A 72,089-nucleotide genomic window follows, 5' to 3' on the forward strand; every position below is an offset into this window, starting at 1 on the left:
AACGGAGTTGGTTTTTGGTGTTTTTGGTTTTATATCTATCTTAAAGGGAAAATAGTCTATATTTATGATTAATTATAATTATGGCTGCTGTCGTTAACTGCCGTTCAGTTGATTCCAACTCTTGGCGACCTCGTGTATGCAGAATAGAAATGCTTCAGAGACTTTTCAGAGCTATGGTCTTTCAGAAGCAGATCTTCAGGCGTGTCTTCCAAAGCAACTCTGGATGCGTTTGAACTGTCAATCCTAGATGTCGTTTACCAGATGAAGAATTTCCTTTCTAATCCTATTAGTGAATTTTTATTATGAAGAAGTGTTGTTTTGTCAAATGGACTTTCCAATTTTGAGACTGATCTTTTTTATTATTTTCTAAATTAATTAATTTCCTTATTACCCTAATAAACTTGGTTAGTGTATGAGTCGGAATCGACTCGACAGCACTGGGGGGTGGGGTGGGGAGTAATTTATTATTTCAAAGATTAAAAAAAAAAAAAAAAACAGCTAATCAGGAAGAGGGAAACCCTGGTGTCATAATGGTTAAGAGCTACGGCTGCTAACCGAAAGGTTGGCAGTTCGAATCCACCCGGTGCTCCTTGGAAACTCTATGGGGCAGTTCTACCCTGTCCTATAGGGTCGCTATGAGTCGGAATCGACTCAATGGCAACGGGTTTTTTTTTTTTTTTATCAGGAAGAGAGGTACTCTAACAGCACCCAGCGACACAAGAACAACTGCAGTGTACAACTCAGTGTAATTGTTAGTGAGTGAAATAATGACCCGGAACTCTCCCAGGCAAAATCGTATTTGGTGCCACAGCTTAACTAGACAAGAGATGTAGAATACATTTTAGGATTATTTTCATCTACAAAGAGCTAAAACCAGCAACAAAAACACCAATAAACATTTACTAACAAAGCAGTGAGCTTCACTTACCTGCCTACTCTTAAACGCTTTTATTCAGCTGATCCGTATTGTGTATCTATTATTCAACACAGGCTAATGGCCCAAATTCCAATGAATAATGGATAAGATGTTTACTGTAAATACCATATCCCTCCCTCAGATATTAGCAGCCATATCCTGATTATCCCAGTGTGTTTGTATTATTCTAGAATCCACACTCTGAGTCATCTGAACCAAACTTTGCTTTCCTCTGCTTATCAACATGCAGCACCTGCTCAGTCTGGTTACAGCCTTTTGTTGGTATCTAAAGCTGATTTTATCTGTGTGCTGTTTTTATTTACATGCCTGCATATTTTCTTCAGAGATAAGGTTATTATTTAGAAACCCTTGTTTAAAAAAATGCTGATATGATTCTTCCTTCAAAGAGAGTTTGTGGGTGTGAGAGAGAGAACAAGACAGCCTTTGAGATGGGTCACTTATACTGCACACCGCAATGCTCAGTAATTTCTTTCTCTTGAATAAAGAAGTGTATTCTGTTTTTCACCATAAGGCCAGGAAGGAGGAAACTGGAAAGATGGCCAGCTTCTTTTGAATAAGATTTTCAGCTTTGTCTTAGTCATGTAGCGCCGCCATAACAGAATTACCACAAGTGGATAACGTTAACCAAGAGGAGTTTATTCTCTCAGTCTAGTAGTCTACAAGTCCAAATTCAGGGCATCAGCTCCAGGGTAAGCCTTTCACTGTCTGCCGGCTCTGGAGAAAGGTCCTTGTCATCAGTCTTTCCTTGGTCTGGGAGCATCTCTGCGCAGGAACCCTAGGTCCAAAAGACATGCTCTGCTCCTGGTGCTTCTTTCTTCGTGGTACGAGGTTTCCCACTCTCTGCTCACTTCCCTTTCCTTTCTATCTCTTGAGAGATAAAAGGTGGTGCAGGCCACACCCAAGGGAAACTCCCTTTAATTTGGATCAGGGATGTGACTTGGGGAGGGGTAGTGTTACAATCCCACCCTAATCCCCTTTAACATAAAATTACAATCACAAAATGGAGGACAGCCACACAATACTGGGAATCATGGCCTAACCAAGTTGATATATACATTTTGGGGGGGGGCATAATTCAATCTGTGACATGCTTATAACTTTTTATATTAGTTTTCAGCTACTGGAGATTCCAAGAAATCTAGTCAAGCAGAAAGCCACTAAAGGAGATTAAATGATACACGGACTGCCCCACCACCACATAGGAGAGGCAGTATAGAGTGGTGGTTAAGTCTGTAGAGTGTTGCATCAAACCACCTAGAAACAAATTCAGTGACAGCAACTACTAGGTATGTAAACTTGGCCAAATTTCTTAACCTCTCAGTGCCTTACCTTCACCTTTTGAAAACAAATAGGAGATAATAACAGTAGTGCCAACCGATAGGGTTATTTTGTGAATTACATAAAGTAGTTCATATAAATCACTTTTAAAAGTTCCTGGCACATATCCATTGCCTGTTGTCAATCGCCATTGGGTCGATTCCAGCTGATAGTGACCCTACAGGGCAGAGTAGAACTGCCACAGAGAGTTTCCGAGGCTATAATCTTTATGGAAACAGACTGCCACATCTTTCTTCTGTAGAGTGGCTAGTGGGTTTGAACCACTGATCTTGTGGTTAGCAGCCAAGTGCTTAACCACTGTGCCACGAGGGCTCTTTCCTGGCACATAGTAGGCATGAAATAAATACTTGCAGTAATTATTATTATACATGATAGATGCTAAATATGATAAAAAGAAAAGATATTATTATTTTAATTGTACTTTATATTATTTTTACAAACAAATATAAATTCATAAATATTAAACTACAAATATTTTTCCTTATAAATATAAATAATGTTTTTGTTGCTGGTGACTGGAACAAAGGAGAGATGAGTTTTCAAAGCAAGAAAATTTGTTCCCTAAATAAACATGGTTTTATGAACTATCAATTTGCTGGTAAAGCTGTACCTCTCCTGTTTTAGTATCTATAGTATGATCCAGTCTAATCTTTCCCACCAGTGTAATTTTGAAAGGGAAGACTAGTGTCCCTTTTTATATCTGAAAAAGAAATAAACTTGAATAAAATCTACCCCAAAGGTAGCACGTGGAAATGTTTTTGGCTCTGCAACCTGACAGTTATATTAGAATCTAACAATTATCAAGTGTTTACTATATGCCAAATACTATGACAAGTTATATTTGGAAAACAGGCCTAGAAAATGGGGATCGAGAGGTGAAATAAAAAGCAGAGTGCCAAGATTTTTTGTTATCGAACAATCAAATTAAATTCCACCAAAGACAGGAAACAAAAGGGCAAATCGTACTGATGATCTAAAGGGAGTATCTGATTATTTCCGCTGAAAAAAAAGATGCCGTAAAGTTGACTCTGACTCAGGGCAACCCATGTGTTTCACAGTAGAACTGTGCAACACAGGATTTTGTTTGTTTGTTTGTTTTTTTACATTTTTATTGTGCTTTAAGTGAAAGTTTACAAATCAAGTCAGTCTCTCACACAAAAACTTATATATACCTTGCTACATACTCCCAGTTGCTCTCCCCCTAATAAGAAAGCCCACTCCCTCCCTCCACTCTCTCTTTTCATGTCCATTTCGCCTCTACCCTCTCATCTCCCCTCCAGGCAGGAGATGCCAACATAGTCTTAAGGGTCCACTCAATCCAAGAAGCTCACTCCTCACCAGCATCCCTCCCCAACCCGCTGTCCAGTCCAATTGCTGTCTGAAGAGTTGGCTTTGGAAATGGTCCCTGTCCTGGGCCAACAGGTCTGGGGGCCATAACCACTGGGGTCCTTCTAGTCTCAGCCAGACCATTAAGTCTGGCATTTTTACGAGAATTTGGGGTCTGCATCACATTGCTCTCCTGCTCCCTCAGGGGTTCTCTGTTGTGTTCCCTGTCAGGGCAGTCATTGATTGTAGCTGGGCACCATCTAGTTCTTCTGGCCTCAGTCTGATGTAATCTCTTGTTTATGTGGCCCTTTCTGTGTCTTGGGCTCATAATTACCTTGTGTCCTTGGTGTTCTTCGTTTTCCTTTGCTCCAGGTGGGTTGAAACCAATTGATGCATCTTAGATGGCTGCTTGCGAATGTTTAAGACCCCAGACCCCACTCTCCAAAGTGGAATACAGAATGTTTTCTTAATAGATTTTATTATGCCAATTGACTTAGATGTCCCCTGAAACCATGGTCCCGAAACCCCCGCCCCTGCAGTGCTGGCCTTCAAAGCATTCAGTTTATTCAGGAAACTTCTTTTCTTTAGTATGGATTGCACCTCAACATAAAGAAAACAAAAATCCTCACAACTGGACCAATAAGCAACTTCATGATAAATGGAGAAAAGGTTGAAGTTGTCAAGAATTTCATTTTACTTGGATCCACAATCAACAGCCGTGGAAGCAGCAGTCAAGAAATCAAAAGACTCATTGCACTGGGTAAATCTGCTGCGAAGGTCCTCTTTAAAGTGTGGAAGAGCAAAGATGTCACCTTGAAGACTAAGGTGCGCCTGACCCAAGCCATGGTATTTTCAGTCACATCACATGCATGTGAAAGCTGGACAATGAATAAGGAAGACCGAAGAAGAATTGATGCCTTTGAATTGTGGTGTTGGTGAAGAATATTGAATATACCATGGACTGCCAGAAGAAGGAACAAATCTGGCTTGGAAGAAGTACAAACAGAATGCTCCATAGAAGCAAGAATGGTGAGACTGCATCTTACATATTTTGGACATGTTGTCAGGAGGGATCAGTCTCTTGAGAAGGACATTATGCTTGGCAAAGTATGGGGTCAGCAGAAAAGAGGAAGACCCTCAATGAGGTGGATTGACACAGTGGCTGCAACAATGGGCTCAAGCATAACAACGATTGTAAGGATGGCACAGGACTCAGCAGTGTTTTGTTCTGTTGTGCATAGGGTTGCTATGAGTCGGAACTGACTCAATGGCACCCAACAACAACAACAATTTCACTCAGCATAATACCTTCCAGATTCCTCCATGTTATGAAATGTTTCACAGATTCATCACTGTTCTTTATCAATGCATAGTATTCCATTGTGTGACTATACAATAATTTATCTATTCATCTGTTGACGGGCACCTTGGTTGCTTCCATCTTTTTGCTATTGTAAACAGTTCTGCAGTGAACATGGGTGTGCATATATCTGTTCGTGTAAAGGCTTTTATTTCTCTAGGATATATTCCAAGGAGTGGGATTGCTGGATCGTATGGTAGTTCTATGCCTAGCTTTTTAAAGAAGCGCCAAATTGATTTCCAAAGTGGTTTTACCATTTTACATTCCCACCAGCAATGTATAAGTGTTCCAATCTTTCCACAGCCTCTCCAACATTTATTATTTTGTGTTTTTGGGATTGATGCCAGCCTTGTTGGAGTGAGATGAAATCTCATTGTAGTTTTGATCTGCATTTCTCTAATGGCTTATGATCATGAACATTTCCTCATATATCTGTTAACTACCTGAGTGTCTTCTTTAGTGAAGTGTCTATTCATATCTTCTGCCCATTTTTTAATTGGGTATTTTGTCTTTTTGCAGTTGAGTTTTTGCAATATCATGTAGATTTTAGAGATCAGGCGCCGATCGGAAATGTCATAGCTAAAAACTTTTTCCCAGTCTGTAGGTAGTCTTTTTACTCTTCTGGTGAAGGCTTTGGATGAGCATAGGTGTTTGATTTTTAGGAGCTCCTAGTTTTTTTTTTTTTAGTTATCTAGGTTTTCTTCTACATTCTTTATAATGTTTTGTATACTGTTTATGCCATGTATTAGGGCTGCTAACATTGTCCCTATTTTTTCTTCCATGATCTTTATCATTTTAGATTTTATATTTTGGTCTTTGATCCATTTTGAGTTAGTTTTTGTGCATGAGGTGAGGTATGGGTCTTTTTTCATTTTTTTGCAGACTGATATCCAGTTATGCCAGCACCATTTGTTAAAAAGATTGCCTTTTCCCCATTTAAATGTTTTGGGGCATTTGTCAAATATCAATAGCTCATATGTGGATGGATTTATGTCTGGATTCTCAATTCTGTTCCATTGGTCTATGTATCTGTTGTTGTACTAGTACCAGGCTGTTTTGACTACTGTGGTGGTATAATAGGTTCTAAAATGAGGTAGAGTAAGGCCTCCCACTTAGTTCTTCTTTTTCAGTAACGCTTTACTTATCTGGGGCCTCTTTCCCTTCCATATGAAGTTAATTTGTTTCTCCATCTCATTAAAAGACATTTTTTAATTTGGATTGGAATTGCCTTAAATCTGTACATCACTTTTGGTAAAATAACCATTTTTATAATGTTAAGTCTTCCTATCCATGAGCAAGGTATGTTTTTCCACTTATGTTGGTCTCTTTGTTTCTTGCAAAAGTGTTTTGTAGTTTTCTTTGTATAAGCCTTTTACATCTCTGGTAAGATTTATTCCTAAGTATTGGTATTCCTAAGTATTGGTATTGATTTGGTGATTTCCTCTTCAATGTTCTTTTTGTTGGTGTAGAGGAATCCAACTGATTTTTGTATGTTTATCTTGTATGCCGATACTCTGCTGAACTCTTCTATTAGTTTCAGTAGTTTTCTTGAGGATTCCTTAGGGTTTTCTGTGTGTAAGATCATCTCGTCTGCAAATACAGATATTTTTACTTCTTCCTTGCCAATCTGGATGCCCTTTATTTCATTATCTAGCCTAATTGCTCTGGCTAGGACTTCCAGCACAATTTTGAATAAGAGTGGTGATAAAGAGCATCTTTGTCTGGTTCCTGATCTCCGGGAGAATGCTTTCAGGCTCTCTCCATTTAGGATGATGTTGGCTATTGGCTTTGTAAAGATGCCCTTTATTATGTTGAGGAATTTTCCTTCCATTCCTATTTTGCTGAGAGTTTTTATCATGAATGGTGTTGAACTTTGTCAAATGCCTTTTCTGCATCAATTGATAAAATCATGTGATTCTTGTCTTTTGTTATTTATATGATGGATTACATTAATTGTTTTCTAATGTTGAACCATCTCTGCATACCTGGTATTAATCCCACTTGGTCATGGCGAATTATTTTTTTGATATGTTGTTGAATTCTATTGGCTAGAATTTTCTTGAGGATTTTTGCATCTAAGTTCGTGAGGGATATAGGTCTATAATTTTCTTTTTTTGTGGTGTCTTTACCTGGTTTTGGTATCAGGGATATGCTGGCTTCATAGAATGATTTTGGGAGTATTCTGTCCTTTTCTGTGCTCTGAAGTACCTTTACTAGTACTGGTCTTAACTCCTCTCTGAAGGTTTGGTAGAACTCAGCAGTGAAGCCATCCGGGCCAGGGTTTTTTTTAATAGTTTTTTAATTACCTTTTCAATCTCTTCTTTTGTTATGGGTTTATTTAGTTGTTCTACCTCTGTTTGTGTTAGTTTAGGTAGGTAGTGCATTTCTAGGAATTCAACCATTTCTTATAGGTTTTCAAATTCATTAGAGTACAATTTTTCATAGTAATCTGTTATAATTCTTTTAATTTCAGTTGGGTCTGTTTTAATATCGCCCATCTCATTTCTTATTCAGGTTATTTGCTTCCTCTCCTGTTTTTCTTTTGTCAGTTTGGCCAATGATTTATTAATTTTGTTGATCTTTTCAGAGAACCAGCTTTTGGTCTTGTTAATTCTTTCAGTTGTTTTTCTGTTTTGTATTTCATTTAGTTCTACTCTAATTTTTATCATTTGTTTTCTTCTGGTGCCTGTGGGTTTCTTTTGTTGCTCTCTTTCTATTTGTTCAAGTTGCAGGGATAATTCTTTGATTTTGACCCTTTCTCCTTTTTGTATGTGTGCATTTATTGATACAAATTGACCTCTGAGTGCTGCTTTCACTGTATCCCAAAGGTTCTGATAGGAAGTATTTTCATTCTCATTGGATTCTCTGAATTTCTTTATTCCATCCTTAATGTCTTCTATAACCTAGTCTTTTTTCAGCAGGGTATTGTTCAGTTTCCAAGTGTTTGATTTCTTTTCCCTGATTTTTCTGTTATTGATTTCTACTTTTATGGCCTTATGGTCAGAGAAGATGCTTTGCAATATTTCAATGTTTTGGATTCTGCTAAGGCTTGCTTTGTGACCTAATAAATGGTCTATTTTAGAGGCTGTTCCATGTGCACTAGAAAAGAAAGTATACTTGGTTGCTGTTGGGTGGAGTGTTCTGTATATGTCTATGAGGTCAACCTGGTTTATTGTGGCATTTAGATCTTCCGTGTCTTTATTGAGCTTCTTTCTGGATGTCCTGTCCTTCACCAAAAGTAGTGTGTTGAAGTCTCCTACTGTAATTGTGGAGCTATCTCACTTTTCAGTGGGGTTAGAGTTTGTTTTATGTATCTTGCAGCCCTGTCATTGGGTGCATAAATATTTAATATGGTTATATCTTCTTGGTATATTGTCCCTTTAATCATTATATAGTGTCCTTCCTTATCCTTTATGATGGATCTAACTTTAAAGTGTATTTTGTCAGAAATTAATATTGCTACTGCTGCTCTTTTTTGATTGATATTTTCTTGATATATTTTTTTCCATCCTTTGAGTTGTAGTTTTTTTGTGTCTCTAAGTCTAAGATGTGTCTCTTGTAGATAGCATATAGGCGGATTGTGTTTTTTAATCCATTCTGCCACTGTCTATCTATTGGTGCATTTAGTCCATTTACATTCAGAGTAATTTATGGATTGGTATGAATTTAGTGCTATCATTTGATGTCTTTTGTGTGTTGTTGACAGTTTCTTTTTCCCACTTACTTTTATGTGCTGGGTAGATTATATATTGTCTTTCCTCATATTTGTTGTTGTTGATTTTGTTTCTGCTGAGTCTCTATTTTTTTCTTGTATTTTATTTTGATGTGTAGGATAGTTTGTCTCCTTTGTGGTTACCTCATTATTTACCCCTATTTTTCTGAATTTAAACCTGACTTTTATTTCTTTGTATAGCCTTATCTTCTTCTCCATGTGTAAGATCTATGGCTACATTTCTTAGTCCCTCTTTATTGTTTTAATGTTCTCTTTTCTTTTGCGTAATAACATTACTGTCACCCTTTTTTGAAAGTTTTTTTTTTTTGTTATCTTGCTTTGTTTTTTTTATTTCCCTGTCTGGTTGACTTCTGATTGCTCTGCTCAGTGTTCTAGTCTTGGGTTACTACCTGATATTATTGATTTTCTCACCAAAGAACTCCCTTTAGTATTTCTTGTAGTTTTGGTTTGGTTTTTATGAATTCCCTAAACTTCTGTTTATCTGGAAATGTCCTAATTTCACCTTCATATTTGAGAGACGGTTTTGCTGGATGTATGGTTCCTGGCTGGCATTTTTTTTTTTTTCCTTCAATTTTTTCTGTAAGTCATCCCATTGCCTTCTTGCCTGCATGGTTTCTGCAAAGTAGTCCAACCTTATTCTTATTGGCTCTCCTTTGTAGGTGACTTTTCGTTTATCCCTAGCTGCTCTTAAAATTCTCTCTTTATCTTTGGTTTTGGCAAGTTTGAGTAAAATATGTCTTGGTGACATTCTTTGAACATCAATCTTATGTGGAGCTTGATGAGCATCTTGGATAGATATCTTCTTATCTTTCATATCAGGGAAGTTTTCTGGCAACAAACCTTCAACAATTCTCTCTGTTTTTCTGTTATCCCTCCCTGTTCTGGTACTCCAATCACTCACAGGTTATTTCTTTTGATAGAGTCCCACATGATTCTTAAGGTTTCTTCCTTTTTTTTTTTTTCCTATTCTTTTATCTGATTTTTCTTCAAATATATTAGTGCCAAGTGGTTTATCTTCTAGCTCAGAAATTCTGCCTTCCACTTGCTCAAATCTGCTTCTCTGACTTTTTATTGAGTTGTCTAGTTCTGTAATTTTATTGTTAATCTTCTGAATTTCTGATTGCTGTCTGTCTTTTTTTTTTTTTTTGGTCTGTCTATGGATTTTTCGAGCTTATTAAATTTTTCATTATGTTTCTGAATAATCTTTCTAATTTCTTCAATTGCTTTATCTTTGTGTTCCTTGGCTTGTTCTGTGTATTGCCTCATTTCTTTCCTGATGTCTTGAAGGGTTCTGTATATTAATCTTTTGTATTCTGGCTCTGGTAATTCCAGGAAGGCTCTTTCATCTAGAAGATCCCTGGATTCTTTTTTTTTGAGAGCTTCTTGCGGCGATCATGGTCTGTTTCTTCATGTGACTTGATATTTACTGTTATCTCCGAGCCATCGATAAGTTATTGTATTAGTTTATACTTGCTTACTGTGTTGTAGCTTCTTGCTTTGTTTTGTTTTGGTATACCCCTATGGGTTGCTTGAGTGAGCTAGCTTGATCATTTTTGCCTTTGGAGCTCTGATGTCCTGTCCCCAGATGGCTAGAGCTGTTATCAGGTATATCAGTCTAGGAGTTCATTCAGTTTTCTTGTATGAATTCAGCTCAGGATTCCAGGTAGCTGATATCAAGTGTGTGGTACAGGCTCTGTCCTACAGTCTTAGAGGGGCAGTGGTGATTGGTGTAGGTACCGGTGTATGGTTGCAGCAGGGGGTCACACTCTGAACAAGGCAGGGGGCTGAGAATCCTCCCCCATGTGTCTCTGAGGAAAGTGTGTCCCTGTTCCCTAGAATGTACAGGTGGGTGGGTTCTGCAGACAGACTATGTGCACCCAATGTTTTTGGTTGTAAGGACTGGGAGGTACCAGTTATCCTTGGGCCCCTGTCATGGGTGGCTGGGTGACCTGAGTGGAGCTACCAATCCTTAGGCCCCTGAAGTGAGTAGGTGAGGACCCTGTTTAATAGGCAAAGCAATGTCAAACATCAAACACCCATCTCTCCGCCGCACAGCTGAAACATTTGGAGTCTGCCAACAAAGGCCTAGTCACCTGAAATAGGCCCACACAGGTCTGTGCAGAGGGAAAAGGTACTCAAAGTCCAAGGACTCTTTATGCCTTGACAGGAACCACCTCTGTCCTGAGCTCCCCTGGTTAATGGAGCTGGCAAATTATCTTTTCCCCCAGTTGCAAATTTATTCCTTCTCCAAGGCTGGGAGGATGGCTCTAGGTGCTCAACAGGGCCTATCTCAGGCCCAGGGAAGTCAGCAAATGAAGCCGGCTTGGGAGCGGGGGTGGGGTGGGCGGTCAGTGTAATGTATACGCAATGCTTAGCTTTTGCTGAGAGCGCCATTCTTCTCTGGTTCTGGAGGTGTGAGTAGGCTATGTGGCTGGCTGCTTCTCTCTGAGGAAACTGGCCGAAATCTAGTACCAGCCCGCCACCGCCGCTCCCAGGAATGATGCCTGACGACTCCCTGTGATTCAGTTCCGGTAACTCCTCTTCGCTTCTGAACTGTCACTTCTTCTCCCTACCCCTCTGTTCATTTTCTAATCTTGCCTTTGATGCTCAGGGCTCATAGCTTGTCATAAATATACTTGTTTCACTTGTTTTTTTGGGTCTTTGTTGTAAAGAGGGCTCCCCGGAAACATCTGTCTATTCCACCATCTTGGCTCCGCCTCCTCATCTCCACAGGGTTTTTAATGGCTGTATTTTTTGGAAGTAGATCACCAGGCCTTTTTTCTGAGGCACTTCTGGATGGACTCAAACATCCAACATTTGGGTTAGTAAACAAGCGTATTAACCATTTGCATAGACATTGTAAATCAGATCTCTTTTTGAGTAGAGTGGAGTCCTGGTGGCATAGTGCTTAAGAGCTTGGCTGCTAACCAAAAGTTGGCAGTTCCAACCCACCAGCTGCTCCTTAGAAACCCTATGGGGCAGTTCTACTCTTTCCTATAGGGTCGTTATGAGTTGGAATTGACTCCAAGGCAACAGATTTGGTTTTTGGTTTGATAAGAATAAGGATTAGAAGTTAACCAATTACTTTCAATGTATGTACTGTTCATCTCTGAGAAGTTTGTGAAGAACAGACATGACACGGAGCTTATAATCTAATTAATGAGATAATATAAATGAAACAATAGAAAAATGATTTGCTGTGTAGTGGCGTCATCTTCAAACTCATTGCTAAGAAAGTTCAGAACAAAGATCTATGAGGTCAAAGAGTGGCTCAAAAGAGGCAGGCAAGAAAGGTTGAATTTAGGGAGATAAAGGTGGGATATCATAAGTGTGGAAAACAATGACACAGGCAAAGAAGTGGGAATTAAACCACTTTAGAGATCTGTGTTTCTCAGAGATATGTGTTTCTCAAAGTGTGACTTAGGAACTACCTACATCAGGAATCACTTGGGGGCAATGTTTTAAAGCGCAGCTGTTGAGTCCTAAACTTTACCTTATAACCAGAATCTCTGAGGGGTAAAGTTGAGGAATTCAGTTGGTTTTTATTTTTTTGTTTCATTTGCTTGTTTGTTTTTGTTTTAAACAAATATCTCAGGGATCCTAAAAAAAAAAAGCCTATTGCCGTTAAGTCGATTCCGACTCATAGGGTCCTAAGGACTACTAAAGCTTGAGAGAGAGAGGAATCGAGATGACCAGAAATGAGGCTCATGCTGGGGAATGAATAGAAATGCAGGTGAGGATATGGAGCTACTGTGCTTGCTTCCTCTTCTTTTAGTTTTCAATCATCTTCATTGAGGTATAATTTATATATTATAATAAATTGCCCATTATACAGGTACAGGTCAAGAATTTTAACCAAAAAAAACCCTGTTTAACCACCACAAGATCAGTCCTGACATTGAACATTTTCATCACCCTAGAAAGCTCCTTCATGTCTCTCTGCACCTACCCCCATCCCTAGATCCCAGACAACCCCAGGTTTGAATTCTATCAATATATATTAATACTGACATTTCTAAAATTTCATATAATCATACTATATATACTTATATGTGTCCGATTTCTCTTGTTCAGAATAATTTTCTCAAGGTTCATCCATGTGGTTATGTGTACTAATAGGTTGTTCCTTTTTATTACTGAATTTCTTTGGATGGATATACACCATTTTAGATCCAGTTTATGATTAATGGGCATTTAGATTACATTCAATTTGGGGCTATTATGAAAAAAGGTGCGATGAATATTAGTTTACAAATCTTTTTGTTGACATAAGTGTTTATATTTCTTTGGTAAATATCTAAGAATGAAAACATTGAATCGTGTGGTAATTATACATTATATGACACTACCAAACTATGTTACCTACGGTTTGTATCATTTTACACTTCCACCAGAAAAGTATGAGAGTTTCAGTTGCTCAACTTCCTTGCCAGCAATTGCTCTTTTTAATTTTAGCTACTATAGTGGGTGTGAGAGCTATCTTATTGTAGTTTTAATTTGCATGTCCCTGATGATTAATGGCACGGAGCACCTTTTCAGGTACTATTAGTCATTCATATATCTTCTTTGGTGAGGTGTTTGTTCAAGGCTTTTGTCCATTTTATCATTAACTATTGTCTTATTCTTATTGAATTGTAAGAGATCTATGTACTTTCCAGACAAAAATGTCTTTTTCAGATATTTGTTTTACAAATAGTTTCTCTAATTCTATAGCTTGCCTTTAAATTTCCTAGTGATATCTCTTAAACAATACAAATTTTAAATTTTTTATGAAGTCCAACTTTTTTTTTGCTTTTATGGATATGCTTTTTGTGTCGTAAGATATATTTGCCTACAAGGATTTTCTATATTTTGGTCCAAATTTTTTATAGTTTAGCTTTCATGTTTAGTTCTACGATTAACCTAACCTTTGTGAATGATGTGAATTCGTGGTTGAGACTGATCTTTTTTTTTTTCCTGTGCAGCATTCTAGCAACATTTATTGAAAATATAATTCTTTTCCATTGAATCACCTTGGGAGCTTTGTCAAAAATGAATTGATCATTTATATAATGTATTTATTTTTGGACTAATTATTGTGTCCCACTGAGCTACATAGCTATCCTTATGGTAATGCACAGTCTTGATCACAGTTGCTGTATAGTAAGTCTTGAAATCAGGTAGTTTAAGTTCTCTGGCTTTGTTCTTCTTTTGCAAATCTGTTTTGGCTCTCTAGATCAACTTAAAATACAATTGTTTTCAATTCATATTAAAAAAAAATCCACTAGGACTTTCACTGGGATTGCACTGAATCTATAGAACAGGACTTCTCTATATCAGCACTTTTGACATTTGGAGCCAGATAATTCTTTGTTGTTGGTGGCTGTCTTGCGTGTTGTAGAATGTATAGCTGCAACCCTGGCCTCTACTCACTAAATGCCAGAAATATTCCTCAGCTGTGACAACAAAAATATCCTCAGACATTGTCAAATGTCCTCTGGGAGACAAAATTGCCTCCAGTTGAGAACTTCTGCTGTAGAACAATTTGGGAAGATTGGACATCTTAACAATACTGAGTTTTCCGATCAGTAAACATGCTTTAGCTCTCCAGTTATTTAGATCATCTTTACTTTTCCTTAGAAATATTTTGTAGTTTTTGGTGTTAAGATACTGCACATATTTGTTAGATTTAAACCTAAGGTTTTTATATTTTTTCATGTTATAAATGGTAATTTTTTCTTAATTTTATTTTCCAATTGTTTGTTGCTCGTATGTAGAATAAAATGAACATTTGCCTATTGATCTTGTATACTAAAACCTGGCAAAAGTTACTTATTAATATAAGCTGATGTTTTTGCAGATTCCTTAGGATTTTCTATAGAAACAATAATACTGTCTACAAATAACAATAAATTTACTTTTTCCTCTCTAATCTTTACGCATTTTATTTCTTTTTCTTGCCTATTGCAATAGCTAGGGTCTTCATAAATATTATCAAATAGAAGCATTTAAGAGGATATCCTTGTCTTTTTTCCAATTTTTCTGATTTATCATATTCGTTGGCATAAAGTGTTCATAATATCTCCATCCATTTTATTGTATATAATATCTTCAATGATATTTACATATTAATTTCAGATATTGGTGCATTGCAACATTCTGTATTTCTCCTGATTACTCTTGTTAGTTGTTTAACAATTTCATTAATATTTCCAAAGAACCTACTTTTGGCTTTGTTAATTTTCTCTAATGTTCTCTGTTTTTTATGTCATTGATTTTTTCCCACACTTGTCTTTATTACTTCTGTCTCTTCCTATTCACTTTGGGTTTAATTTTCTTTTTTTTTCTCTAATTAATGTGAAAGCTCAGATCATTGATTGTAAAACTTTCTCTTTCCTAACATAGACAATTAAATCTCTAAATTTCTTTCTAAACAACTGCTTTAGCTGTATTCCAACTTTTGATGTGTTATGTTTTTATTATCACTTGGTTGTAAATATTTTCTAATTTCCCTTTTGATTTTACTTCAGTTATCTATGGGTTCTTTAGGAAAAAAAAAAACATGCAAATGTCAATTAGATTTTATTGATAGAATTTATTCTTCATATTTTCTATATTCTTACCAATTTTCTGCCTACTTTTCTATCAACTGTTGAAAGAAATGTTGAAATTTCCAACTATGAAAGTAAATTCCCTTTGGTTCTGCCAGTTTTTTCATCATGTATTCTGAAGTTCTGTTATTAAGTGTCTACACGTTAAGGACGTTTTGTCTTCCCGATGAATTGACTTTTGTCTTCCTGATGAATTGACATTATGAAATATCACTCTTTATCTCTGATAATCCTCTTTGTCTTGAAAACTGTTTTGTCTGATGTTAATATACTCATGCCAGGTTTCTTAAGTTAACTGCTTACGTGTCATATACCTTTTTATTTCTTTTACTTTTAACATATTTCCCTTTATATTTAAAGTGTGCCTCATATTAAAAACATATTGTTGGGTGTTGCTTTTTTATCCAGTCTGGCAATCTCTACATTTTAATTGTAGTAGTTTGTGCATTAGCATTTAATGTAATTTTTGGCACATTTGCCCTCTTGCTATTTGATTTCCATTTGTCCTTTCTTTTTCTTCCTTCTTTTTTTAATTACTCCTTTCCTGCCTTCTTCTGGAATCATATAATTTTTTTAGCATTCTATTTTGTATACTTTACTGGGTTTTTAAAATATACGTATCTCATGGATTGCAATGTTGGACCCTATTGTCTAATGCCTGAAAACAATTGATGTACAGTTTTATCAGTGAAAGATCTAGTCTTGTATGAGTTACTTCATTATGGTTGGAAGTACAAGTATTTCATTAATGGTTTCTTGAGTAGCAATTTGACAGAATGAAAATGGTTTTAGAAAAATTAATCTGACATCAATATACATAATGATTTTATGTTATAAAGACTAGAAAAGGAAAGACTAGCCAAGAGCCAAGTAAAATGATACAGCCATTAGCCTGGTGGCACAGTGGTTAAGAGCTTGACTGCTAACCAAAAGGTCAGCAGTTAGAATTCACTGGCCATTCCTTGGAAACCCTATGGGGCAGTTCCACTCTGTCCTATAGGGTCACTATGAGTCAGAAACAACTCAATGGTGACAGGCTATTAGGGCTAAGATACTAGAATGGAGAGGTAGCCGTAGTAATTGAAAAAAAAATGTTTTAAAGAATGAAAACCCTGTAAACCCTGTGCCAGGAAAAAGTATGAGAAAAATTCTGAAAAAAGCTTGAAAAAAAATTCAAAGTAGATCATCAGTATTTAGTAATAGATCAGATATAGCATTTGAGGAAATCAGAGAGTGTAAGAAAAATTCTGTTTCCAGTTTCAAGATTAGAAAAAAATAGTGGATATGGAATTAAAAAGGAAAAAGAGGAGTTGAGAGATGAAAGGGGGATACTTTTAGTTTTGGGGTGTATTAGATTAGAAGTTTCAAGAACAAATCAAAGTGGATATGTTTTGAAGGCCAAGGAAATATGAAACAAGAGCTCAGATAAATGGTCAGGGTAGAATGTATGGACTTAGATTTCTTTCTCGCCTAGGGAATAAATGAAACCATGCAATTAGTGAGAGATAACTGAGATAGTGAATATGGAGACAAGAGTGAACAGTGCATAGAATACATGATGCAGTTGGGTCAAGGGAAATGAAGTTGGAAACCAGTGGATGTAGCAAGATAACGATGGGGCTAGGAGTCAGAACACCAGAAGTAAAGAGGGTGGATGAATAAGAAAGAAATAGAAAGAGCAGGAGAGATCCCAAACATTTTGATTGTGGGGTTTGTCTGTTTTGCCATGCATCTCATTTAATTGATAAACACAGTGGCAAGCTCAAAGTCTGTGCTAACTACTCGGATGGGAACACCAGATTCTTCTGTGATTTCTTTCCAATACCTTCCAGATCTTCTCATTCAAGGAATGACAAAAAGAAACTGGGTGTAGTCTTTAACTCCATTTGAATGAATTTAGAAACACAGCTGAAGGCGTTCACATTCTGTTCTTGGATTTTTCTAGAAAGAATATGAATGCTGCCTTATATTCTTGCATTTTATAATTGTTCATGATTTAGAGTTTTTTTTTAACATTAGGTCTTCGGAACCTCACAGTCTTGTGATATAGTCTGCGTGGGGCATAATTTTTAGTCCTATGAGTTACTGAAGATAGGACAAGAAAGGCCCAAACTAGAGGTCTTCTGTTTTCTGACTTTTCTTCTAGAGTTCTTTCATTACACCTATTTTCTCCCCTAATTCTAGATTGTGATGGAGAAGAGAATAAAAAGCCTTCCATGCTCAAGCATGGTTGGAGAAATAATGATGTACTATCTGATTTGTAGAACAAAAATAATCTGAGTGCATAATTGTCATAAAATTTTCTGCTAATGTCTCACTGAAAATATATATATAAATACGTGGCTCAAGTCCAGTCATGTTTGTGTCTACTGGGAGTAATTTTTGCCAACAACTGAACATGGACCAAGTTCAAACATTACTCAGACATCTCCAATTAAGACAGGAAGTTAAAAAACAGCACCCGGCTTGCAAAACTTAATTTATTCTTTCTTTCTTAAACTTGTCTCGTTATCTGTCTCTTTTTGGGGGGAATAAGGAGTGGGGATAATAAGAGTTCATTTAGTTTGCTGCTTAACCAGGTTACAATTATACAGATAAATTTCACTCATTATAAAATCTGGGTCTTTCATCCTTTTGGCCAAGTAATTATCTATTATGTAATTATTTCTCTCACATTCTCTCTTCCTCCATTTCTCTTCTCTATCCTTCCCAGCTCATTAAGCAAGAAAATATGAAACAAAAATATATGCATCACCAGTGACAGAGATGTTATGATTATACATCTCTCTTACTAATGTTGCAGTTGCCTTCCGTTTAATATTGTATGTAATTGCCATCCCAATTGTCACATCTTCCTTGGGCTGTAAGAATATCATACCTACCGCTTTACTGGGTATGTTCACATTGGCTTTGAATTATGCCTTTGATTTAATTGTCAGGTAACTTGTGTATGTGGGACCATTTCCTATTTCTTGACCCTATCTCATTTACAATAATTTCACTGGTATGAATTTTATACTCAAATCTGTTAAGATAAAATTGCTGTTAAGACAAAATTGTTAGTCTATTGTAGTCATCTAATAAGTTACATTATGCTCAAAATTTTTTAAATCTACAAATACTTAACTCTCAGAAATTTTCATTATAGAATAATATTATAAGAGGGAACAAAACTTAGTGGAGAGGCCATAGACTAAAAAAGGCCTGATTGAAATCCTAGATTTGACAATTGCTGGTTATGTGAGGTTAAGCAATTTACTTAAGACCTTTAAGCCACAAATTTCTCATTAGAAAAAGTGGAAAAATAATAGTTAGCATGGTAAAGCGGTAATTATTGCTCCCTCCATGGTAGAAGAATTATAGATTAAATACGTAAGGTACTTTGTATATTAAAAATGAGAATTATTGGCAAAAGTAATTAGAAAACAGGAATTCTTAACTGCTCTTAAATGATTCTATTTAAAAGGAGATAATTGATTCAAAATATCCTGTCATTTACCCACAACTCTATTCAATAACTATAGTATGTGCCCAGAACTGTGCCATATCCAACATGAGCAAGACAAGAGACAAAAAATGTAAGAAAGTTGTAAATACAAGCAAATTATAAAGTGTGGTTTTTGCTTTTATCAAGCTTATGGACTAGTTGGAGAGCCAAGACAAATATATCTGAAACAATTCATTGAATAATAGACTATATAGTTTTAACAACAGCTACAACTTATTGAGTGCCAAGCCCTGGTAGATGTTTTATAAACCCCAAAAAACCGTTGCCGTCGAGCGGATTCTGACTCATAGCAACCCTAAAGGGCAAAGCAGAACTGCCCCATAGGGCTTCCAAGGAGCACCTGGTGGATTCAAACTGCTGACCTTTTGGTTAGCAACCATGGCGCTTAACCAGTATGCCACCAGGGTTTCCAGACGTTTTACTGACATTATTTAAGGAGCTCTGGTGACTCAATGTTTAAACGCTCTGCTGCTAACAGAAAAGTTTGGTAGTTTAAACCCAACTCAGCTCTGCAGGAGAAAAGACCTTGCAATCTACTTCTATAAACAGGCTAGGAAGCCCTATGGGGCAGTTCTACTCTGTCATATAGGGTCGCTATAAGTTGGAATCTATTTGACGGCAAACAATGTTAACATTTATCATCTTGAATTAACCCTACTTTACTTCAAGGGTTATTTTACTATTGAGCACACTGAGATTCATCAGATAATACAGATAAGGAAACTACGTTTCAAGGAAGTTAGATTGATTAGGTAAATTCAAAAGCAACTAATAATGATAACGGTGATAGTAAATGTGCGTGGAGTATCTACAGCATGTGACTCAGTGGGACACACGGATGGAGTTGAGAGTACAGGAGCTGTGGTGATGGCCAGTTCACTGCCTGCACTGATAAATCAGACGTTTGAGAGGTGCTTTCTCATGCCTGTTACATATGCTAAAGGACAGAACAAGAATTTTAACCAGAACTTTTCTCAAAGCTCTCAGGTATTCACTTAGCTTTATTTTACCATTGAGCAAACTGAGATTCGTTAGAGAGCCATGTATAGAAACTGATCCTTGTGTTTCCCAAGCCATTGCATGCTTAAAGTAACCTGGGGGTCTTGGCACTTGCATATTCTGGCTAATTCTCACCTTCACTTCTGCAACATAAATTGAGATACGGGGTGTGGATTCATTAAGAATGCTGTCCAAACATTAACATAAGCCCTAACTCAACGTCTGCTTGATGAGCCTGACAGTTTCTTTTATGGGGCAATGAGGAAAAGTGGCGTGAAGATCCCCATTATTTCTGATAATATTCGTTTTCTGAGAAATTGATGTTCTTGATTTCTTCATCAATGTATTTGTCAGTGCAAAATGCATTACTTATGAGAGCTGCCTACATATAACCCAGATGAATCTGATGTGAAATATTTAAACCCAACATGAAGCAGAAAACAATATTCTTTTCAAAGGTACGTGTTTTCTCTTAATAAAATAGTTAACCTAACCTGTGGCTGTACAATTGATTCCAACTCATAGCAACCCTATAGGACAGAGTAGAACTGCCCCACAGGTTTCCAAGGTTATAAATCTTTACGGAAGCAAACTGTCACATCTCCTCCAGAGTGGCTGGTGGGTACCAACTGCTCACATTTTGGGTAGCAGCCTAGCACTTTAACCACTGTGCCAACAGGGCTCCTAATAAAATAGTTCCAAAAAAAAATTTTTTTTTTTGCTGTTGACTCAATTCCAACTTGTAGCAACCCTATAGAACAGAGTAGAACTGCAGCAAGGAGAAGCTGGTGGGTTTGAACTCCCAACCTTTTCGTTGGCTGCGGGAACTGCTAATGGAGAAAGACAGAAAACAACAATTAGAGAAGGGAGATTTCTGAGTAATGAAGGAGTGTCTCACAAGTGGTCACGTTCCCAATATTATCTTTTTCCAACCAAATTCGGGGAAATGTACAGTCATGGAGAGCACCTACTTGCAGAAAACTTTTCTAAGACAAGTTCCAGTTTTTGGCTATTTGTGTCTTTTTAGCCTTCCCTTAATTACGCAGATATTTTTTGGTATTAAAAAAAAAAAAAAAACCCAAAACAAACCCATTGCCGTCAAATTGATTCCAATTTCCAGTGACACTATAAGACAGAGTGAGGATACCCTGGTGGCATAGTGGTTAAGAGCTGCGTCTGCTCGACTGCCCAGATAGGGAACACAACAGAGAATCCCTGATGAAGCAGGCAGATCTACCCAACAGTGGGACGCAGACCTCAAATTCTCGTAAAAAGACCAGACTGAATGGTCTGACTGAGACTGGAGGGACCCTGGAGGCCATGGTCCCCAGACCTTCTGTTACCCAAGACTGGAACCATTCCCAAAGCCAACTCTTCAGACAGGGATTGGACTGGACTATAAGACAGAAAATGATGCTGGTGAGGAGTGAGTTTCTTGGCTCAAGTAGACACATGAAACTATGTGGGCAGCTCCTGTCTGGAGGTGAGATGAGAAGGTAGAGGTGGGCAGGACCTGGCTGAATGGACACAGGGAATATAGGATGGAAAGGAGGAATGTGCTGTCTCATTAGGGGGAGAGCAACTAGGAGTACATAAACCAAAACCAAACCCAGTGCCGTCGAGTTGATTCCAACTCATAGCGACCCTATAGGACAGAGTAGAACTGCCCCATAGAGTTTCCAAGGAGCGCCTGGCGGATTCAAACTGCCGACCCTTTGGTTAGCAGCCATAGCATTAACCACTATGCCACAAGGTGTATACAAGTTTTTGTATGAGAGACTGACTTGATTTGTAAACTTTCACTTAAAGCACAATAAAAAAATTTTTGAAAGACGAGTTATGTCTGCTGACCAAAAGGTTGGCAGTTCAAATCCACCAGGCACTCCTGGGAAACCCTATGGGGCAGTTCTGCTCTGTCCTTTAGGGTCGCTATGAGTAGGAATCGACTCGACGACAATGGGATAGGACAGAGTAGAACTGCCCCCATGGGGTTTCCAAGGAGGGCTGATGGATTCGAACTGCTGGCTTTTTGATTAGCAGCCGAACTCTTAACCACTGTGCCACCTGGGCTCCATTTTTGGTACAGTGCATACAAATTGAAGTAAGTATCAAAGCAACATTTCCCGAGTTTGTACCTTGGAGACTTTGGGCCATGAGATGTTTGTTTTACTCAAACAATAGGCTTCTAAGGGCAAATAAGCCTGGAAAAGTAGACTAAAAAACAAAGTTAAACGGGATCTTGATTGCAGGACTATGCTGAGCCTTAATAATGATACTGTAAGTTAAGATTCTCTAAGCAAGGGTATTATCTAACTTTCATTTACACATGAGCTTTTTTTACAATTAGCACCTTATGAAAGTCATGTTCTGCAGAACGGTGCTATAAAAAACTGATTTAAAGTAATAAGTCTATAATTGATTTAGGTTGGGTACTTGTGACCAAAGGTCCCATTTTTAAAAACAGAGAGACACCTGGAATTTATACGTCTGCATCCTTCTTAGTCTGATGTCATATGCATTCCCGTGGACCAGTATGATGTCAATGTGAGACACATGAGAAGGTAATATTCATCAGGGAGCTGACATAGAAATAGGTGAAAGAAATGAGAGGGCTCTTGGAGTGTTATTAAGAGGCACCTGAATCAGGCAGATTAACCCAATAATTAGAGTTAATATTATGGGGGCTCAGAAAGGGCAGCACGGGTAAGCACACACCTGGAAGAGGTGCCTGAAGAGAGGCTATTTGGTTTGGACAGCCACTCCTTACAAAATGGAATACATGAAGACTCCTTTTGCCTGGGTGTGTCACCTCCTATACCCAGATCCACTACACAGGTGAGAGAAACAAAAGCAACTGAAAGAGCACTTTGTCGTGGTTATGAAAGGCCATCTGTCATCACCAGTGACATCCCTTGGGGCCAGGGCTTCAGCTCTTCTTACAGGCAGCATACAGTGCTATCCCTCTCACCCCTGCACCATTACAAGCCCCACTGGCTTTCTGGCAGGCCCATTTCAGAAGAGGTTTTTTTTTAGTTTCCCCTACTATCTTTCCGTAAGGTAAGGTACAGTCCTGAATTAAGGACATCTTAAGCTCTCCAAGCTTACTGTCAGAAAAGACCAATGAGGCAGGGTTAAACAAAACCAGCCAAGAAAGATACAATATGAAATAGTCAATTTGGCATATTCATTAAGATTAATTGATTGACTCATTCACGTCTTCATCCAACCACCTATTTGACATTTATAGGGACCTCCATGGTAGGTCCCAGAGAGACAGAAATGAGAATAAAAAACAAAGTCTGTAACTCAGGAAGTCCAGTTAGTCTAGCTATTTTTCAAACTTTGGAATGCATAGGAATCACTTAGAACAATGGCTTAAACTGCAGATTCCTGCCCCCTCTCCAAGAGATTCTCATTCAATTAGGCTGACGTGGGTTCCAAGATCTTCATTGTTTTTAATGGTGATCGTGATAAAATAAAAAAACCAAACTCATTGCCATCCAGTCAGTTCTGACTCACAGCGACCCTATGGGACAGAGTAGAACTACCCCATAGGGTTTCCAAGGCTATAAATCTTTACAGAAGCAGACTTCCGCATCTTTCTCCCACAGAGCGGCTGGTGGTTTCAAACCACCGACCTTTCAGTTGGCAGTTGAGCACTTAACCACTGCACCACCAGGGCTTCTTGGTGATTGTGATATATGTGGTCTATGAACCTTACTTTAGAGTTCCTGGGTGATGCAAATAGTTAACATACTTGGCTATTAAGGGAAAAGTTGGAGGTTCGAGTCCACTCAGAGGTGCTTTGGAAGAAAGGCGTGGTGATCTACTTATGAAAAATCAACCCTTGAAAACCCCACGGAGCACCGTTCTGCTCTGGCACACCTGGAGTCACCATGGTTGGAATCTATTCAACGGGAGCTGACTGGGTCATACTTAAAGAAATACTAATTAAAATTTGGTGTTTAGCCTTTTTTTTTTTTCCTATTTATAGAAAAATGTAGCACAATTTAAATTATTTTCCTTTGCTCTTATATAATAAGCATTTTCACATATCACTGAAATGTCTTCATAAACATAATATTTGAAGGATGAATAACTTCATTCTTTGTGTGTAGCATAATTTATTTCATCAATCTCTTATTTTGCACTTTTTTTGGAAATTTTGCTATGTTAAGATATGTTGTTATTGTTGTTGTTGTTAGGTGCCCTCAAGTTGGTTTTGACTCGTAGAGACACTATGTACCACAGAACGAGACACTGCCCAGTCCTGTGCCATGCTCACAATAATTATGTGAGCCCATTGTTGAAGCTACTGTGTTAATCCATCTCATTGAGGATCTTTCTCTTTTCTGCTGATCCTGTGCTTTACCAAGCATGATGTCCTTCTCCAGGGACTGAACCCTCCTGACAACATGTCCAAAGTATGTCAGACACAGTCTTGCCATGCTTGCTTCTAAGGAGCATTCTGGTTGTACTTCTTCCAAGACAGATTTGTTCATTCTTTGGGCAGTCCACAGTATATTCAATATTCTCTGCCAACACCACAATTCAAAGGCTTCAATTCTTCCTATATCTTCCTTATTTATCGTCCAGCTTTCACATACATATGATGAGATTGAGAATACCATGGCTTGGATCAGGTGTGCCTTAGTCTTCAAGGTGAGATCTTTGCTTTTCAACATTTTAAAGAGATCCTTTGCAGCAGATTTGCCCAATGTAACGCATCTTTTGACTTCTGACTACTGCTTCCATGGGTGTTGATTGTAGGTCCAAGTAAAATGAAATCCTTGACAACTTCAATCTTTTCTCCATTTATCATAATGTTGCTTATTGGTCCAGTTGTGAGGATTTTTGTTTTCTTCATATTGAAGTGTAATCCATACTAAAGGCTGTGGTCTTTGATTGTCATCAGTAAGTGCTTCAAGTCCTCTTCACTTTCAGCAAGCAAGGTGGTGTCATCTGCATAACACAGGTTGTTAAGATATACTATAAGGAAAATTGTTATACACGATGCTTGTGTGTGTGTGTGTGTGTGTGTGTGTGTGTGTGTGTATAAAATTTTTCTTTTGGGTTTATTCCTAGAAATAGAATCATTACAGAGTGAAAGTATGCATATTTTTAAATGCGAGACATGTTACCAAATTTCTTTCCAAAAAGGTTGTGGCGATATTCGCACTACCAGAACAAAAAGTACCAATTTATCTGATAACTAAATTTATTAAATGTGTTTTGAGGACTGTATTGGTCATTGTATTTCTTTTTCTGCAAATCATTCTCTTCTTTTGTCCAGTTACCTATTGGAGACTTGATTTTTTATTGATTTTTTTAAAAATTAATTTCTTCCTCAAATAATTATGTGATATTTATGGCAATTACTTTCAGTTTATTAATTACATTGACTTTCATGATTTATGATACATGGAGGTTTCCTAGATTTATGTAAGCAAATCAAATATTTTCTATTATGATTTCTTTCATTACTTTTATGGTTAGAAAGTTCTCTTTCATTTAGAATTTAGAAAAATCATCCCATATATATATTTTTTTAATTTTTACGGTTTGACTTTTTATATGTAACGCTTCAATTTTGATGTAAAATATGAGGTGACAATCTAATTTTTTTGCACTAGCTAGCCAATTTTTTTAACATCACTAGGTGAATGCTTCCTGTTTTTTCAGCAATACCTGGTGATGATGATGATATGGTAAATATAATGAAGATAGTTGATACTTCTTTAGTGATTACTTTAAGCCAGGCACTATTCGAAGAGCTTTATGGGTATTAATTTACTTAGTCTTTACAACAACCCTAGGAAGTCGGTGAAATTATTCTCTACATTATTATTACTAGTAGTAGAGGAAAGTGATTCTCAGGAATGTTAAGTAACTTGCCCAAGGGCGCACAGCTAGTAATCTTTTACTTTGTAGAATTACCTTTGATGACAAATATATTAATATTTCCTTTCCCAGGCAGACCCCAAATGTGGCAGCTTTTAGTAGCAGCGTGCTGGATGTTTCTACTTGGATCCATGTATGGTTGTGATAAGAAAGGAAGCCCCACAAATCCTGAAGCTAATATGAATATTGTAAGTCGTGCATTAAGAAAGAAAAAAACATTAAAATAAGGAATCATTAACTTATCATCCTCTTAGATACAATCTGGTATGCCTGTATAGTTTTTCCAATAAGCCCTCCAGTGACCAAGTGTGTAAGGTGAAAAACCTAACTCAAGTTTGAGCAGTAATACCCCCTCTCCTGGTGCTCTGAGCAGCCATCTGATGGTGGCCTCTTGAAGAGAAGGCCATGATTTCATATTGATTATCTTTTCAGAGAATCCTTGGGTCCTTCCTGAGGCTTTTTATAGAGCAGTTTCTATGATTTTGAGAGCTACATCAGTGTACTTTTTTGCTTTAGTTGGTTGACTTCTGTTGCTTGTAACAAAAAGTATCTTAACTTATGCAGGAATTCAGACCAGAAGTGGAATAGGACAGTGCTGGACAAAAAACAAAAAAGGCAAATGACAAGTATCCACTAGAGGCTTTGTTCCAAGGGGCTATTCCATACTGTAATATACATTGTTCACTATTGATGTCCTTATCCACACCAAAACTTGATCAGAACTTTAAGCAAACTGGAGATGTCAAAATATTTTACTGTTTCTTGTGTCCCTCCTTCCAAAGTATTCAACAAGTATCTCTAACCGCTGGCCATATTGCTGAACTCATATTCTATATGTCTTAAATTCAAATTGCTCTCTTCCTCCCATGTTCATACATAATCTTTTCCTCCTTGATCTTAGTACTTCTTGGTTCCTAATCTTTCTGTGAGGATAATTAGAAAACAAGCACTTACAGAGCACTTATTTTGTGCCAGGCACTGTTAAAAAAAAAAAAAAATTTTTTTTTTTTTTTTACTGTTCTAGATACTTTATGACAAATCTGTAAGGAGATACTATTATCTCTGTTTTACAGTTGAGGGGAATTAAGCAGAGTTCAAGTTACATAGCTAATAATTAGAAGAGCTGGAATTCAGTGCCATACAGTCTGTCTCCAGAGCCTGGGTTCTTTAGCACTGCTTTATGCTGCCCCATGATACAGACACAATCTCGTGTGCCCAGTGAAGGCAAACGCATAATCCTGTGGCAAAGCTTTGGAGTTAAGCTTACTTTGGCTTTAATCCTGTCTTTATTTCTTCTTAGTGTATAATCCTGGACAGATTATTAATATTCCTAAACATCAGTTTTCTCAACTGTAAAATGCCTGTTGTGAGGATTCATAAAACAGTGGATGTAAACCATCCTCTATGTAAAAAATGACTAACAAACACTAGTTATCCTCTTCTCTGTATATCTGTGATGGGATATCTTCTATTAACCTCTCTGGATCCATTGTCTAATTCTTTTACACTTTTTTCTCTGCATGGAGGCAGGCATATGAGGACTAGGCCAACAAGCTTCCTTGACCTTTGATTTTCAGTTCAGCCAATGGAAATCTTGAGCAGGGAATTGGCAGGAGGGAGGAGAATGAGGTTGGGCTATTTACTGCCCTGGTTCCCTCCCTGTGAGCTCAGCTTAAGGGGGCTGTATCCCTCCAATGAATATGAATGCTCCTTTCAGTGAGGCCCTTTCTATTTGACCTTCTCCTTGTGACTCTGCTTAGCTGCTTCCTCCCATCTCCCTTCAGGTCTAAGGTTGGTAACACCTCACTTGTTACAAACCACAGGGCACTGCACCATTCCTTGTAGTTTTCCTCATTAGATGACATATAATGTTTTTGTCAAAGTATTTTGTGAGTGAACCAGCACAATTAATCATACCAGGTCAACAGGTTTAAACCAGGATGTTTAGTTGTTCCACCCTGCTTTACCCATGTCTTTGAATACAACCCCTTCTCAAAACCCTTCTCAGTTATCCTACTTTTTCCCTCCATATGCTGTCCCAGTACATAAACAGATTAACAGTATGTTGCAACTTAAGGTTCTGTACATTGCAATGTACATGCACAAATTAAGAAATTACAACATTTAGATATATATTTTCTTTTCCTCTTCTCAGAGCCAGATTATTTCCTATTGGGGCTATCCTTATGAAAAGTATGATGTCGTGACTAGAGATGGTTATATCCTTGGAATTTACAGGATCCCTCATGGAAGAGGATGCTCGAGTAGAACAGGTAGGATTTATTTAGTTATGAAAGGATTAAGGCCTCAAGCAGGGATGTCTAGATGTCCTGGTAGCGAGATGTCTCTCGCTTCTTAGCTCCTTTTGTCCTTTGTAGTGCTGTGGCAGTGGGTTTGGTTTTGGGTTTAGTGCTGTATCAGATGGGTCAACTGTTTAAAGATAAAGTCTAGATTTTTGGAAAAAGAGGAAGATGTAGCAGTGTTGCTGACTTTATAGAGTCAACTATTTCCCAGAGTAACTCCATTACCTTCGTAAATACTCATGAGAACTCAGTCTCTTCAAACTTTTCTATCACTTCTGACAGGAAGCTGCCAAAACTCAGGGCATGGAAAGCTGTCTCTACGAGGAAAAGCTGCCTGAGGGCCCAGATTAGAGAGAGGCTACCAACTTTGACTGCCATTTGGCAGTACTTAACTTTGGCAGAGTTACAAAAAAAAAAAAACCAAACCCAGTACCATCGAGTAGATTCTGACTCATAGCAATCCTATAGGCAGAGTTAGTAACACCTTTTTCCTTTTTCTCCAAAAGATGGATAAATAAACATAGACTCTTAGTTCCTTGCTTCCAGATGGCTGAGGGCTCTCTGAGAGTCAGTCTAGCCCATCCAATCTCAGGAAGCCCTTCAAGCCCCAAAAGTAACAGGAGGGAGTGCCCTGAGATAACAACACAGCTGTCAGAAACCATCTATAAAATGGAGGAAAAGCCTTGTCACGTCTTCTCTTTTCTGTTTTATATACCATTTCCCCACTTCCTTTTTGCTTTCCTCAATTGCTCTAATTGTAGATTGGAAATAGAATTTTTATATCAAACTAACAATGCTCCATTGTGTGAAATTCCACTCACATCCTTGTATTTTACTTTCTAACAATGCAAATTAAATGAAGCAGTGTGTGTAAAATCTAGCATAGTGCTAGCATGGTATTCAGCAAATATTCAACAAATGGCCTTTTTATTATTGTTTTTTGTTGTTTTACAAAAGTTAAAACTTTACTATTTAAAGTTTTGTGCTCCAGTGCTTTTGAGACATAAAATGTTATTAATATGAATAATAGTAATGATAGAGCTAATATTGATTGTGCTACAGTCTTTTAAGTATTTTAATTCTCATTTAATTCTTAGAAGCATACTATGAGAAAGCTTCTGTTATTATTCCCCATTATACAGATAAATTAACTGAGGGACAAAGAGGTTAATATGTAGCAGAATGGATTATGAACAGGACAATCTGACTATAGTACTTAAATAATAAAAAACAATGCATTACATGTAATCCTGATTGATAAATGGAAAAACAAGACACAGAGAAGATAAATAAGTTCCCCAAGTAATTAGTTCAGAATGGATTAGAAGCCAGGTTTGCCTGGCACCAAATTTCACCTCTTAATCTCTCTTTTATATTACAGGAAGTAAGGAAAGAGAATTTTCTTGTAGACATCGAGGAAGTTGAGACATGAAATTCTTGTTGCCTGTGTTTTGCAGCTCCAAAGCCTGTTGTGTATTTGCAACATGGTTTAATGGCATCTGCCAGTAACTGGATTTGCAACCTGCCCCATAATAGCTTGGCCTTCCTTCTGGCAGATACTGGTTATGATGTGTGGATGGGGAATAGCCGGGGAAACACCTGGTCCAGGAAACACTTGAAATTGTCACCCGAATCACCAGAATATTGGGCATTCAGGTAAGGGGATACCTACTAATGAATATAGTGTGTACTGTGTTCATTTACATGTGTGAACAGACTGATTTTTCCCTTCCTGTCCAAATGCACCTAACAGGATCCAGGAAAGAAAAACACTAAGGAAGCACTTCTTCCTCTACCCATTTTTTCTTCATAGACTTGGGGATACCCTAACACCTTTATTATTATATTGCTGTTTGTTTTCAAATGCTTGCTTCCTGGTGTTTGTGTGTGTGTGTGTGTGCGTGTGTGTGGTCAAAAGGCAAAAGTCATTTTTCGAAAGGATAATTCCAAGACTGAGTATCATCATTTTGTCAACACAAATCCTGTAGGAAGATTGTATGAGACCCTTACTAAGAGGAAAAATGAAGCTAATAGAGAAATGGGTTGGCTGAAAATCTTGAGAAACAGACATTCCTGATAAGCCAAAAGCGAACCTAGTCCTTTTGTAGAGATGACACTCAAATGTTTATTCACTCAGTAGTGGAGGATCCTTTCCCTACAGCCAGGCTGGCTATGCTGAAAGCCTTCCCCAGAGTCAGGTCCTGGGAAAAGTACAAGGAAAAGTCTGATCACGAATAAGCTAAAGAGCAGACAGTTGCCAGCAGCAGCCTCTGGGGGCACTGTCTGTTTCAGAAGCCCGGCTGGCTTGGTCACAGAGTAAGCCCAGGCACTTGCATAGGAGCTAAGAACCATGCCTTGAAGGTCACCTAAGCCATGTGTTCTTTGGCCTCATCCCTGCCTTATTTCTGGAAGCCCTTTGGCATTTCTTAATTCCACACCTTTGGTGCAGTTGTGTCATTGCACTCTTGCAAGAGACATAATGATTCCCTGGGTCAGTGTTTCCCAAACAAGGAGTACCGGAGGTGATGTTAAATATGCCAATTACCAGGCCTCTTTACTGGACATCCTATTCCCTCCCTCTGGGCTGAGACCTGTAAATCTGTTTGCTCTATTCTCTTTTTTAAAATAAAGGGGGTTTGGTAAATCTGCTATAGAAATAAGTGACGTATCACTAGCCTTACAGGAGACATACTTCTAGGTCTTTGGAAATCAGTTATTTCTGATCCTAGCTTCTTAAAAAAAGTCTCTTTTAATCAAGGTGTACAGACTCATACTATAGGATATGTAGACTTTAATTTCACATTTAATTAAATATACAAAGTATCTATGAACATGTTTAAATACTTGAGTCCTAACAATGAGATAAAGTCCACGGGTGGCACAAACCATTAAGCTCTTGACTACTAACCAAAAGACTGATGGTTCAAACCCACTCAGAGATGCCTTAGGAAAAAACTCTGGTGGTCTGCTTCCAAAAGGTCACAGACTTGAAAACCCTTTGGAGTGCAGCTCTACTCTGCTACCCATGGGGTCCCCATGTGTTAGAATCTACTCAATGACAACTGGTTTGGTTTAATTTTAACAGTGGTATGTTTTCCCAATTTTCTTGTTCCTTCTTGTTGGCAGTTTGGATGAGATGGCTAAATATGACCTGCCAGCCACAGTCAATTTCATCGTAGAGAAAACTGGACAGGAGCGACTCTTCTATGTGGGCCACTCCCAAGGCACTACCATAGGTGTGTTTGGGGAAGGCTTAACCTAAGTCATGTCGGAGGTGCTTCTTCCAAGTCATGGCAAGGGACGGGATTTCTTCTCTTTGTGTAATCTCTAGTCTGGGGACTTGAATCAGGAAGTCACTTTTATTAGCTGGTTTCTGAAGAGTAAAAACAAAAATGACAATAAGGACTTTTTCCCAGCATTGAATTTGGAGGTTGATAGATAAGTCCGAAGAGAGAAAATAGTTCACTTATTTATTTGTACACCCAAAAAACATTAGCCAGACAGTGGGCTAGATTCTAGAAAGCAGGGATAAATACAGTATGTGTCCTTCCCTTATACGGCTTGTAGTCTAGTGAGAGACACCAAAAAGAAAGCAGAGAATTACCAAACTCAGCAACTAGATGCTACAATCAGTGTGACTTTTAGTTGCCAGGGAAGTGCTAGGGCAGGCAAGATGTGGGTGGGCCCATGCTGGCAGTGCCATGAGGCACCTCACTCCCCTCACCACTTTCTCTTGGGCTAGAGACCCCTACAATACCAACAGTATTTCTCCTAGCCTCTTTTCTATATCTTAATCTTAATCAGGCTTCTGATGTAAAGTAGGTCCTTATGTTCCTGTCCAGCACTAGGCATTCTACATATATTTTTTCACTGGAAACCATAAACATTTGAGACCATTAACATCCGTATTTTACAAATGGCTGAATTTAGGAAACCTTTCTAATGGTGATGATTCCAAGTAGCACATTAAATATTTTTTATATATTCTGTTCATTTAATCTTCACAGAAGTCCTATAAGGATTCTATTATACAGATTTACAGATTGAGAAAATTAAGATCATAGAGAACTCATCCAAGTTTTCACACAACTCATGTGTGGGAAGCCAAGATTACAGTCCAGGTTTTTCTGATGTCAATGTCTGTCATCAGGCTAGACTGGTCATAGGAGTTTATAAAGATGTCCTCCACAGTGAATGCTTGAATCCACTCCACAAGTAGACCTGCACTCCACAGGGATAAGAAACTCATTTTATTCTGAATTAGCCAATTCCATCTTTGGGAAATTCAGAAAACCTTGCCCTGAAATGGTACTTACCATTTGTTTTTTTTTTTTTCTTTTGTTTGGTTTTTAATCTGGCTACTTTTATTATCATTTAAAATAGATGAAGAATTGTTTTTAATCTGTGAACTAGTGTCTTCTTCCCTTTCAGCTTTCATAGCGTTCTCTACAAACCCAGAACTGGCTAAGAGGATCAAGATATTTTTTGCATTGGCTCCAGTCGTCACAGTGAAATACACCCAATGTCCCATGAAAAGTTTTGCAACTCTTTCCAGTCAAATAGTCAAGGTATGTGACGTCCCAAGTTTAACCCTGTAGTAACTAAAACCAGCTCTATTTCCATTGATTTCAAGAGTAGAGAACCTGAGACAAATGACACTTTCTAAATCTCTGAGAATATAATAGGTGATCAAGGTTTACTGACTATATTGCTGATTTACCTATGATATTACTAGTGGTGATTAGGGAGCTCACTATGATATCATTCTATCCTATTTTCTTCATCTAAGTCTAGAAGCTTTTTTCCCATGTCATCCCTCAATAGCAGCTAAAGCAAGAATTAATTTGACTGGAGAATTACGTGTTGAATATAGCAGGTTAAATTTCTCTCCAGTGCCCCTGAATTTTTCAGGGGGAAGTGTAGTGTAATAGTTGAGATTACAGCATGGAGCCAGATGGCATGGGCTTGAATCCTAGTTCTACGATTTGCTAACTGGGTAAATTTGACCAAGACCTTAAGCTCTCTGTGAAACATTCTCTTCACCTGTAAAATGGGGGTAATAATAATCCCTACCTCAGAGGTTTCCTGTGAAGATGAAAGGAGTTAATGCATGTAAATCCTTTAGGACCAAGTCTCATATATAGCAAGCCTTCAATAATTGTCAGCTATTGTTACTGCCATCATTATTTTCATAGAACACACCCTCCCCCATCATTCAAAGCCCAACCGTGCTCAATTGCCTGCCCCTTCACAGGCTCTCAGTCTACCAACATCCCAAACCAGAGGCAGTACCCCAGGCCCCAGATCCCCTACCCTAGCCAATAGTTAACCAATCTGATAATGTACCTAGGGGAGGTGAATTGGTCCACATGAGTTGTGCGTTGATGTGTTTTCCCATTGCGTTTTCACATGGGCTTTTCCCATGACAAATTGATGGCAATTGTACTCTTCAGTGAGAGCAGTGCTTTCAGTGAAAGCAGATAAAAGGGAAATAATTCTTACAGAAGCCAGGGATTCTAGGAGGTGAGAGATGAGCAAATGAGCCCTTGGTGATTAAGTCCATACCCATACGATCCAGAAAGACAGGTGCAAAAAAGCTGCCAGAACAAGGCAGGAAATGTTTACAATTGCTTTGGCTCTCTTACACAATAGAAAACCCAAATAGAGATTTCGCAATCTGTTATATTGGGGCCTCTTTTTAGAGCCAAACTCAATTGTATTATAATGTTTTTGTTTTTTTAAATTTATGTATGTGTAACCTAACCTTGACGCCCTTTCCATTCTTCGTTGCCAGTCTGTCCTTGGTCCCACAAAATTAAATTAATAACATTGTGTATATTGCTAAATTCTTTCAGCTTTCCTACACAGCTAAGAAGGACTTCAGGATGCAAGATTTTTTCATTCCCTTCAATTTTCACAATTCTGCTTCAATCTTCCATGTATTCTGACATACTTGTAGTATAATTCGATTCAATTCAGCAAATCAATATCAAGGTACTACAATTTCAAAATCATGGAATCAGAAAACAGCTTTGCCAATAAAGACACTTTAGTAGATTGATATGACTGAAATTTAGGGTGCATCTGAGAGTATTGGGAGATTTGACAAAGAAGAGAAAAAGGGAACAGTTAATGGAGGGTTGTTCTGCCATGTTAAGGAGTTTAGACTTTTTCCTATTGATAATTGGAAGCCATTGAAGAATGTTAAGCAGAGAAATAGAGGGTAAGATTTGTGTTTTAGAAAGACTGCTCTCAAGAGCTTTTACTCCAATGAAGGCACTAATACATTTACCACACTAATTAATAGAAATTCCAGCAGCATCATAATGAAGACAAAAAGAAAGTGCTAAGCAAACAGAGAGAAAAGTGAAAATACTTCCAAATGGCAGAATCACGGAAGACTCCTTGGATGAGATGGCATTTGATTTTGGCTTTAAGAACAAGATGTCAATATACCAGGTGGTTCAGACAGGCTTTCCAAACCAAGAAGGAAAGGTAATATCGAAGTGGTAAGGCTCAGGCCATGGGAAACTACATATAACTGACTTCATTGTGACTTAAAGTTTGTGAAAGAAAATATGAGAAATACTATTGGAAATATAGAGAAAAAATTCTGAAAGACATTCAACGTTAAGTTAATGAGTTTAGAATTAATTCTATAGATAATGGCGGCTGTGGAAAATATTTACACAGGAGAGTGACATGCATAGTGCTCTGTTTTATGAAGATTCTCCTGGTAACCAAATGTAAGTGGATGGGGAAAAGGACATCAAGGGGGACAAAAGATGAGGAGATTGATTATGGGATAATTGTTCTTCAGCTAATAGGTGTTAGGGACCCGAGCCAGAATTGCTCAAAAAGAAGATAAAATTGATAGGATTTGACAATGAAATGATAGCCTTATAAAACCCAAAACCAAACCTGTTGCCATGAAGTTGATTCCAACTTATGGCAACCCTATGTGTTACAGAGTAGAACTGCTCCACACACAGTTTTCATGGCTGTAATCTTTATGGAAGCAAATCACCAGGCCTTTTTTTGCAGTACCGCTGAGTGGATTTGAACTTCCAACCTTTCGATTAGCCAATAAGCACAAACAATTCACGTTACCCAGGGACCCTTTACAGCTTGGTACTGGGTTAACTAAATTGTCAGGTATGTTTTCCACGTGTCCAAGTGATAGTGACAAAATGAAGAATAGGCCAGAAAGAATTAGATTTGTGTTTGCATAGTTTATTATTACTTCCAGACCTATAGCAATTTGAAACAATCTATGCAAGTAGACTCCACGCTTCTATCAGTTTGAGGTACTGTGGTGGCTTGCATGTTGCTGTGATGCTGGAAGCTGTGCCACCAGTATTTCCAATGCCAGAAGGGTCAGCCATGGTGGACAAGTTTCAGCAGAGCTTCCAGACTAAGACAGACTAGGGAGAAGGACCAGGTGGTCTACTTCTGAAAAATTTGCAAATGAAAACCTTTTGGGTGGCAGCAGAATATTGTCTGATGTAGTGCCAGAAGCCCCTCAGGTTGGAAGGGATTCAGAGTATGTCTGGGGAAGAGCTGCCTCCTCAAAGTAGAGTTGACGTTAATGACATGGATGGAGTCAAGCTTTTGGGACCTTCGTTTGCTGCTATGATGTGATGCAAAGTGAGAAGAAACACCTGCAAGCATCCATTAATAATCAGACTGTGGAATGTACAAAGTATGAATCTAGGAAAATTGGAAGTTATCAAAAATGAAATGGAACAATAAAGATTGATATCCTAGGCATTTGTGAGCTGATATGGACTGGTATTGGCCATTCTGAATTGGACAATCATATGGTCTACTGTGCCAGAAATGACAAATTGAAGAGGAATGGCATTGTATTCATCATCAAAAAGAACATTTCCAGATCTATCCTGAAGTAAGTAAATATTTTCCACAGCCGCCATTTTCCACAATGCTATCAGTGATAGGATCATATCCATAAGCCTACAAGGATGACCAGTTAATATGGCTATTATTTAAATTTATGCATCAACCAGGTCAAAGATAAAGAAATTGAAGATTTTTCCAACCTCTACAGTCTGAAATTGATCAAGCATGTAATCAATTACTGGTAATTGGAATGCAAAAGTTGGAAACAAAGAAGAAGGAACAGTAGTTGGAAAATATGGCCTTGGTGATATAAATGATGTCAGAGATCTCATGATAGAATTTGGCAAGACCAACGACTTCCTCATTGCAACTACCTTTTTCAACAATATAAATGGCAACTATACACGTGGACCTCTCTGGATGAAATACAGAAATCAAATTGACTTCATCTCCAGAAAGAGACTATGGAAAAGCTCAATATCATCAGTCAGAACAAGGCCAGGTGCCAACTGTGAAACAGACCATCAATTGCTCATATGCAAGTTCAAATTGATGCTGAAGAAAATTAAAACAAGTTCACGAGAACCAAAGTACAACCTTGAGTATATCTCACCTGAATTTGGAGACCATCTCAAGAACAGATTTGACACATTGAGCACTAATGACAAAAGGCTGGACAAGTTGTGGTATGACTTCAAGGACATCATACATAAAGAAAGCAAAAAAACCAAAACCAAACCCGTTGCCATAAAATCGATTCCAACTCATAGCGACTCTACAGGACAGAGTAGAACTGCCCCATAGGGTTTCCAAGGAGCAGCTGGAGGATTTGAACTGCCCACCTTTTGGTTGGCAGCCAAACACTTAACCATTGTGCCATCAGGAGCCAGAAGAAAGCAAAAGGTCATTAAAAAAAGAGCAAAGAAAGAAAAGACCGAAATGGATGTCAGAAGAGACTCTGAAACTCACTCTTGAACACAGAATAGCTGAAGCAAATGGAAGAAATGATGAAGTAAAAACGATGAAGAGAAGATTTTAAAGGCCAGCTCAAGAAGACAAAGTATTATAATGAAATGTGCAAAGACCTGGAGTTAGAAAACCAAAAGGGAAGAACATGTTTGCTATTTTTTAAGCTGAAAGAACTGAAGAAAAATTCAAGCCTTGAGTTTCAATATTGAAGGATTCTAAGGGAAAAATATTAAACAACACAGGGAGCATCAAAAGAAGATGGAGGGAATAAATAGAGCCACTGTACCAAAAAGAATTGGTCAACATTCAACCATTTCAGGAGGAAGCATATGATCAAGAACTGATGGTACTGAAGGAAGAAGTTCAACTTGTACTGAAGGCATTAGTGAAAACCAAGGATCCAGGAATTGATGGAATATCAATTAAGATGTTTCAACAAATGGGTGCAGCACTAGAGTTGCTCACTCATCTATCCCCAGAAATTTGGAAGACAGCTACCTGGCCAATTGACTGGAAGAGATCATATTTGTGCCCATTCCAAAGAAAGGTGATCCAACAGAATGTGGCAATTATAGAGCAATATCATTAATATCACAGGCAAATAAAATTTTTCTGAAGATAATTCAAAAATGCTTGCAACAGTACATCAACAAGGAATTGCTGGTAATTCGAACTAGATTTAAAAGAGGGCATGGAACAAGGGATATCACTGCTGATGTCAGACGGATCTTGGCTGAAAGCAGAGAATACCAGAAAGATGTTTACCTATGTTTTACTGACTATGCAAAAGTATTTAACTGTTTTTTTATCATAATGAATTATGGATAACATTGAGAAGAATGGGAATCCCAGAGCACTTAATCCAGCTCACAAAGAACCTGTACATAGACCAAGAGGCAGTTGCTGGAACAGAACAACGGAATATTTTGTAGTTTAAAATCAGGAAAAGTATGTGTCAGTGTGTGTTCTTTCACCATACTTATTAAATCTGTGTGCTGAGCAGATAATCCAAGAAGCTAGAGTATGTGAAGAAGAATGCTGCATTGGAGGAAGACTCATTAAAAACCTGCAATATGCACATAACACAACCTTGCTTGTTGAAAGCAAAGCAGACTTGAAGCATTTATTGATGAAGATCAAATACTATAGCCTTCAGTATGGATTGCACCTCAACATAAAGAAAACAAAAATTCTTACACCTGGACCAATAAGCAACACCATGATAAATGGAGAAAGATTGAAGTTGTCAGAGATCCACAATCACTGTCCATGGAAGGCAGCAGTCAAGAAATCAAATGACATTGCATTGGGCAAATCTACTACAAAAAAAAAAAAAAAACCCTTTAAAGAGCTGGGGGGACCATGGTCTCAGGGAACATCTAGCTCAATTGGCATAACATAGTTTATAAACGAAGTATGCTACATTCTACTTTGGTGAGTAGCATCTGGGGTCTTAAAAGCCTGTGAGCAGTCATCTGGTCTCACCCCTTTCGGAGCAAGGGAGAATGAAGAAAACTAAAGACACAAGGGGAAGATTAATTCAAAGGGTGAATGGACCACAACTACCACAGCCTCCACCAGACTGAGTCCAGTACAACTAGTCCCAGCTACCACCACTGACGCCTCTGACAGGGACCACAATAGAGGGTCCCAGAGAGAGCTGGAGAAAAATGCAGAACAAAATTCTAACTCACAAAAAAAAGACCAGATTTACTGGCCTGACAAGATTGGAGAAACCCTGAGAGTATGGCCCCCAGATACCCTTTTAGCTCAGTAATGAAATCACTCCCAAGTTTCACCCTTCAGCCAAAGATTAGATGGGCCAATAAAATAAAATGAGACTAAAAGGGCACACCAGCCCAGGGGCAAGGACTAGAAGGCAGGAGGGGACAGGAAAGCTGGTAATAGGAAACCCAAGGCCAAGAAGGGAGAGTGTTGACATGTTGTGGGGTTGTTAACCAATGTCATAAAACAATATGTGTACTATTTAATGAGAAACTAGTTTGTTCTGTAAACCTTCATGTAAAGTATAATTGAAAAAAAAAAAACCTGTAAAAAATAAATAAAAGAACCTCTTTAAAGTATTGAAAAGTAAAGATGTCACTTTGAAGACTAAAGTGTGCCTGACCCAAGCCATGGTGTTTTCAGTCATTTCATATGCATGGGAAAGCTGGACTATGGATAAGGAAGACCGAAAAAGAATTGATGCCTTTGACTATGGTGTTGGTGAAGAATATTGACTATACCATGGACTGCCAGAAGAATGAATAAGTCTGTCTTGGAAGAAATACAGCCAGAGTGCTCCTCGAAAGTGATAATGTTGAGACTTCATCTCATGTACTTTGGACATATTATCAGGAAGGACTAGTGCCTGGAGAAGGGCATCATGCTTGGTAAGGTAGAGGGTCAGCAAAAAGAAGGAAGACCTTCGACAAGATGGATTGACACAAGGGCGGCAACAAAGGGCTCAAATAAAGCAATGATTTTGAGGATGCACATGACCCAGCAGTGTTTCGTTCTGTTGTACCTAGGGTCGACATAAGTCAGAACTGACTGGATGACACCTAACGACAACAATATCCAAGTAGAGAGTTCTTTAAAGAATTGAGAAGTATGATTTAAACTAGTGTCACATACTGTAGTTTCTCTTCTCTCTTTTTTCTCAACAGGTGAATATGAAGTCCTGCTATATCATATATTCCATTCTATTAATATTCCTGGGAATAGCACATATTCCATTATATGAACATTACCTTTGAACACACACATCAACAATTTTTTCAAACTCAGGATTCTACAAATTATACCCAGAAGGAATTTACTGGATCTACTTTACCATTGATAGTATAAGAAATCATAGTACATTAGTGCAATAATAACAAACACTAATTATTAACATTCTTTAGTTGTAATTGCCCGTTAATAAAGGACTCTAGGAAAAAGACCAGATTTTATTGTAAACTCATGTTCTCAAAAATTTTAAGAATGAAATAATCTTTTTTCCCCTTGATATCTAGTTTTTATATTTTTATCTAGTTTAAGGGATGCTAAGCTTATGAAATCCATTATTGTAAAACAAAGCAAGATTGGATTTATACACACAGGGATTAGATATTAGTATATATTTTGATTTTTAGAGTTTTTAAAGTTCAAAAGATAAGTTCAACTTTCTTGAACATTGCCTAAAATTCCACCAGTAGAGGTTCATTGCTTTGCGTTAAGCTTATCAAATAATTAAGTTTATTGATAGATTCTGGAAGATAGCTCATTAAGTTTGTATTCAGTCATTAATGATAATGTTTTAGAATGTAATGGTGCTTTTTAAACATAACCTATTATTTTTACAACAGTCCTACACACACAAAAAAAACCAAACCCTGTGCCTTCGAGTCAATCCCAACTCATAGCGATCCTATAGGACAGAGTAGAACTGCCCCACAGAGTTTCCAAGGAGCACCTGGTGAATTTGAACTGCCAACCTTTTGGTTAGCAGCTGTAGCACTTAACTACTACGCCACGAGGGTTTCCACAGTCCTACACAGTAGGTATTAGTTTTCCCATTTTATAGTTGAGAAAATCCAGGGTAATAGAAATCAAGCTACTTTCCTAAAGTATAAGACAGAAAGCCTGGAATCAAATTTTGGTATGCCTGGTTCCAAAGCCTTACCAATTTTCTATGAGCACTGGTTTCTCAGGGCACCTTCTCAAACATTGCAGTTAAATGTATTGAGGAAGAGACATAAAAAGATGAGTTGGGAGGCCCAGAAAGACAAAATTTAACAGGTCTCATGGTTTCATCAAGGACCAATAATGAGCAGTTTGTCAGCTTGTATCCAGTTCTTGTCTGAATTACCACCCATTCTCCACTCTTGACGTCCAAATCCATGAGATTTGATGGTGTTTTTACTTGATGTTGCAGGCTTTTTTTGGTGATAAGATGTTCTACCCTCATACGTTTTTCCACCAATTCATTGCCACCAAGGTCTGCAACCAGAAGCTGTTCCGTAGTATTTGCAGCAACTTCCTATTTACTTTGAGTGGATTTGATCCGAATAACTTAAACATGGTATGTGTAAGTAATGGGGTCCAGGAAGTAATTGTTTTGTTGCACAGAGGTGGTAAGAATTCATTGTGTATTACATGCAAACCACATTTCACAGTTTCCTTTTTTGTTTTCTGGAGTCTAATCAGTGCTTTCATGACATCCAACCAGGGCTGAGGGTCTACCTGCTTTAGTAGGAGGATTAAAGGAAAAGGCTTTGCCACTAAATATTCTCCCCAACTATTGCTGTTGGCCAAGATGCCACCTTTGAAAAGCCATTCATCTGGATTAAAGCTATAGTTTTAAAATTTATCTGGTTGTGCTTGAGTCCTATCCCAGACCTACTGAAGTAGAATCTCAGAAAATGAGCCCAGACTTTTTTTTTTTTTAAACCAATTTTCCATTTGTTTCCCCAGGTAATTTGGAAATAGTGATTTTGCGAACCACTTACTTCCTTAACGAAACGGCTCTTCAAAGATAGCTTCAGATTTACTATTAAAATGCATCCTGAGAGGGATACATGCTGAGGCTCTTGTCAAGTCATATCTAACTTAACTGTGATCCTTTCCTTTCTAAGTTATCAGCAGCTGACTCCAAAGAGTGGGAGAGGGATAGACACAAATCTCCTCTCTGCTCCCCAGATAGAGAGGAGGTACGTTTGGAATCAGAGGGAGACAGAGATGAATATGGTCTCCATTTATCTCACAAAATTACTTCTCAGAGCCTATCTTCCTCTGTCCACTGGAAGATACTGGTAACACTTTCCTTGTTTTCAAACAAGATTTGTAAAAGGCTTTTTGTGTAAAGCACGCCTTAGCCGCTGCTTTTTCACATTCCTTTTCACTTTCTGTTTACTAAGGAAACCATCCTTGCATATCACTTAGATGGAAGCATATAATGTAGGCAGAACTAAGTTAAAAATACCTTTTAGCACACACAAAAGAGGTAAATTTAAAGTACCCTCTTGACCTGGCCTAAGAATGTGCTGAAGAAATGCTTCATAAAATCATGCCCTTGAACATGCGTTGTGTGCTCTCAGCTGAGCATGGGTTCAACATTCATGTAGTCAGATTGCCTTTTGCCTCACCTTTGAAGACCAGGCTATGTAATATTACAGCTCCTGCAACGACATTTATTTTAGTGGCACAGAATCAGGGTTGCATGAGTAGCACTTGTGAAACTTTGAGAATATACATACACCTAGAACTCAACCCTAGAGATTCTGATTCAGTAGGTTTGGGTGGCTCATTGGTAGGTGTATTCTTTTAAAGCTCCAGGACATTTCTTCTCACTTTGGTGGAAAATAGCTCATACACATACACAAACCCACACACACACATACTTCAAAATACGAAAGAATCAGTTTTTGATTGATCCAGAAAAAATCTAAAGTTTAATGGCGGTTAAGATACTGGATGGATTATGTCTTACCAACCTTTAAAGAACCCTAAAGAGTATTTACCATATTCTTTACCAGTAGGAAACATTCAGATCTGTTCTCGATGTTGATCCAGGGTTTTCTCTGAATGCCTCTTGGAACTTAACACAGGGTAAAGGACGATGTCCTGATTCCTCTCCAGATACATCGCTGGGCTTTTATACCATGACCCTCATTTATTCTTAGACCACTCTCAGGTGAGGCCAGAAAAGAAAGTACGTTACGTTATGCTTCTGGGCAGCAGGATGCCCTCTGTGGGCTTTATGAAGGCATTATCCAGGATAAAAGAATAGAGCTGGAGGAGGGGAAAGTTCTTAAATATGGCCTCTTGGTTACTATGTCTTCAGAAAGTATAGTGTCTTTTGCTAAAAAAAATTAAAATTTCTCTCAAATATTTACTATTAATTACTAACGAAAAATCCAAACCTGTTGCCATTGAGTCGATTTCGACTCATAGCGACCCTGGAGAACAGAGTAGAACTGCCCCACAGGGTTTCCAAGGAGTGGCTGGTGGATTTGAACTGCCGACCTTTTGGTTAGCAGCCGTATCATTTAATCTCTAGGTGAGGAATAATCTCTTTATTTTGCAGAGTCGATTGGATGTTTATTTGTCACACAGCCCCGCAGGAACATCTGTTCAGAATATGCTGCACCGGGCCCAGGTATGTGCTTCCTAGTCCCGATGTCACATGCTACACTGCAGCGAGAGCCCCAGGAAGTGCTTCCTGAGAGCTCACAGCAGGACTTTGCAGGTCAGTTTGATGTTCCTGGAATCATAACAGCTCCTCAAGCTGCAAGCCTTCCCTTTCCTTGGGATCAAGATTTTAATTCTCATTAAAAATCAAAGCAATCTCTGTTGAGCGTATCTGGACTCATGGCAACCCCATGTGTGCCAGAAGAGAAACGTGCTCCACAGTTTTTTCAGTAGCTGATTTTTCAGAAGTAGCTCACCAGGACTTTCTCCCCAGGTATCTGTAGGTGAGCTCAAACCTCCTTTCTGTTAGAAGCCAAGTGTGCATTAGTCCCCTCTATTCTCCGTATCTCCCTTATTCATTGTCCAGCTTTTGCATGCTGGACAATGAATAAGGAAGGACGAAGAAGACTTGACGCCTTCGAACTGTGGTATTGGCGAAGAATATCGAATATACCATGGACTGCCAGAAGAATGAACAAATTTGTCTTGGAAGAAGTACAACCAGAATGCTCCTTAGAAGCAAGGACAGTGAGACTATGCCTCACATGCTTTGGACATATTGTCTGTAGGGCTCAGTCCCTGGAGAAAGACACCATGGTTGGTAAAGGAAAGGGTCTGCGAAAAAGAGGAAGACCCTCAACGAGATGGATTGACACGGTGGCTACAACAATGGGCTCAAGTATACCAATGATTTTGAGGATGGCGCAGGACCAAGCAGTGTTTCGTTCTGTTGTACATAGGATCGCTATGAGTTGGAACCAACTCAACAGCACCTAACTACAACATTCTCCATGTCCTCAGTGTCTGGGCTTTGAATCTGGTGCCCAGATATTCTGACTATGTTCTCATGCTTAGATTACTCCAGACTGCCTTTTCAAGAAAAGGATTGTATTTTTTCTTTAGGGAAAGTGTAGCTTTAATAGAACTTTACAAAATGTTTCAGCCTATTCCAGAAAGATCTGCTCATCCTCCAATTGGCATATGAGACATTTAAAAGTGTGGAAAATAATACTTTACTCGTTAAAGTTGAAAATTAATTATGCTGGTGAGGGATTTAAATAGATTAACATCTCATGTTTATAATCTCAGTTTAAACTTTGTTTTATTATTTTAACTCAGTATTCAGCAAACTCAGAGATAAGTCAAATTCAACTGCTATGGTTTTCTGAGCCATATGTGTGTGAGTATGTGCGTGTGTGAGTATATGTGTGTGTGTGAGTATATGTGTGTGTGTGTGTGTGTGTGTGACCTTAGCCTATATTCTTGGCTGGGGGCTTTAGTCTCAAAGCCTTTTGAAAAGAGATTTGGAAAGTGGGTAAAATATACACAATTCTTGTGTGTGTGTGTGTGCCTGTGTGTGTATACAGAGAGATGTTTTCCCATGTCTGGGATCCTTAGCAATTTGCATTTTAAATTGAACCCTAAGAAATTTTTTTCCTCTTTAAAGTTGAGAATGACTGCTATAGATTTTAGAGAAAAAGTTCTCTCTAACCTGAAAAAGGTGTAACTTGAAACACTAGTTGAGGATTTCTTAAATACTTTGAAGAGTTCCACCCTCAGGAGGCAGCCATCACATTCCTCTAGGAGGAAAGATGTTCAGAATAAAGGGCCTCCTACTGGTAGGGATAAAGTAAAAGAACTGAACAGAAGATTTCAAAGGGCCTCTAGAGTAGACGAAATGAAGTATTATAATGACATGTGCAAAGGGCTGGAGATGGAAAACCAAAAGAGAAGAACAGGCTCGGCATTTCTCAAGCTGAAAGAACTGAAGAAAAAATTCAAGCCTTGAGTTGCAATAGTGAAGGATTCCATGGGGAAAATATTAAACGACACAGGAAGCATCAAAAGAAGATGAAAGGAATGCACAGAGTCACTATACCAAAAAGAATTAGTCGATATTCAGCCATTTCGAGAGGTGGCATATGATCAGGAACCAACGGTACTGAAGGAAGAAGACCAAGCTGCTCTGAAGGCATTGGTGAAAAACAAGGCTCCAGGAATTGATGGAATATCAATTGAGATGTTTCAACAAACAGATGCAGCACTGGAGGTGCTCACTCATCTATGCCAAGAAATACGGAAGAGAGCTTCCTGGCCAACTGACTGGAAGAGATCCATATTTATGCCTATTCCCAAGAAAGGTGATCCAACAGAATGTAGAAATTATAGAACAATATCATTAATATCACACACAAAATTTTGCTGAAGATCATTCAAAAACGGCTGCAGCAGTACATCGACAGAGAACTGCCAGAAATTCAGGCCAGTTTCAGAAGAGGATGTGGAACCAGGGATAATGAAGAGCTTAAAGTAAATTTGAAAACTATCTACCACCTCAATTCAGCATGGATGGCAAATGGAAGAAAAAGGAAACCCAAGATGTATTACTTATAACATATAGTGACCCTATAGGATAGAGGGTCGCTATGAGTCAGAATCATTATGAAGCAGACTGCCACATCTGGGTTCAAACTTCAGGCCTTTCAGTTAGGAGCCAAGTGCTTAACCACTATGCCACCAGGGAATCGACTCAAATGCCAGTGGGTTAAGGGGCATTAATTTCTCTATTCTAACATCTGAAGTCTGAAAATCAGAATGCATAAATAGTCATGTCTGGTGTCTCAGCCCTCAGTGTCTTGGCTCAGCAGACAACAGGCAGACAGCAACCCCGTCCCTCGCCGAAAGCACTAAGGGAACTCTGAGAATAAACATTTTGCTCAATAGTAATAAATATGTTTAAGAATGAGGAAGATGGTAATACTATCCTGCACTTAGTCTCCGGCTGATACAAACAGTTAATGCATTGGCAGCTAACCAAAAGTTTGGTGGTTCAAGTCCACCCAGAGGCACCTGTCAGTTTACTCCTGAAAAAATCAGCCATTGAAAACTCTAGGGAGCACAGTCATACTCTGACACATGGGGTCGCCATGAGTTGGAATCGACTTGATGGCAACTGGTTTGGTTTTTCGGAATAATACCCTCGAACTCCTGGCGAGGATAATAAGGTGTCAGGTTGTTTTATATTACTAGCAGTAATTTTTTAAATGTAGGAAATGCATAGCTAGTGCCTCTAAAAAAAAAAGTTATAAGGATTCCTGGAGACAAGATATTCAAGAATCAATTAATTGAGCATCCATGTTTATATTTCTAATGTAATTTGGAGATATCCCTGCCCGAGTATTTTCATTAGGAAGGCTACCAGAGCCCCTAGGAAGGCATAAAAAGAGATTATGGCCATAATACATCAAGTCAGTTCCGTGAATTAGTTCAATTTTTTATCATTTTTTAATTTTTTTAAACTTATGAACATATTTTTAATTGCAACTCACGTGCCTAAATAGTGAGACATACATCAATCTTCTTTGTATATTTCTCATTTACTGTCTTTAAATGAACACTGTTTTCTTGTATCATTTAAATGTGTTTATTATTTTTAATTTACTTAAGGCTGTTAATTCTGGTCAGTTCCAAGCTTTTGATTGGGGAAACCCGAAGCAGAACATGATGCACTTTAAGCAGGTACAATATTATAACAATAATAATAATCAGTTGTATACTGGTGGCGTAGTGGTTAAGAGATATGGCTCCTAACCAAAAGGTCGGTGGTTCGAATCCATCAGGCACTCCTTGGAAGGTCTATGGGGGCAGTTCTACTCTGTCCTATAGGGTCACTATAAGTCAGAATCAACTCAACAGCAGTAGGCTTGGGGTTTTTTGTTTTGTTTTGTTTTATACTGCAAATGAACTAATAAAAACAGTATCCACTTATTGAATACCTACTAGGTCCTATTCCCTATGCAGATATTTTATACACATCAGATGCTGCTTATTGGATTCTTACTATATGCCACATTGTTATTTCTGATCCTCACAATGACTTAGCAAGGTAAATATTATCCCATTTTTCCAGAGGCCCAGAAAGGTTAGCTAAATTGCCAGTCATTTATGCTAGTAAAGAACCAAACATGACCCAGGATTTCATAGATCTAAAGTCTATCCTTTTATTACACACCTATTGCCTCTCAAAAAACAGAAAATTAAGCACTTAATTAAGAATATATTTTGAAGAGAGAATTAAAGATACATAATCTTTATTTCTAAAGTATAGTCTCTGACTTCTTATCCAATTGTAACAAAGTGAATGGTATCCTCATTCTTTGGCATGTCATTTACTATCCATTTAAATATATATATATATATATATGGATTATTAAAGATATACCAAAGAGAAACACTTAAGAAAGACACAGGAGTATTTGCTAGAAAATGGTGTGTCAAGACATTTCTTGACATAATCGGAAAATTTTTGGAAAAATATATTAAAGGGAAATATGTGTTACTAGTGTTATTATTATTTTTTCCAGCATAGAAGCAAATCCAATAATTTTTGGCTTCTTGCTGATAGACTGAGCTCAAATTGAGCAAGTGATCACCAAAGATATGTGCTTTTTATCAATCAGGGATGTGGAAATTTGGAATTTTTTTAAATTTTTATTTATTGAAATTTTTTTAAATGATAATCTAGTGGCACTTCAATAACTGTAATAATTAAAAATTTTTTACTTCAACTGGTATGAAAATGTTTATTTTTTCAACTGGTGTGAAAATGTTTATTTTTTTCTCCTAAGCTGCTATAATTATGTGTATACACACACACACACAGTATGTCAAAGTATTATTTCCTACTGTTATTAACCAATCTTTGTCCTAGAAAGCCTATACAATTGCTTTAGAAGAAGTTTTTTATTCTACTATTTTTTTTTAAATAATACTTCATTGAGTTTTTGGTGGAAGTTTACATAGCAAGTGAGGTTCCCATCTGACAACTTCCACGCAAATTGTTCAGTGACATAGATACATTTTTCATAATGTGTCAGCATTCTCTTTACTTGTGTTCAGTTTGTTCCCTTTCCAGTACTCTAGTTTCCCTGCCTGCTTAGCTTCTCATCTTTGCTTTTGAGTAATTGTTAACCTCTTGGTCTCATACTGATGGTTTTTAAGTAGGGTACCAATTGGGGTAATATCCTTTCTTTTATGTGCCACTCTATTTCTATTTCACTAAAAGGTGATCTCAGGGGATAGGCTCAGTTCTAGGTTTAAAGAGTGTCTCAGGGCGATAGTGTCAAGAAGTCCTCTATTCTCTGTAGTTCCTCTGTTCTCAAACTGTTCCAGTTTGTCTGCCTTTTTTTAAAAAAAAATAAGAATTTGAGTTCTACTCCATATTTTAGGAGATGACTTTTCGATGATGTTACCCTCTAAGACTCAGATATCTGCTTGGATGAGAGTTGGGTCATAGGTATCAGCTTTAAGTTTGTGCTCACATATCACAATAAAAAATCATGACAACATGGTGATTCAGGTTCAGTTAGGGATCTTTTATTTATGACTTTGGGGAAAAAAGTGAATAATTAAGAAAAACCCAAAACAATAATGAGAGTAAACTATATGGATGCTTAAAAAGCAAGAAGCTTACTTTCAACTACAACTAATACCACTAACATTTTGATTGAAAAGGACACACCTAGTAAAAGTGGTACTGGAAAGATGGTTCCCCAGGGAAATAAGAGACCCCTTCCTCTAGAATCTTTTCTGTTTCCCCCAAAAGTGCATGGCTGTCCTTATTATTCACAATTCATATATTGCACAAAAGTACTTTCAATTTTTCTTTAACATTTTAATGTTTCTATATCCCAGTGCTGTCGAGTTGATTCTGACTCAATAAGTGTATCTTAATTGCACACTTTTAACTTTTGAAGGACTTACTAAACAGCTGAAAGTTAATATTATTTCTTTAGTGGGGGTTTATGTAAAAAATCTTTTTTTCTATATCTCTTTAATTGTATTTAGCTTACACCTCCCTTATACAATGTTACTAAGATGGAAGTTCCAACAGCTGTGTGGAATGGTGGACAAGACCGTGTGGCTGATCCCAAGGACGTTGAGAATTTACTTCCTAAAATTTCCAACCTTATTTATTACAAGTGGATTCCACACTACAATCACTTGGATTTTTACCTTGGACAGGACGCACCCCAGGAAATTTACCAAGACCTAATTAGCTTGATGGAACAATGTTTGCAAAATTAAATACACAGTGTGACAGACAGACTCTAAGGTGACCCCAGTGGTTCTTACCTCCTGGTGTCCAAACATTCATGTAATCCCACTCCCCTTGACTATGCATGGAACCTGTGACTTGCTTCTAACCAACAGAATTGGCAAAAGTGGTATAATGTCACTTCCTTGTATAAGTTATCTTATATAGCAAAGGTGATGGAATGTTACACCCCAACTACATTACGTTATGTAGGAATCTATCTTGGCAGACTATAACAAGAGATTCTCTTTGTTGGCTTAATGAGGTAAACAACCATGTTGAAGAAACCCATGTGGCAAAGAACTGTGGGCAGCCACAGAGACTTGAGGGTGGCCTCTGGCTAACAAACAACAAAAACCCCAGCCTTCAGTCATACAACCACAATGATATGAATTCTGCCTAAGACCTGAATGATCTTGGAAGCCAATTCTTCCCTAGTTGAGCCTCCAGTTGAGAGTGCAGTCAACCAGCACTTTGATTGTAGCCTGGTAAGACCCTGAGCAGAGAGCCCAGCTGAGCCCTGCCTGGAATCCAGACCCACAAAGACATTGAGATAATAAACGTGTGTCATCTTAAGCCACTAAATCCATGGTAATTTGTTACCAGGAATAGTAAGAAACTAAAGGAAAACCCAAGCCAAACCCATTGCTGTTAAGTCAATTCCAACTCATAGTGACCCTATAGGGCAGAATAGAACCACTCCACACGGTTTCCAAGGTTGCACTCTTTACAGGAGCAGATTGCCAGGCCTTTTCTCCCTCAGAGCTGTTGGTAGGTTCGAACTGTAACCAAACGCCTCTCAGGTTCTTGTCCTGTCCTATTAGCCAACTGAAATAAGACCGACACCAATTGCAAGGGAAACAGAAAGTGGCAAATTTATCCTCTATGCAGACAAGGAGCAACGTGGGGCCTAGTGGCTGAAAGACCATGCACTCCCTGCCCGAGGGGATCAGAGACCTTTTATGTCTTCGAGTCCCTGGGGGACAGGGATTGGTGTCTGAAACCCTATACCCTGAGCCATCTTACGCCCAAATTTGGAGATTTGGAGGCTGAGTCGTGCCTAATCATTCTTCATAGGAAGTTCATGTTGTGGGGCTTCTCACTTTCCAAAGGGGCCGGAGAATAACATCCCTTCTGGTGATGCTCAGGTTCAAGGTCAGGTAAGGACACGATTCTCTTGATCTGAGCACGTGCCAAGGCCTTAGAAGCCTCGGTTTGGAAGGACGGCGGGCGAAGGGAGGGGGAGAGCCATCATGGAGCAGGGGAAGCTGCATCCAAACAGGTTTCAAACTGCCAACATTTCAGATAGCAGCCAAGTGCTTAACCACTGCAAGTGTTTAAGCACTTGGCTGCTGATCAAAAGGTCAGAGGTTTGAACCCACCAGCCTCTCTGCAGGAGATAGATGTGGCAGTCTGCTTCCCTAAGACATATAGCCTTAGAAACCTTATGGGGCAGTTTTACTATATCCTTTAGGGTTGCTATAAGTTGGAATCAACTCAACAGCAACAGGTTCGGTTTTTGGTTTGGATCAATTAAGTTTTTTTTTTTTTTTTGGTCAGGCAGTTACCTGCAGAGCAGTCTGATTGTTTTCAGGGTTGGTTTTTATCTCTTTAAGGACTGATCTGGAGTCACCTCTGCTCCCAGGAAGCTCTGCCCTACTATTGAAACATGAACCTTCTGAGGTTTCTATTGAATACTTCGGAAAGGTCTCTCCATGCTGGCTGGTGGAAACTCAAATTAGTCGTGTATACTATATGCACACTAGAAATTGTTTTTCTTATAGTTCCCTGGTAATTTTTCTTTCTCTGGAAGTTTTACTTTGTTCAATCTTGTGGAATTTTACCCTTTATTCAAGCAAGGGTTGTATCATTAATAATCTTCTAACACATCTTTCTCATTCTCATCCACAAGATTGTCCCACACTGTTAACCCTAAGCTGAATGGAGTTTAATTAAAACTAAGCCACAATATTGCATTTCTAAATCAAGTAGGATTGTCTTGTTTTCATTGCCATATCCTAAAAAGATTCTTTTTTGATTTATCATTTATTTTCAATAGTAATCTCAAGGTACATCACCATCACTACCAGCAATCATATCGTTTAATATTTTTACTTTGATTTTAGTGTACATGTCAGAGATCTGAACACTGGAAGCTTCTAGAGGGGAGAAAACTTAAACATTGAACCATTTTTCAATTCTACCATAAGCCTACTTTGTGCAGGATTTGGGAAGTCAGATCCCTCCTTAGTGATGCCTCCCTTGAAAATGAGAACTAGACAAGGATGCACTTTATTACCACTCCTATTTAACTTCGTGCTGGAAATCCTAGCTAAAGCAATTAGGTAAGAAAAGGAAATAAAGGGCACTCAAATTGGCAAGGCTATAATCTCTTTTCACAGATGATATGATCCTGTACATAGGAAATCCCAAAAAATCCACAAGAAAGCTACCAGAGCTAATAGGGTTCAGTAAAGTAGCAGGATACGAGATCAACATACAAAAATTAGTTGGATTCCTCTATGCCAACAAAGAGAATTTTGAACAGGAAACAGGAAAACAGTACCATTTACAATTGCCCCCCCGCAAAAAATACTGAGGAATAAATCTAACCAGGGACATAAAAGACATATACAAAGAAAAATACAAAACACAACTGCAAGAAACCAAAAAAGACCTAGAGAGATAGGAAAACATGCCATGTTCATGGATAGGAAGACTTAACATTGTGAAAATGTCAACACTACCCAAAGCAATCTACAGATATAATACAATCCTGACAGATATAATGCAATCCTGATCCAAATTCCAACTGTATTCACTAATGAGATGGAAAAGCTAACCACAAACTTTATATGGAAAACAAAGAGGACACAGGTAAGTTAAGCATTATTGAAGAAGAAGAACAAAGTAGGAGGCTTCACACCTCCGGATCTCAGAACCTGGTACACAGCCACAGTAGACAAAACAATCTGGTACTGGTATAACAACAGACACATAGACCAATGGAACAGAATTGAGAATTAAGAAGTAAATCCATCTACCTATGGGCAGCTGATCTTCAACAAAGGTCCAAAGTCCATTAAATGGGAAAGAGACAGTCTGTTTAGCAATTGATGCTAGCAAAACTGGATATCTATCTGTAGAAAATGAAACAGGACCCATACCATACACCATACACAAAAACTAACACAAAATGGATCAAAGACCTAAATATAAAACCTACATCTAAAAAGATCATGGAGGAGGAAATAGGGACAACCTCAGGGGTCCTGATACATTGCATAAATAGTATACTAGTAATAACTAAAAATGCACAAATGGCAGAAACTAGATGAATGGGATCTCCTAAAAATTAAATACTTATGCTCATCAAAAGATTTCTCCAAAAGAGTAAAAATGAGACCCTACAGGCTAGGAAAAAAATTTTCACTGCAACATATCTGACTAGGGGTTAATCTCTAAGATTTATAGAAAACATCAACATCTCAACAAAAAAAAGAAAAATAATCCAATTGAAAAAATGGACAAAGGACATGAACAGACACTTCTCCAAAGAGGTTAACAAACACATGAAGAAATGCTTGAGATTATTAGCCATTAGAGAGATGCAAATCAAAACTATGATGAGATACTATCTCACTCTGACATTACTGGCACTAATCAAAAAAACAAAACAACAAATGCTAGTGAGGTTGTCGGGAAATTGGAACTCTCATACTCTGCTGGTGGTAATGTAAAATGGTAAAACCACTATGGAAAATGGTATGCCCCTTCCTTAAAAAGCTAGAAATAGAAATACCATATGATCCAGCAATCCCACTCCTAGGTGTATATCCTAGAGAAATGAATCATGACATGAATAAACATACACACACCCATGCTCATTGCAGCATTATTCACAACAACAAAAAGATGGAAACAATCTAAAAGCCTATCAATAGATGAACGGGTAAACTGTGGTACACGTACACAATGGAATACTATGCAGAGGTAAAGAATAATGACAAATCTACAAAACTTCTCACAACATGGATGAATTTGGAGGACACTATGCTGAGTGAAATAAGCAAATCACAGAAGGACAAATATTGTATGAGACTACTATTATAAAAAAACAAGAAAATGTTTACACACAGAAAAAGAAAAAAAAATTCTTTGAAGGTTACCAGGGAAGGGACGGGTGGGAAGGCAAATTACAAAATATATTGAAGACATGCTTTAATATTGGTGAACAGAAAGGCAATACACTAAATGGCAGAAGTGAGCACAACATGACAAAAGCAAAGAAAAACACTGACAGGAACACAAGAACAAAGGGCAACTACAGCTATTACTATAACATAGACAATCCTGCAACAATAGTATTAACAAACAATAATTTACAAAGGGATACACAGGTAGATAGGTATATTAAAGAGGGAGAACATAGGAGAGCACACCCACCTGCAGATATAGGCTAGGTTGTTGTTATCTCTACGTACATATTTGTAGATGTTGAATGTTTACTAATATGGACAATAGAACACACAAGTGGAACAGTCTTGGAAACTTTTTATGCAAAATCATACATCTCCTGGGACAAAGATATTAGACTTGAAGACTAAGTACCATAGATTCAAGGGACATCTGTGTCAAGTGGCATAACATAGTGCATTAAAACAATGTTCAACCTTCTACTATGGTGAGTAGCATTTGGGGTCTTAAAATCTCGTGAGTGGCCCTTTAAGATACAGCTAGTGGTCTCTTCCCATCCAGAGTAAAGGAGAGTGAAGAAAACCAAAGACTTAAGGGAGCAATTAGTCCAAAGGATTAATGGACCACATGCACACAGCCTACCCCAAGACCAGAAGAACTAGATGGTGCCTGGCTACCACTACTGGCCGCTCTGACCAAGTGCACAATAGAAGGTCCTAGACAGATCGGAGAAAAATGTAGGACGAAAAATCAAATTCATTAAAAAAAAGACCAGACTTACCAGCCTGATAGAGATTGGAGGAATTTATGAGACTCTGGCCCTAAGACAGCCCTCTGACTTGGAACTATTGCCATTCCCAGAAACCGCTTTCCAGACAAGCAATAGACAGGCTTATAAAATAAAAAAATAATACCCCAAAAGAACATGCTCCATAGAACAAACAATTGTATGAGACCAGATGGTCAACATTCGTGCAAAAGCAAAGATGAGAAGGAAAGAAGGAGTAGGAAAACCAGACAAAAGGAAACAGGGAACCCAGAGAGGAAATAGGGAGAGTATTGACACAAGTGTGGGGATTGCAACCCATGTCATGGAACAATTTGTGTACAATTTCTTGAATAGAAAATTAATTTGCTCTGTAAACTTTCACCTAAAAACACAATAAAATATTTTTTAAAAGAGAGAGAGAAAAGAATTAGCAGTAAGTCTGGGACTTGGACCCAGAGTTATCTGAATCCAAATGCCAGACTCTGAATATTTTCTTGCATTGTCTCCCTGAAGATATAGATGAGGAAGCTCAGAATAGATCGCCCTAGACAGGAAAGCTGAGTTAGGGAAGCACACAACTGTTAGAGAATTCTTGGGGGTCTGTACAGGAGGCAAGGCACGAATTTAGGACAATTTTAAGTGAACTGAGACGCTAAAACAAAGTCAATGTCAAAAAAGATAGATAGAGGGAGTGGCTGAAACAGCAGCAGAGGCAGAGAAGGAAATAGGCAAGACCAGGACAGAGTAGGAGTGTAGGTGACTATGTAAAACAAGCTACCCAAGTTCTGAGTCAAAACCAGGGTGGCAGAGAGCAGGGTCAGGTCTGCCAGCCTGGTTGGTCTCCATCTGACTGAACTCTGCTGACAGATGTGTCACTATGGCTTCTCCATTGCCACAACAGCCAAAGATAGCAGCCTACTTGACCCTACCCAGTGTAATTCCTCTCAAGGAAGCCCTGCCCTGCATTGTTGGAGAACTACCTAGGCCCCAAGGGAATTACCCAGGTGTGGTACTTTCAGTGTTTGTTCCAACTGTTGTATCTTGCTTACCAGTATGGCATTCATTCGATGGTTGTATTTGGTTTAGAACAATTTAACCAGTTCTCTGGAAACACTTGCTTTTGAGGACGTCATGGGTACTACCTGTAGTTATAAAGATTATCATAACAAATGGTCTATCTCTATAGCACTTTGTATTTTTTTTCAAAGTGCTTCATCACAGACACAATTGCATTTCCTTTTTACTGGTTGAGAGGTAGCATAGGATTGATATGGAAAGAATGCTCCTGTTAGCATTGGACAATGGGAGTTCCAGAAGCAGCCCCACTACTTACTAGCTGCATGGCCCTGGAAAAGACATTTATCATTTATTTTAGCAATTTCTTTTTCTACAAAAAAAAAAAAAAAGAAAGTGATTATTCCATGGGCTGCCATTTTATGATTCCAAAGATCACAAATGTATATGAAAGTATATTTTAGTAGTTAAACATGACCCTGAAGGAAACCTTGGTGGTGTAGTGGTTAAGAGCTATGGTTGCTAACCAAAAGGTCAGCAGTTCGAATCTACCAGGCGCTCCTTGGAAACCCTATGGGACAGTTCTACTCCATCCTATAGGGTCGCTATGAGTCTGAATCGACTCAACGGCTATATGTACCTCTGTTATTAGGTTATATGGTGAGATAATGCATTAAATGGGTTTAGTACAATGCCAGTTACATACATAGTGGTTAATAATAGTTATTATTTATAAAGTGCTACTGGTAGTGCAATGGTAGAATTCTCACCTTCCATGTGGAAGACAAGGGTTCAATTCCTGGTCAGTGCACCTCTTGCACAGCCACTACCCCTCTGTAAGGTGGAGGACTATATGTTGCTATGATGCTGAACACATTTCAGCAAAGCTTCCAGACTGAGGAGGGCTAGAAAGAAAGACCTGGCATTCTACTTCTGAAAGTCAGTCAGTGAAAACCCCGTGGGTCACAGCAGTCTGATCTGCAACCAATCACAGGGATGATGCAGACCAGGCAAAATTTCTATTGTGCAAGGGGTCATCATGAGTCAGGGCCAACTCAGTGGCAGCTAACAATGACAACATGCAAAGATAACAGCTTATTTTTTAGTCCTATATGGATAAATAGAGTTCTTACTTTATGTATGAATAAAATATATTCAACAAATCAAGACAGATCAAGTGACATCTAAACTCAAATAATCAAAAGACCTATTTCTTGCCCTCTCGGGGCTTAGATAAATGTTATCTTAATAATATTAGCTTAAATAATCTCTACCTATTATTTTTAAATATTGAGTATTTGCCTGGTAACATGCTAAGTGCTTTCCATGCACTTATGTCATATGATTCTCATAATGGCCCTGAAAGTAGACTCTACTTTTTCCGCCAACTTACCCATGAAAAAAGTGGGCCTCTGGAAAGTTAGCAACTTCCTGAATGGTGGAACCAAGGTGTGAACCCAAATCTGCCTCATTACAGGGAGAAGCACTCTTAACCATGATGCTATACTACCTCTTGCAGTGTGATATCACCAGCATAGTAGTATGTTTCAATCAGTTATTCCCCATTTATTCATGCAATCAATTAAATAATCCCTAATATTTTATCTGATGCTATGCTATCTGCTCTTTGGGGAAGAAGCAGTGAGTGTATAAGGATCAAATCCTTCTGACAAGTAAGGCAGCCATGGTTTTCTCCCTTCCTGTCCCTCCTGGGGTATTTAGGCCTCAGAACAAACTACCACCCCCACTGAAGCTGGATGTTTGTTAGCAAGATTAAAAAGATATGATTCTGGGCTAACCTCAGGAAGTCAGGAGAGCATGATGCAGTAGGATATTGTTAGCAGGGTTAAAAAATACAACTAGCCACTCAGGCTGGGGATATAAAATAGCTGGGAGAGGAAGTTTTCTTAGCATTCTCAGCTATGGTGTAGGTGAGACACACATAGTATAAGCTTACAGTCCACCTAAGTAGACCTACCTGGCCAGGGGAAACCAGGAGTTAGGAGGGTCCCATTGAAGCCCCTCACCCATGGTACAAAGTTGGGTGTGCAAGGAAGTGTTGTCATCTTTGCCCAGACAGCTTTTAAGGGGGTACTTCTCTTATGGAGTTTTCCAGTTGTATGCTGTCTGATTCTTATAAGTAATAAAATTCCCATGTGCTAATGTGTTCAGGCTCTGATAGGAAGGATGTGATGTTTATGGACCAATTCATGCCAGTTATTGAAGAACTTTTTCTAATGGTACCCTGGCTATCTAGAAATCAGGTACAGCCTGTGAGCACCACACAGATTTAGAGTGTTGTCTTACAGTTATGGTGTGGTCTAGCAGGACGTGTTGTTCTACAGAGCATCTTAACCATTTGCACCACACGGGGATGCCCTGACTAAAGAAGATGAAGAGTTATTGAGTGTGTGTGGAGAGACCAGTTAATATTTATTGAGTTCCTGCTATGTGCTAAGTACTATACAAGGCATATGGTGCCCACATTTATCTCATATTATCCTCTCAGTAGCTTCTGAGTTCAATATTGTCGTTGTTGTTGTTAGGTGTCGCTGAGTCAGTTCTGACGCATAGCAACCCTATGAAAACAGAACAAAACACTGCCCGGTCCTGCACCATCCTCAAAATCATTGCTGTTTGAGCCCATTGTTGCTCCCACTGTGTCGATACATCTCATCCACGGTCTTCTTTTTCGTTGACTCTCTACGTCACCAAGCATGATGTCCTTCTCCAGGGACTGGTCCCTCCTGATAACATGTCCAAAGTACCTGAGATGAAGTCTCGCCCTCTTCACTTCTAAGGAATATTCTAGCTGTATTTCTTTCAAGACAGGCTTGGTTCACTCTTCTGGCAATATTTGTAGTCAATATAGTCAATATTCTTCACCAACACCATAATTCAAAGGCATCAATTCTTCTTTGGTCTTCTTCGTTCATTGTCCAGCTTTCTCAAGCATATGAGGTGATTCAAAATATCATAGCTTGGGTCAGGCATGCCTTAGTCCTCAAAGTAACACCTTTCTTTTCAACACTTTAAAAAGGTCTTTTGCAGCAGATTTGTCCAAAGCAATGTGTCATTTGATTTCTTGATAGCTGCTTCCAAAGGAGTTGATTGTGGATCCAAGTAAAATGAAATCTTTGACAACTTCAATATTTTCTCCACTTATCATGATGTTGCTTATTGGTCTAGTTGTGAGGATTTTTGATTTCTCTATGTTGAGATGTAATCTATACTGAAGGCTGTGGCCTTTGATCTTCATCAATAAATGCTTCAAGTCCTCTTCACTTTCAGCAAGCACGGTTATGTCATTGCATTTTGTGGGTTGTTAATGAGTCTTCCTCCGATCCTGATGCCACATGCTTCTTCATATAGTCCAGCTTCTTGGACTGTTTGCTAAGCATACAGATTGAATAGTATAGTGAAAGTTTACAACCCTGACGCACATGTTTCCTGACTTTAAACCATGCAGTATCCCCTTGTTCTGTTCAAACAACTGCCTCTTGTCTTATGTACAGAACACAATTAAATGTTCTGGAATTCCCATTCTTTGCAATGTTATCCATAATTTGTTATGATCCATGTAGTCAAATGCCTTTGCATAGTCAATAAGACATAGGTAAACATCTTTCTTATATTCTCTGCTTTCAGCCAATATCCATCTCACATCAGCAATGATATCTCTCGTTCTATGCCCTCTTCTGAACCTGGGTTGAATTTCTGGCAGTTCCCTGTTGATGTACTGCTGCAACCATTTTTTAATGATTTTCAGCAAAATTTTATTTGCATGTGCTATTAATGATATTGTTCAATAATTTCCACATTCTTTTGGATTACCTTTCTTTGGAATGGGCACAAATATGGATCTCTTCCAGTCAGTTGGCCAGGTAGCTGTCTTCCAAATTTCTTGGTATAGACAAGTGAGCACCTCCAGCACTGCACTCGTTTGTTTAAACATCTCAATGGGTATTCCATCAATTCCTGGAGTCTTGTTTTTTGCCAATGCCTTCAGTGCAGTTTGAACTTCTTTCTTCAAAACCATCGATTCTTGATCATATGCTACCTCCTGAAATGGTTAAATATCAATCAATTCTTTTTGATACAGTGACTTTGTATATTCCTTCTATCTTCTTTTGATACTTCCAGCCTTGTTCAATATTTTGCCCATAGAATCTTTCAAAATTGCAACTCAAGGCTTGAATTTTTTCTTCAGTTCTCTCAGCTTGAAAAATGCCAAATGTGTTCTTTTCTTTTGGTTTTCTAACCCCAGGTCTTTGCACATGTCATTATAACGCTTTAATTTGTCTTCCTGAGCTGCCATTTGAAATCTTCCGTTCAGCTCTTGTACTCCATCATTTCTTCCATCCACTATAGCTACCTGCTCTACACTCAAGAGCAAGTTTCAGAGCCTCTTCCAACATCCGTTTTGGTCTTTTCTTTCTTTTCTGTCTTTTTAACAGCCCTTTGCTTTCTTCACGTATGATGTCCTTGATGCCATCCCACAACTCGTCCAGTCTTCTGTCATGAGTGTTCAATGCATCACATCTATTCTTGAGATGGTCTCCAAATTCAGGCGGGATATACTCAAGGCTCTATTTTGGTTCTTGTGGACTTGCTTTAATTTTCTTCAGCTTCAACTTGAAATTGCGTATGAGCAATTGATGGTCTTTTCTGCAATTGGCCCCTGGCTTTGTTCTCACTGAAGATATTAAGCTTTCCATTGTCTCTTTCCACAGATGTAGTAAATTTGATTCTTCTGTTTTCCATCTGGTGAGGCCCATGTGTATAGTTGCTGTTTTTGTTGTTGAAAAAAGGTATTTCCAATGAATAAGTCCTTGGTCTTGCAAAATTCTATCCGGTGTCATTTCTATCACCAAGGCCATATTTTCCAACTAAAGCTCCTTCTTCTGTTTCCAACTTTCACATTCCAATTACCAGTAATTATCAATGCATCTTGATGTTATGTTTTTTCAATTTCAGACTGCAGGAGTTGGTAAAAAATCTTCTATTTCCTCGTCTTTAGAGTTAGTGTTTGGTGTGTAAATTTGAGTAATAGTCATATTAAGTGGTCTTTCTTGAAGGTGTGTGGATATTACCCTATCACTGACAGCATTGTACTTCATGATAGATCTTGAAATTATCTTTTTGACAATAAATGCGACACCATCCCTCTTTAATTTGTCATTACCGGCATTGCAGACCGTATGATTGCCTGATTCAAAATGGCCAATACCAGTCCATTTCAGCTCACTAATGCCTATGATATCAATCTTTATGCATTGCATTTCATTTTTGATGACTTCCAATTTTCCTAGATTCACACTTCCTACATTCTATGTTCCAATTATTAATGGATGTTTGCAGCTGGTCCGTCTCATTTTGAGTCATGCCACATCAGCAAAAGAAGGTTCTGAAAGCTTGACTCCATCTGCATGTACTTGGAGGAGGTTGCTCTTCCCCAGCTGTATTTTGAGTGCCTTCCAACCTGAGGGGCTCATCTTCCAGCACTGTATCAGATAATGTTCCGCTGCTATCCATAAGGTTTTCACTGGCCAATTTTTCAGAAGTAGACCGCCAGGTCCTTTTTAGTCTGTCTTAGTCTGGAAGCTCCACTGAAACCTGTCCACCATGGAAGACCCTGCTGGTATTTGAAATACCGGTAGCATAGCTTCCAGTAATATCCAAGCCACCACAGCACAACAAACTGACAGGCGCATGGTGGAGTTCGATATTAGTATCCCCATTTTACACATGAAGAAACTAAGCATCAGAAATAATTAACTAAGGTATCCCAGGTCAAATAGCAAATAACTAGCTGATTGCTCTAATTCCCAAGAGCCTTCCCAAATGCTATCAAAGTTGCAATCTAGTTGTAGATATAATCATATATTCCTGAAAATTAACAGCATGGCATAATAGACACTAAATGCTACATTAATAGTTAGGCAAAAGGTGTTATTCAATCTTTAAGAAAGGAAGATTACCAAAGGCTAGAGAGTCAGAGAAGACATCAAAGAGGAGGAAAAGTATGACCTAAGTCATAAAGGAAGTCTTAGGGTATCTAGAGACAGAGGCAGGCATAAACAGTCTGAAGGGGTAAACAGTCTGAACTTGGGTGGGAGACCAGATTCTTAATAGCAAGGACTATGTCTCGTTTTTGAGTCCCTCCACAATCATCCAGGCACAGTGTCAGTGATCAATAAATAGTGTTGGATAGCTGGGTGTGTCTTCTATATCGTGAAGGATTTGATGGGGTCCTGTAGAATTTGGAGTAATTTTAAGGCATTTAATTAATATACATTTGGCCAAGACTTATTTCTAAAGAATTTCTTGGCATAAATTAAGGGGCGATAGATGTGAGGCGGAGTATTAAATGAAATCTGAGCCTTGTCAGGGCAATGCTGGGTGGCAGTGCATCAAAAGGCTTCACAGGGAGGCACCTCTTTGGTGAGTATGCCGTATCAGACTGGCATATCCAGGCACCCCATCCTGTCAGTGTCCCAGAAACAACTGCACTTACACATGCTGAGTCATGCAACTGAAATGTATAAGAGGCTGCAGAGCCTGAATGAATAATCCAAAAAAAAAAAAAAAAACCCGTTGCCATCGAGTCAATTCCTACTCATAGCCACCCTATAGGACAGAGTAGAACTACATAGAGTTTCCAAGGAACACCTGGTGGCTTCGAACTGCCGACCTTTCGGTTTGCAGCCACAGCTCTTAACCACTACACCACGAGGGTTCCCACCTATGTCCAAAATTAAAAACTATAACTTTCAAAAGAACTATATCCATTTTTTGGGGGGGGGAGCTAAAGTAGTGCGTTCTTTTCCTGTAATAAAACACATGGGAAGTCCTAGTACTAAAATGTTTCTTAGTGTGCATGGAATAAAAAACCGGGGGAAATATACAGTTCGACAAAAATCATCACCTCTATAATCAAGTTCACAGAGCCTTTTTTGTAAGGCAAAAATGGTCTAAGCACTTTACATGAATTATCACATTTAATCTTCGTGGCAGCCTTATATTGTGGTACCCATCTTATCTCTGCTTTACAGATTAGGTAACTGAAGTGTGGAGATATTGAGCAACTTACTCAAAAATATCAATTCTCCAAAATTTGCCATCTGAATATTACATATAAGTTCTTCCGATGTAAGTTATGTATAATCCATACAGAAGGTTCTTCTCTACGCTATAACATTATGAATGTCTGTTATGAACTAGCTAGACATCAGGACAAGAAATGTAATAAGAGAGACACTGTTTCTACCCTAGTACAACTTATAGAGTAATGAAAAAGGCATAGGCTATACAACTACATAATCAGATAATTAATAATTATAATTGTGATGAGTTTCCCCAAAAAGAAATACACCCTCATCTAGGTAGGCTGAGAAGTCTTCACTGAGGAAATGAAATTTTGCCTGAGATCTATTATATCTTTCAGACAGTACAGACAGGAAAAACAGCTCAGGTAGGAAGGAGGTAGGCTTAATAGAGAAAATGAAAGAGGCCTAGGGAACCAGAAAGAGAGTGGGACAAAATGAGCTCAAAGAGACAGGCCTTCTTAGCCACTCATTTTGAATGCAAAGTCATTGAAGGGTTTTAATATCAAGTGTTTAAAACATAATCAGACATGTAATTTAAAATTATGACAATGACTACAACGTGGGGAATGAATTAGATGGATGCAGGGAGTCTAGGTAAAAGGTTGAAATGGTCCAGTGAGAGATTAAGCTTGATTTAGGCGGTTACATGGCTTTTTGGAACCAGAAAATTGGCCATGGACAGTTATTTTCTCAGTCCTAGATCAGGACTACATCCTCTCTCAGGGGTGGTCAATGAATTTGTGCTGATACCAGTGACCTCCAGCAAAAACTGTCAAGAAAGCAGCTCTGTTTACACGTGCATATATATACATATAGTTGTTGTTTTATTCTATTAACATTCTCAAAAGAGGTAGATCCAAGAAGCTATCAAGTGTATGAATGATTTTAAATGATGACATAATCATTTTAATAACATTTTCTCTGTTAGGAAATATTAAATCTCACACACACACAAAACATTTTAAATAGTTTGGCGTTTGTTACTGCAGTAGAGTGAAAGTGATGAGCTGTCTCTGTACATTCATTGATGTCTTTTTTCCTGGGTAATAAGACTCAAAGACTAATAAGACATGACTAGTGTTTTTTTTTTTTAGTGATTCAGACTAATGATTTTTTTTAATGATTCAGACACAAAAACGTTTGGTAGGCAGATCTTAAAATCAGGCTAAACATATGACACAAAGTTTTGTATTTTGATCAGGTACTATATGAAAACTAAAGAATCCAGCTGAAGAAAAACTGGGTGGTGGGGGAGAACAACAAGATAAGACAGATAGTACAGAGGTGCACTGTCCAGTACAGATCCACTAGCCACATGTGGCTACGGAGCCCTTAAAAAGTGGCTTAGTCCTAACTGAGATGTGTGGCAAGTGTAACATATACACCAGATTTCAAAGACAGCTTGAAATAGAATGCAGGCTCTCTCATTCATTATAACATTGATTACATGTTGAAATGATAATATTCTGGATATATTGGTTTAAAAATATATTATTAAAATTTATCTCAGTTGTTCACGCAGTTTTAAAAAGGTGGCTACTAGAAAATTTAAAATTACATGTGCGGTTTGCATCACATTTTTTTTGGACAGTATTGGTATAGAGAAAAGAATAAGGTGATTATCTCCTAAAAGTATCTGTCTACTTGTAGAAAAACTTGAATAATTATGTATTTATAAGATGTTTTAAGTCTATAAAGGAATGAGGAAATATTGACTGTGAAAGATATCAGACTGTGCCATAGTAGCAATTTTTGATTGTATTAGTGCACTCTAGGAATAATAGTGCACCTATTGCAATTTGGTTCAAAAACAGAAGACTGGCTTTTCTTACAAATTTCTTCAGTCTTATAAATCTCACTAGATAATTTAATGTTTTTTAAAAATGTCCATTTACTCACACCATGCACAAAAACTAACTCCAAGTGGATCGAAGACCTAAACATAAAGACTAAAATGATAAAGATCATGGAGGAAAAAATAGGGACAATGTTAGGAGCCCTAATACAAGGCATAAACAGAATACAAAACATTACTAAAAATGACGAAGAGAAACCAGATAACTGGGAGCCCCTAAAAATCAAACACCTATGCTCATCTAAAGACTTCACCAAAAGAGTAAAAAGACCTCCTACAGATTGGGAAAAAATTTTCAGCTATGACATCTCCGACCAGCGCCTGATCTCTAAAATCTATATGATTCTGTTAAAACTCAACCACAAAAAGACAAACAACCCAATCAAAAAGTGGGCAAAGGATATGAACACGCACTTCACTGAAGAAGATATTCAGGCAGCTAACAGGTACATGAGAAAATGCTCTCGATCATTAGCCATTAGAGAAATGCAAATTAAAACTACGATGAGGTTCCATCTCACTCCAACAAGGCTGGCATTAATCCAAAAAACACAAAATAATAAAAGTTGGAGAGGCTGCGGAGAGATTGGAACTCTTATACACTGCTGGTGGGAATGTAAAATGGTACAACCACTTTGGAAATCTATCCGGCGTTTTCTTAAAAGGTTACAAATAGAACTACCATATAACCCAGAAATCCCACTCCTCGGAATATACCCTAGAGAAATAAAAGCCTTTACATGAACAGATATTTGCACACCCATGTTTATTGCAGCACTGTTTGCAATAGCAAAAAGATGGAAGCAACCAAGGTGTCCATCAATGGATGAATGGTTAAATAAATTATGGTATATTCACACAATGGAATACTACGCATCGATAAAGAACAGTGAGGAATCTGTGAAACATTTCATAACATGGAGGAACCTGGAAGGCATTATGCTGAGTGAAATTAGTCAGATGCAAAAGGACAAATATTGTATAAGACCACTATTATAAGATCTTGAGAAATAGTATAAACTGAGAAGAACACATTCTTTTGTGGTTACGAGAGAGGGGAGGGAGGAGGGTGGGAGAGGGTTATTTACTGATTAGTTAGTAGATAAGAACTACTTTAGGTGAAGGGAAGGACAATACTCAATACACGGAAGGTCAGCTCAACTGGACTGGACCAAAAGCAAAGAGGTTTCCGGGGTGAACTGAATGCTTCTAAGGTCAGCGGAGCAAGGGCGGGGGTTTGGGGACTATGGCTTAAGGGGACTTCTAAGTCGATTGGCAAAATAATTCTTTTATGAAAACATTCTGTATCCCACTCTGAAGTGTGGCATCTGGGGTCTTAAGTGCTAACAATCGGCCATCTAAGATGCATCAATTGGTCTCAACCCACCTGGATCAAAGGAGAATGAAGAACACCAAGGTCACAAGACAACTATGAGCCCAAGAGACAGAAAGGGCCACATGAACTAGAGACTTACATCATCCTGAGACCAGAAGAAATAGATGGTGCCCGGCCACAACCGATGACTGCCCTGACAGGGAGCACAACAGAGAACCCCTGAGGGAGCAGGAGAACAGTGGGATGCAGACCCCAAATTCTCATAAAAAGACCAGACTTAATGGTCTGACTGAGACTAGAGGAATCCCAGTGGTCATGGTCCCCAAACCTTCTGTTGGCCCAGGACAGGAAACATTCCGGAAGACAAGTCATCAGACATGGAAGGGACTGGACAATGGGTTGGAGAGAGATGCTGATGAAGAGTGAGCTACTTGTTTCAGGTGGACACTTGAGACTGTGTGGGCATCTCCTGTCTGGAGGGGAGATAGGAGGGTAGAGAGGGTTAGAAACTGACAAAACGGTCACGAAAGGAGAGACTGGAAGGAGGGAGAGGGCTGACTTATTAGGCAGAGAGTAAATGGGAGTATGTAGTAAGGTGTATATAAGCTTATACGTGACAGACTGACTTGATGTGTAAACTTTGACTTAAAGCACAATAAAAATTATTATTTTTTTTTAAATGACCATTTAAAACCTGTTATGGATTGAATTGTGTCCTCCCAAAATGTGTGTCAAATTGGCTAGGCCATGATTCCCAGTGTTATGGGATTGTCCACCATTCTGTCATCTGATATGATTTTCCTATGCATTATAAATCCTACCTCTATGGCATTGATAAGACAGAAGTAGAGGCAGTTATGTTAATGAGACAGGACTCAATCTACAAAATTAGGTTGTATTTTGAGTCAATCTCTTTTGAGATATAAAAGAGAGAAGCTAGCAGAGAGACAGGGGTCTTCATTACCATGAAGCAAGAAGACCAGGGGTCCCTGAGCTGAGAAGCTCCTAGACCAGAGAAAAATTGATGACAAGGACCTTTCCTCAGAGCCAACCGAGAGAGAAAGCCTTCCTCTGGAGCTAGCACCCTAAATTTGTACTTCTAGACTCCTAGACTGTGAGAGAATAAATTTCTCTTTGTTAAAGCCATCCCCTTGTGGTATTTCTGTTATAGCAGCACTAGATAACAAAGACAAACACTTATGAGCATAGAAAATCCAGTAGAATTGAGCTCAAAGAAACAGGCCTTCTTAGCCATTCATTATGAATGCAAAGTCATTGAAGGGTTTTAATATTAAATGTTTAAAACATTATCAGATGTTGGTAGTATATCAAAGTAAAACACCGTACTCAATAATTAACAATTCACTGTTATTAATATTGTTATTATTCCTCAATAGCTAAGCTAAGTTCTCTAGGCTTTTAGATTCAGCCATTTATTCATTTATTCATTCCCTTATCAACATTAACCAAGATACTCTGACACTAAAAGCCAGTAACCTATTTCCAAGAGTACTGGGGAGATTTGGAGGCAATTTGATAAAAATTTATAAAAATAGCTTTGGAAAGAAATCCGAGCTTATATCAAAACGGCCAATGTTACCTCTTTGCATATTCCAGTCACTAATTTTTTTTTTTTTTTACTCAGTGGTACAAATTAGATAAGACTGTATCTAAAACTAGATCCAGCTTGAATTTCTGTGTGTTTTTCAAAAAGAATTTCCATTTGAATATACCTCCTACAGGAATTCAAATACAAAAGGAGCTCCAGAGAATGTTGTTATTGTTGGTAGGTGTCGTCCAGTAGCTTCTGACTCATAGCGACCCAGTGCACAACAGAACGAAACTCTGCTCGGTCCTGAGCCATCCTTACAATCGTTATCCTTGAGCTCATTGTTGCAGCCACTGTGTCAATCCACCTTGTTGAGGGTCTTCCTCTTTTCCGCTGACCCTGTACTCTGCCAAGCATGATGTCTTTCTCCAGGGACTGATCCCTCCTGACTACATGTCCAAAGTATGTAAGACGCAGTCTTGCCATCCTTGCCTCTAAGGAGCATTCTGGCCGCACTTCTTCCAAGACAGATTTGTTTGTTCTTTTGGCAGTCCAAGGTATATTCAATGTTCTTAGCCAACACCACAATTCAAAGGTGTCAACTCTTCTTTGGTCTTCCTTATTCATGGTCCAGCTTTCACATGCATATGATGTGATTGAAAATACCATGGCTTGGGTCAGGCACACCTTAGTCTTCAGGGTGACATCATTGCTCTTCAACACTTTGAAGAGGTCCTTTGCAGCAGATTTGCCCAATGCAATGCGTCTTTTGGTTTCTTGACTGCTGCTTCCATGGCTGTTGATTGTGGATCCAAGTAAAATGAAATCCTTGACAACTTCAATCTTTTCTCCGTTTATCGTGATGTTGCTCATCGGTCCAGTTGTGAGGATTTTATTTTTCTTTATGTTGAGGTGTAATCCATACTGAAGGCTGTGGTCTTTGATCTTCATTAGTAAGTGCTTCAAGTCCTCTTCACTTTCAGCAAGCAAGGTTGTGTTATCTGCATAACACAGGTTGTTAATGAGTCTTCCTCCAATACTGATGCCCCGTTCTTCTTCATACAGTCCAGCTTCTCGGGTTATTTGTTCAGCATACAGATTAAATAGGTATGGTGAAAGAATACAACCCTGACGCACACCTTTCCTGACTTTAGACCAATCAGTATTCCCTTGTTCTGTCCGAGCAACTGCCTCTTGATCTATGTAAAGGTTCCTCATGAGCACAATTAAGTGTCCTGGAATTCCCATTCTTCGCAGTGTTATCCATAGTTTGTTATGATCCACACAGTCGAATGCCTTTGCATAGTCAATAAAACATAGGTAAACATCCTTCTGGTGTTCTCTGCTTTCAGCCAGGATCCATCTGACATCAGCAATGATACCCCTGGTTCCACGTCCTCTTCTGCAGCCGGCCTGAATTTCTGGCCGTTCCCTGTCAATATACTGCTGTAGCCATTTTTGAATGATCTTCAGCAAAATTTTGCTTGCTTCTGATATTAATGATATTGTTCTATAATTTCCACATTCAGTTGGATCACCTTTCTTGGGAACAGGCATAAATATGGATCTCTTCCTGTCAGTTGGTCAAGAAGCTGTCTTGCATATTTCTTGGCATAGATGAGTGAGCACCTCCAGTGCTGCATCTGTTTGTTGAAACATCTCAATTGATATTCCATCAATTCCTGGAGCCTTGTTTTTCACCAATGCCTTCAGAGCAGCTTGGGCTTCTTCCTTCAGTACCATCGGTTCCTAATCATATGCCACCTCTTGAAATGGTTGAATATCAACTAATTCTTTTTGGTATAATGACTCTGTGTATTCCTTCCATCTTCTTTTGATGCTTCCTGTGTTGTTTAATATTTTCCCCATGGAATTCTTCGCTATTGCAACTCGAGGCTTGAATTTTTTCTTCAGTTCTTTCAGCTTGAGAAACGCCGAGCATGTTCTTCCCTTTTCGTTTTCCATCTCCAGCCATTTGCACATGTCATTATAATACTTTACTTTGTCTTCTCTAGAGGCCCTTTGAAATCTTCTGTTCGGCTTTTTTACTTCATCAATTCTTCCTTTTGTTTTAGCTGCTCGACGCTCAAGTGCAAGTTTCAGAGTCTCCTCTGACATCCCTCTTGGTCTTTTCTTTCTTTCCTGTCTTTTCAGTGACCTCTTTCTTCACAGATGATGTCATTCCACAACTCGTCTGGTCTTTGGTCACTAGTGTTCAATGCATCAAATCTATTCTTCAGATGGTCTCTAAATTCAGGTGGGATATACTCAAGGTCATATTTTGGCTCTCAGGGACTTGCTCTGATTTTCTTCAGTTTCAGCTTGAACTTGCATATGAGCAATTGATGGTCTGTTCCACAGTCGGCCCCTGGCCTTGTTCTGACTGATGATATTGAGCTTTTCCATCATCTCTTTCCACAGATGTATTCAATCTGATTTCTGTGTGTTCCATCTGGTGAGGTCCATGTGTATATTCGCTGTTTATGTTGGTGAAAGAAGCTATTTGCAATGAAGAAGATGTTGGTCTCGCAAAATTCTGTCATTCGATCTCCAGCATTGTTTCTATCACCAAGGCCATATTTTCCAACTACTGATCCTTCTTCTTTGTTTCCAACTTTTGCATTCCAATCACCAGTAATTATCAATGCATCTTGATTGCATGTTCGATGAATTTCAGACTGCAGCAGCTGATAAAAATCTTCTATTTCTTCATTTTTGGACCTAGTGGTTGGTGCATAAATTTGAATAACAGTAGTGTTAACGGGTCTTCCTTGCAGGTGTATGGATATTATTCTATCACTGACAGAGTTGTACTTCAGGATAGATTTAGAAACGTTCTTTTTCACGATGAATGCAACACCATTCCTCTTCGAGTTGTCATTCCCAGCGTAGTAGACTATATGATTGTCCAATTCAAAATGGCCAATACCAGTCCATTTCAGCTCACTAATGCCTAGGATATCGATGTTTATGCATTCCATTTCATTTTTGATGATTTCCAATTTTCCTAGATTCATACTTCATACATTCCAAGTTCCGATTATTAATGGATGTTTGCAGCTGTTTCTTCTCATTTTGAGTCGTGCCACATCAGCAAAAGAAGGTCGCAAAAGCTTTACTCCATCCACATCATTAAGGTCGACTCTACTTTGAGGAGGCAGCTCTTCTCCAGTCGTCTTTTGAGTGCCTTCCAACCTGGGGGGCTCGTCTTCCAGCACTATATCAGACAATGTTCCGCTGCTATTCATAAGGTTTTCACTGGTTAATGCTTTTCAGAAGTAGACTACCTGGTCCTTCTTCCTAGTCTATCTTAGTCTGGAAGCTCAGCTGAAACCTGTCCTCCATGGGTGACCCTGCTGGTATCTGAATACCGGTGGCATAGCTTCCAGCATCACAGCAACACACAAGCCCCCACAGTATGACAAACAGACTGACACATAAATTCTATGTACTAAGCAAGCAGCGAGGCAGATAAACCTGATTGGAGAAGAGGATGGTATAATTTTCTTTGTGGTCAATAGTATGGTCCTTCACCTCCATTTTCACAAAGCTCTGACCTTTGCCACCTAGGCAGTCCTGATCCTGCCAGTCCATGATGTGGATGTCATCAAGGGCAGCCACTAGCACCTGTGTGTAATAACTTCTGGTAATAAGTGCTCTTTAAATGTAAGTGATTTTTCCTTTGAGCATCAGGACTGGGATGGGTATATGTTCAGTTGGCTTATTATGGCATCTTTTCAAAAACCTTTAATATTTAAACCATAAATATTTGTTATGTTTGATAAGTAGAAGTTTTTCTTTGTCATTTCTCTCTTCTGCCTCTTTTTCATTGCTAAATTGTGTTTGAACATGGGTATAGCATTTTTTTTTTTTTTTTTATAGCATAGTGAGCTGGAAAAGAAATTCCCTGGCACCCACACTAAGGAGAACATGTTCCATTCTAATGGGTAATCTCAAAAACAACATTGACCCTTACAGAAATCAAGAGCATCGCCAACTTTAGGATAAAAGAAATGTAAATTTTAAATGTAATTTACAGTGATTTCCTCAAGTCAAAATGTGATAATTATTTCTCACATCTACACACCCGTGTGGCTTTACCGAGCCCTGTTTGAATTTCAGGATGCAGAGTGAATTAGATAAGTTAGCTAGTAAGCAAGTGATAATTTCTGTGTCCCAAAGCCTTTTACTCCAGGGCAAAATTTGTCTCAAAGGTGTAATGGATCAAATTATTCCTTTTTCCAAAATCATCATCAGTTTCTATTTTGTTGGTTGTAGCCTAACCTTTCAAATTTGAGTTATTTTCAAGGGATAAATGTGACTCCTTTGAAGCAAAGCAGTCTATCGAGAAAAAGCAGTCTTGGGGGAGAGAAAAACAAATCAAATAAGCCAACAAAAGAAAGATTAAACATTTGCAATAGCAAATGTGTTTTGAGTTAGAACGTTGACAGGAAAATAAAAGTCATTTTCACAGACTCCAAAGTCAATGATCTCTGTTCAACTGTATATTTTCAGCCATCTTGAAAATCAAATGGGCAGCCATCATTAAACAATCTGCTCAGGCTAAAATTTGATGCTTGGATTAAGACAGCAGAAAAACCACAGGTCTTCTGACAGGTTGTCCCTTAGGCTACATTTTGTCCAAGATTCCCTTCTAGAGTTAATGTCATCTAGTTTTATGCAAAAGTACAGGAAAAGTTTGAGCTTGTAGAGACTAGGGATTATCATTTGTATTCCCTAGGCTCTAGGGAGACCTTTCAATTCATTTCATTTTAATTCATTTCAATGTATTGAATATTTACTAAAAGAGCAAGCTTACATAGGAAAAATGATTAAAACCCTGTGGAAAATGTTCACTTTTTTTATTTGCTACAGCGTTGTTTCTGTACAAAGAAAAGAAATGGAAAGTTGGAAGAATTCTCCACATTATTCAGATCACCCTCAAAGTTGTGGAAGAAATATGAGAAGTCAGTGGTGTAGAAATTCTTCTGATATTTGAGCTAGTATATAATCTGTAAAGGTCTAAGAAACTGAACTATATTCATGCTATTTCCACAGGAAGTCGTGGCAAGATTTCAGCATTAATAATAATAGTAATGACACTGCATTTCCTATAACTCTCTGAGGAATCCATTGAAGTTTTGTTAAAAGGGTTTTGTTTTTTT

At 38.3% G+C, this 72,089-nt stretch overlaps 1 protein-coding gene across 2 annotated transcripts; it reads left to right on the forward strand.

Annotated features, from left to right (window-relative positions):
• The first annotated feature begins 25,775 nt into the window (after nucleotides 1–25,775).
• On the forward strand, nucleotides 25,776–49,085 carry LIPK (lipase family member K). 2 transcript variants are annotated; one of them, XM_049855475.1, is made up of 9 exons: nucleotides 25,776–25,880; nucleotides 27,848–27,965; nucleotides 29,453–29,651; nucleotides 31,122–31,231; nucleotides 32,427–32,563; nucleotides 40,744–40,890; nucleotides 42,895–42,966; nucleotides 46,446–46,517; nucleotides 48,846–49,085. In XM_049855475.1, exons 1-9 carry the CDS (start codon nucleotides 25,776–25,778, stop codon nucleotides 49,083–49,085), a joined length of 1,200 nt encoding a protein of 399 aa, XP_049711432.1. The 2 variants fall into 2 exon arrangements, with proteins under 2 accessions (XP_049711432.1, XP_049711433.1); XM_049855476.1 differs by having other exon boundaries at nucleotides 29,552–29,651.
• Nucleotides 49,086–72,089: the final 23,004 nt, after the last annotated feature.

This window comes from Elephas maximus, chromosome 16 (assembly GCF_024166365.1).
Source record: "Elephas maximus indicus isolate mEleMax1 chromosome 16, mEleMax1 primary haplotype, whole genome shotgun sequence".
In the NCBI taxonomy this organism is placed as follows: domain Eukaryota; kingdom Metazoa; phylum Chordata; class Mammalia; order Proboscidea; family Elephantidae; genus Elephas; species Elephas maximus.

Bases quoted from the DNA above. Each gene is read 5' to 3' on its own strand.
- LIPK (XM_049855475.1), top strand. From the start codon at position 25,776: ATGTGGCAGCTTTTAGTAGCAGCGTGCTGGATGTTTCTACTTGGATCC. The intron at 29,652-31,121 runs GTAAGGGGATAC...TCTTGTTGGCAG, and splicing joins CCAGAATATTGGGCATTCAG to TTTGGATGAGATGGCTAAAT. The intron at 46,518-48,845 runs GTACAATATTAT...AATTGTATTTAG, and splicing joins ACATGATGCACTTTAAGCAG to CTTACACCTCCCTTATACAA.